The following is a 71,224-nucleotide window of genomic DNA, read 5'->3' on the forward strand; positions in this document are numbered from 1 at the left end:
GTTTTTCTACCTGCACTTTAGGATCCCTCTTCTGGACCAGATCAAATGTCCACCAGGTCTTGCCTTTATCCATTGATCATAGAATCATAGAGTTGGAAGAGACCAGAAGAGCCATCCAGTCCAACCCCCTCCCTTGCAGAAACACAAAATCAAAGCACCCAAGACAGATAGCCATCCAGCCTCTTCTTAAAGACCTCCCAAGAAGGAGACTCCCCACACAGGTGGGCTTGGACCTTTCCAGACTACAGGGATCAATCCCCTTAGAGAAAGTGGGTCCCTTGGAAGGTGGGCTACTGGGAATTACACCCGGCTAAGGTTCCTCCCACCCCCAAACTCCACTCTTCCCCCGGCTCAGTCCCTAACATTTCCAGGAAATTTCCAACCCAAAGTTGGCAACCCTGGGCTCACAGGGATGGCGTGGAGATGTTTTTTGTGATGGTGGGGCAAGAAAGGGAAAGCCCTTCATGGGGAGAGTATTTCTTGGGTGTTTAGTAATCTAGCCCAATTACCACGATGTGCCCACGCAAGTATCTGTTGCCTACTGGGATGGGACGCTTATTACAACCAACAATTAAGGAACATCTTGTAGACATGTGACCAATTAAAGAAATCAGATTACTATTGGACACTGGGAGAGGCAAGCTAGCAGGGTAAATGGGGGTCTTTCTATTTCAAGGTGCCAGTGCCACGGATCACCAAGGAAGTCACACAACATCCAAGAATGGTTATTCAAGAAAGCCTATCACAACTCTTGAATGCTTCTACATAATAATTAGTTCCAACAACTTGTTCCATCCATGGGACATCTCCCCAGCTTATGGCCTTGACGAACAGTAGGTGATAAAGGAGAAGAGTCTGGTTTTTACATCCTACTTTTCTTTACCTTTAATGAGTTCTGAGAGAACTTTGACCGGCCCAACTTCACCCAGCAGGCTTCGTGTGGAAAAATGGGGAGGCGAACCTGTTTCACTAGATTAGGTCTGCTGGTGTTAACCATCATGCCAAACAGTTATCAATTAGTCTTGTAGCGCCTGGGGCACATCACTTCCCTCCCACTGAGAATGCATCGTTGACTCAATGCAGCCTCGGGCAGAACTGAGATGAAATTCAAAGAAATGTTTCCCCAGATTTCCTGGTCTTTACCAGCTGTTTTTGGCCTGTTGACAGGAACCTGGGAGCAGTGGTGAAACTCAGTTGGTAGCAACATTTTGGGAGCAGGTGGTGAAACTCAGTTGGTAGCAACATCTTGGCCTTTAATTGTCTTCTGATGACTTGTTGCACAATAAGATTAATTGATAACTGTTTGGTGTCCTGTTTTTGCTCCTCTTGAGCAGGGGTGGGGCCGAAAAGTTATCAGCTCCCTCTGGCATGTTGGACATATAAAGCAGCCTGGGCACTCATTCCCAGCACTCAGACCAGCTCCACCATGAAGTCCAGTGGCCTCCTCCTCCTCCTCCTCGTGGGCCTCCTCGCTCTTGGGACTGTGATGCCAGCAGCTTCTGGTCATGGTAAGTGACCTCAACCTAACTTTGCCTTGGATTGGAGAACAGTTGGGTTCAAGCCCAGGAGCACCCCAGAAGCCAACAAGATCGCCCAGGTATCAGCTTTCCAGCGTCGAGGCGTCCTTTAGCTGATGAAGAGGACTGACTCTGAAAATCTTGTTTGCCTCTGTAGTGCTCCTGAATCTTAGGCTCATTCCGCACATGCAGAATAATGCACTGTCAAACTGCTTTCAGTGCCCTTTGAAGCTGTGTAGAATGGCAAAATCCACTTTCAAACCATTGTGAAAGTGGTTTGAAAATGCATTATTTTGCATGTGCGGAAGGGGCCTCACTCTTCTACTTCAGACCAGTACAACCACCCTCCCTCTGAAACTGCTTTCAGAAGACGGTTTGGAAAGGTGTATTCCTCTCAAATGACAGCAAGGCCCACTCCAACATGGGTCCTATAAATATAATACATAAATATAATACATAAAGTGCAATAGTATATAATATATTAATTATATATTTTTTAAAAAAATCTTTCAATATAGAAATGTTTTTTTAAATAGATGACTACAGACACATTATGTGATTTATACTGTATATTTATTGCATAATTATTATATTCATTAAATGTAAGACCGAATTGTTCCACCGGGCCTTTGGGGAAGCCGGCCGTTGATGGTGTGCGCCCTTCCTGTATCCTCCCTCTATCATCCTGGGAGCCTATAACATCTATACCGCCTCCTCTCCGGGAGGGGTCTTTTTATCTACTGATAGTTTAATACTGGACGTCATGTGACTTACATGGAACGCTGTAATTTTTATGTAATTTAGGTATTTATTGATTTTAAATGTAACTGTTATTCTTGAATTGTTTATGACGCTTGTTGTCCGCTGCCCAGAGCCCTCAGGGGATGGGGCGGTCTACAAATATAATAATAAATAAAATAAATAAAATAAATATTTATAGTACCCAGGGTAACGTATTGGCTATTTGAATATGTTCATTGAGGAGTATCGCATGTTATAACGAATCCATAGAGCTATTTAGGCAGCTAGTCGTGCAGTTCATTTTTTATTGTTTCCTGCTTGTTGATGATAGCCCCACATAAGAGTATCTCAAAATAAACTGTTTCTGCTCCCGATTAGTGTTTGCACGGTAGCAGGCTCTAGAAGGCTCAACTCAGGATTTTTGGAGAGAATTGCCAACTTGACTTTTTTTAATACCCTGAACTATTGTAGGACAAACCCACTTTAGGGCCAGGAACCGTGCCGAGTTCTTGCACGGAACTGGGTATTTCTCTTGCTCAGCCCAGGATATTTGGACCGTGCGGAAACGGCCGTAAAGTGGGGAAAGAAGCAGAGCTGGGGTGGTGAGTGGGCCCAGAATCCCATTCATGCTTGTGGCTGTTCTGTTCCAGAGAAGTCGGGGAGATGTCCTCCTCCCAGAGACGTCTCCTGTGTGAAGATATGTAAATCAGATGCTTGCTGCCCTGGGAGACAGAAGTGCTGCAGAAGTAGCTGTGGCAAGCGTGGCTGCGCGCAACCAGTCTTCTGAGGTAAGAGCAACTGTCTGTTGGTGATGGACATCAGATGGCCCTTCAGCTGGGATAAGTTTCCCAAAGCCTTTTGCCATTTCTACCAGGGCTCCCCCTCCCTCTGTCACCCCAATGGGGAGCTCTCTGCACTTCATGACATGTCAGCTTCTGAGATCAGGATTCAGGGGGATCCCTCTTTTCTATAGATGCTCGAGTGTAAGTGACCGAGGACTTTAATTCATGGAATTGGATTCCCATAGAACGGGAGCATCATGTACGTTCACCTCTCTGGAACAGTTTTCACAGAGGCCCACCCGGTTTCTAATTTCCCCATGTTTAGTTAGATCATTATTTTAAAACTTAAACACTGCATGACTGCTGGCTGAGAAGATGTCCGTTTCAAACGGGACCTGGAATAAACCCATACGCTTCTGCCACCCCTTTAAAATCAGAGGACGGGGCTGTGGAGAGTGGTGAACTCCAGAGGGAATGTTCGCTCCCTGATCAGCCCTGTGATTTGGGGGTTTGTGTGTTGCTAAAATTCACCTGAAGAGCTTCCATGTGGCTGATTTTTGATGATCAGAGCCCTTAGGGGATGGGGCGGTCTACAAATACAATAATAAATAAATATGGCAATGCAGACAGATCCCAGAGATGGCTACCTGTGACATAGAGTGGGGAAAGGGGCAGATCTGGGGTGGTGAACAGGACAAAATCCCACCTGTGCCTGGTTGATATGAAGATGTTTTGTTCCAGTGAAACCTGGCAGGTGTCCCCCTATAAAAGGCCCTGGCACCTGTGTGGAGGGATGTTCTTCAGATTTATCTTTTTATTTATTCAATTTATATCCTGCCCTATGCCAAAGTCCCAGGGCAGCTTACATAATGAGGTTAAAAGCCCCATTAAAACATACAATCTTAAAAACATAAACCTTAAAAACCACCATAATAACATCCTTTAAAAACATCCCATAATAACAGGCGACTCCTGCCCTGGGAGAAGGAAGAGCGGTGGCACCGGCTGTGGGTTTGTGTGCCGAGAGCCACTATTCCAAGGTCAGAGCTGCCATCGCTTGGTGACGGTGCCTCAGAGACCCCCTCGCTTGGGCTAAGGTTCCAGAGCCCCCTTGAATTCCCCCCAGGGTTCTCCTCCCCCATGTCGACCCCACGGGGAGCTCTCTGCGCTTCATGACATGATCCGTCCTCAGATCTGGGGGGCTCTTCTTTTTCGGGAGATGCTTGCAAGTTGGAGGCCTCGAACTCAAAATCACTGGATTTAATTCACACAGAACAGGGACATCATATATGTTCACCCTGCTTGCATAGTTTTTGCATAGACCAGTGTGGTTTGCAATTTTACTTTGATTAGTGACTACTGGCTAAGAAAACATAGTTTTCTGATGGGACCAGAAATAACTTCATAAGCTTCTGACTTTTCTTCAATATCAGAGGCAGCAAACCAAGCGACTCCTTCCCATCTAACTGCTCTGCATTTGCTCCTCCACAGGTCCCTCATATCCCCAGGATCCGTAGGCCTTGGAGGGAGGACGCCCTGAAGGTCCGGGCCAACCCCTGCTCCCCACCTCCAGCAAGACTGAGGCACCACCTCATTCACCAGAGCTCTTCGTTCAGCCAGACCTTTCGGCTTCATTCCTTTCTCTGTTTGGGTCGCTCTCATGGCTGCCCCTCCCAGCCCCTCCCCGCCACCATCAGCATGCCAATGTATGACCCCCCTCTTCCCTCTGGTCAAGAGGGTCATGTGCAATTGTGCTGACTCTGACTGTGTGTGATCCTTGCTTAATAAATCAGACTCCTGTCAATTCGTTGTCTCCCTTGGTCTTGTATTGTGCCTTTCCCCCACAGAGCTCTGAAAGACTGGGCCAGAACAGCCAGTGGGCACACTGTTGGCTGAGTGAGGAGTTGAGTCAGCGTGTGCCACACCCGGCCGCACCACCTGGAAAGAAGGCCTGACAGTTTGCCAGCTCTTTGCTCCTGCTTGGTGCCAGGTGTGGCCCACCTCTCTGGCTACGAATCTGGCCATGCCTAGGAGGTCTGCCAGCCTGCAAAGGCAGGGCAAAGAGGGACCCCCCTCTGGTAGACAGTTTAAGGGGAAAGATGGATACATCACTTAGACCGCCTCCCCCCCCCCCCCGTGCTGGCCAATGGCTCCTCCTTGTTTCTCGCAGGTGCGGGGGGGGGGCTGATCACAAACTTAATGCCCTTCTCAAACGCTTGGGTTAGCAAAAGGTCAGGCAAGTTTGGGGTCTTCGTTGCCTATAGAGAACATGGCTTACCCCTTATGCCTATGGTATATGCCTAAAAAATAAACTGGACAATAATAATAGAAAAACAGTAAACATATAACAAATTAAACAAAAAAATCCATTGCAATTTAAACATACTGGTATAAGCAAGCAGAAAGGGAAAATAGAAATATTTCTCAAAACGCACCCATTTCCACCAGATAGTGAGCTGCGAAAGGGATCTATCACAAAGACTTCCCGAAGCACGCATTAAGTCGGGGGACAGGAACTTTGGAACCTGGCAATTGGGCAGCCCCTTGCCCAGGGAGGGGGAGCTCAAACTCCACATGGACACGAAATTCTCTCTCTCTGGGCAGCCAATTCCAGCAGTCCACCCGGTGGTGGGATCCAAAAATTTTAGTAACAGGTTCCCATGGTGGTGGGATTCAAACAGTGGCGTAGCGCCAATGGGACTGGGCAGGGCATTCCAGGGGCGGGGCATTAATAATCTCTTTGTTACTGTAAAAAACTCTTACTGTAAAAAAAAGTTCCTAATTTCCAGCTGGTATCTTTTTGTCCATAATTTAAACTCATTATAGCAAGTCCTATCGTCTCCTGCCAACAGAAACAACTACTTCTCCTCTAATTGACTGCCTGTCAAATACTTAATACTTTAAAATACTTAATTTTGTTTCTAGAACTCAAAAGAAGGACACTTTCCTTAAACAAGGCACTTGACCATATTTCTAAAACATGTTTTTAAAACAGCCCAACAGGGAGAATTATCCCGTTTTCTACCTTCGCTAACCAGCCACATAGGAAACAACAGGACTTTATGATTTTTGGACCTAATGGAATTTCTAACGGAAAAGCGGACCCAATTAGCAACCCCCTCTCGGCACACACAAATAAGTAGTAACCCACTCTCGGGAACTGGTGAGAACCTGCTGGATCCCACCTCTGAGTCCACCTGCCTATTATCAAGCATGCAGGACAAAGGCCTGTTTCTTGTTGAAGGGGTGGTGCTCTAGCCACACTGCCTGGTTTCAAAAGAACCGGTCTTTGGATTTTAGCTTGTATGTGGGCCTGGAATTGGGTCCAGGGGAGGCCACTGCCAATAGTTGCCCTCCCCACTCTTCTCAGTAAAAGACATAGCAACAACACCAAAACTGAAGCATAGGTTTGTAGCGTTTAGCTGAGTCTGCAAGGCACAAGGGAGGAAGAAGAAGAAAAAGAGAAAACAACAAGCGCAAGGCCATGCATTTTATTTTTATTGGGCTGGCTCCACCAGGACATTCAGGTGAGCTACCTGGCGTTTGACCCAGCAGGTGAGGAAAAAATAAGAATAAACATAAAATGATCTGAAGGGTCAAAATGACAGCAATGGGATGGAGCATAGCATTAAAAACATTATCTGCATGCTCAGACCACCCGAACAGGGGCTCCCACCAGGAATGGTGGCCTGTAGAGGTCATCTCAGTGGAACGGCTGGCAACCCGGGCACCGTTGTGGGAAACGGTCAGAACGGCTTGACCTCCAGATTCCTTTATTTTTCAGAGCTCCGCTTCCAATGCGGGAGGCGTGAGAGGTCTAGGATGGGCTCTAGACCAAACCCCCAAAATGCAGGAAAACCCGTCTGGCATAAAATGAGAACAAAAACATTTATTGTGGGGACCAGATTGGGATTGAAAAATAAAAGTCACAACCATGGATGGATGTGAGGTTACAAAAACATCTGTTGATCAGGGGGATCATGGACCAAACACGGACCTTGTTGAGGGTGACTGTGCTGCAGGAGGTTCGGGCACACTCACGGACTTTTCCGGTATAAATAATGGCAACCACTTCTCTTGAAATATATCACAAAAACTGTGACCGGACTGGTTTCTTTTGGGTGTGAGGCAGGGGTGCTGCTGCTCCAAAGCATCGCTGTTGCAAATAAATCCGAAATTTTCTCAGTGCTGGCAGTCTGCAACATTGTCCGTCTGCCAGCTGAACCCATGGGAATGAACACAATAGTTCCAGTCCGAGGAAGAAAGGCTGTCCTCTGTGTTTGTTTGCAAGTCTAAGGGCACAGCTGGATAAATGGAAAAAGGCTGCAGGGCTGCAGCAGTTGAAATCAACAATATCAATTGATGATTATCTGAATCATAGGAAGCGTTAACAATTCTCCACCAATTCGCTAGTTCAGCTTCAGTTTTTGTGAGGTTGGGTTTCATCACCATCCCATTATAGAACATGCCCCAACTCACAAATCTGAACACAGCAATGGTCCATGCCACACAGCAAGGGGAAGGAGGAGGAGGGGCATGGGGGCGATTTTCTGCCCCCTGTCACTAAATGGCTGCAACCTGGGAACATTTGGCCCCATATGTTCCCCTGGGTAGTACGCCCCTGGTCTGATTCCTTTTGGAATATGCCCATCACATGAGTGTCTGATAGGATGCATGTCCAGGCTAAATTCAAGTTGTGTGCCTGAGCGCATGCTAGTGACTGAGACACAGCGTGTTGGAGGAACAAGGTGCCACAGGCTGACAAGGAAAAATCTGTGGTGGTGAGCTGTTCCCCCACCAGCAGGATCGAGCTGACCAAGTGCTGGGAGTAAAGGGACAAGGAGTTAAGGGGCTGAGTTTTGGGATCTCCTAGCTTTGCCGCATCTTCTGTGGCATATGACAATTTGTTTGCCAGGATTTCCAGGTTAGCTACATCTGTGAGAGAGATTCCTGGTCCTGCTAGGTCCGTGGTGGTGAACCTTTGGCACTCCAGATATTATGGACTACAATTCCCAATTGGCCATGCTGGCAGGGGCTGATGGGAATTGTAGTCCATAATATCTGGAGTGCCAAAGGTTCACCACCACTGTGCTAGGTGATGCTTCAGGCACTCAGTTGTTCCAGTCTTGGTTTAGCAAAAGGTCAGGCAAGATCGGGATCCTGGTTGCCTATGTTTACCAAAATCAGCTTTTGCAAGAAATTCTGCCAGAGAATGAATAAAGTTTAACAATTTTATTAAGGGATAACTGGAGTGCACAAGTAGGCAGTTCAGCTAGTCGAGGGGGTGCACAAACCCATGTGAGTCGCCTCTGAGATTAAAACTGTTCAAACTCTTCCTCATTCTTCTGGTCTCCAGCCCAGAAACATTGACCTTCTCTGTCCTCAAAATTCCCCTTTGGAAGGTCACGGGTGTGTGGTCTGGGTTTTCTATTCTGCACAACAATCCTCAGAGTCAGGGCAAGCCGAGACCTTCCCTGCAGCAGTAGCGTTGCCTTCTAGACAAGAAAGAGAGCCTGGCATATCTCGTGCTGACCAGCAGGGCTTCCCCTGCCCCCCATTGTGCTGGGTGTCAGAAAGGGAACTATGGGACTGAGTTATGGGATCTGCTAGCTTTGCCATATCTGCTGTGGCACATGACAATTTGTTCACCAGGATTTCCAGGTTAGCTTCCCCTGCCCGTCCACTCCTGCACAGCCAGGTGGAGCTCAGTCAGTTGCCTTTCTGTAGCTGCAAGGGGTCCTTGGGTCTGGTGGTCTTATGGAATGAAGCTTTGGGGATGCACCTGCAGTGGGCATTTCAGTGCTCTGATTGGCTTTTGCTGCAGCCATGAAATGCAAAGCTTGCATGCATCTAATTGCAACCCAATATATGTGCATGTGTCCGGGCTCGGCTGCAGCGCCCAGACCCCACTGAGTCCCAAGCCAGCTGGCACTGCAGAAGATGGGAAGGCGGCGGCAGAGCCTCTTGCAGGGAGGGTGAAGGCCTTAGAGGCCTCAGAAGCCTTGTTCAAAGGGGAAGGCAGGGAAGAGAGGAGGCTTAGGCCCAGCAAGCCCACAGCTGAGGCGGCTGTAGAAGATGGGCTGGAGAAGCAGCTGGAATGAGGGAGAGGAATGAGAGTGCAGAAGGGATATAAGGAAGTGGGAAAGGGTGTGTCTGGAGCTGCCACAGCAGCAGGGAATGTGGGTAGTGGTGTGAAGAGACAGCTCAATGGTGGGAAGGAGGGAAGAGGACCCTGAAGCCCAGACCCCCTTTGAGAACCTAGGGCCCAGTTCAAGCTGGTCCCCACCCTGTGCAGTAACAGGGTGGGAGTCGTTCACACAGGCTGGAAACCTCCTCTCCCTGTGAGGCCACAGGGGAGAGACAAAGCCCTGGAAACTCCTCTCCCTGTGAAGCAACAAGGGAGAGAGAGAGGGAGGGTGTGAACTCTCAAGCCAGACAGGGGAAGGGAGGCAAGGAGACCTACTAAGAGGAGGGTGGCATGGGCGAGGGCTGCCCCGTACACCCAGTGCTTTGTGGGTGCGGTGGCTTCTTGGCCCTTGGGCCAATTGGGAAGGAGACCAACCCCCAGGTTAGGGAGGAGGGAAGGATACACTGCCCAAAGGGCCCGGGCGAGGGCGGGGAATGCCACAGCATGTGGTGTGTCCAATGCACTTCATGCTCAGCCCTGAATTCAGCAGACCTCTTCCCATGCAAACCCTCCTCCAAACTGACTGGGACCACTCCCCTTGCCTCCCCTAGCCACCATGAGCGACCCAACCTGCCCCCAGAGAGAAGACAGCAAGAGTGCTTTCCCCCCACCTTTCCCCTGTCCTGTTCAAAGACCACAACACCCAGAATCCCCCATGCTCAGAGGGCCACAGAGTCCTGCGAGATGGAGAGGAGGCATGAGAGTGGCCTCTGGTAGGGCAAAGATGATATTGCCAGCCAGGAGATCCTTGGCCATAGTGAACCTTGGTGGTTGAATGAAGGTGTTTTGATGGAGGGAAAGTGGCATGGTCCACTCTTGTCCAATCTCAGAAGCTAAGCCAGGTTATTCCTTGGAAGAGAGACCACCAAGGAAGGCTCTGAAGAGGGAGGCAACAACATAACCACCTTTGCTGAAAGTCCTTCACTGGGATTGCCATAAGTTAGTCGAAACTTGATGGCACTTAAATGCATGGTTCTGTTACTGGGGAGGAAAGACTGCAAGGCATAGCCCAACCTCATCAGATCTCAGAAACTAAGCTAGGCCAGTCCTTGGATGGCAGACCACCAAGGAAGGCTCCGCAGAGGAAAGACGTAGCAAATCACTTCTGCAGTGGCGTAGGAGGTTAAGAGCTCATGTATCTAATCTGGAGGAACCGGGTTTGATTCCCAGCTCTGCCGCCTGAGCTGTGGAGGCTTATCTGGGGAATTCAGATAAGCCTGTACACTCCCATACACGCCAGCTGGGTGACCTTGGGCTAGTCACAGCTTCTCGGAGCTCTCTCAGCCCCACCTACCTCACAGGGTGTTTGTTGTGAGCGGGGGAGGGCAAGGAGATTGTAAGCCTCTTTGAGTCTCCTGCAGGAGAGAAAGGGGGGATATAAATCCAAACTCTTCTTCTTGTTCATGGCCTTGAAAGCCCCTTGCTGTGTCTCCATTAAGTCAGCTGCGACTTGACAGCACTTTACACATGCCAAGGTGCTTCCAGTACCCAAGTTGGCACAACTGTAACATCTGCAGGAAGATGACTCAAGCTGGCCAGCCCACAGTGGCAGAACCCACACCGTTTGGCTTTCAGGTTGCCTAAGAAAGCTGTTTGGCTTTCAGGTTGCATGCAAGAAACGACAGTCACTTCTGAGAAGAGGGGTTTGCAAATTGATTCCAGCTTATGAGGGAAGAGGTTCTGCCAGGCTGCAAAGCCCACTGGGCTTTCTTTGAATCTTTACACAACACATTTCCCCACTCTGCAAGTAGTTGGCAAATTGATCTGTTGGCCCTTGAGCAAGTAACTATTCCCCTTCGACCACCTGCTTTTGAAATTAAACCACAGTACAAAAAAATGGAAATAATCCGTTCCCCGTCAGCAGCAACTTCTGCTGCATTTCCCAGGAAATGTCTTCGGTTTCCCAGTGCAATGCAAGTACCTTTCTAAGGGCCCATCAAAATGTCTCAAAATAGCAAGAGGAAATGTTTGAGTTACAGAATGCTCTATCACATCAGAGGTTAAGCAAATAAACTGATGAAGTAAATCAAGGAGTGGGGAAAATGTTTTCAGCGTAGCAAAAGAGACTGAAGTTTGAATGTAGTTTATGCGGTTTGCATGGAGCAGGACTGAAAATAAGATTTTAAATTGCACTGTGGCGTAGGAGGTGTATCTAATCTGGAGGAACCGGGTTAGATTCCCAGCTCTGCCGCCTGAGCTGTGGAGGCTTATCTGGGGAATTCAGATTAGCCTGTGCACTCCCACACACGCCAGCTGGGTGACCTTGGGCTAGTCACAGCTTCTGGGAGCTCTCTCAGCCCCACCTACCTCACAGGGTGTTTGTTGTGAGGGGGGAAGGGCAAGGAGATTGTCAGCCCCTTTGAGTCTCCTGCAGGAGAGAAAGGGGGGATATAAATCCAAACTCCTCCTCCTCCTCTCTTCTTCTTCTTCTTCTTCTTCTTCTTCTTCTTCTTCTTCTTCTTCTTCTTCTTCTTCTTCTTCTTCTTCTTCTTCTTCTTCTTCTTCTTCTTCTTCTTCTTCTTCTTCTTCTTCTTCAGGATCCTGAAAATAATTCGCCAAAGGCGGGGGAACCCCCAAAACTGTCTAGTTATTTACTTATATGGGATATTTCCATGTTGCCTCTTTAGAGTCCTGCTTGAGGGGTTTTACAATGGAAGCAAGGCAACACTATGAAAACCAGTCACTGAAAACAAGCCATTGGACATAAGTAGCATGAAAACTACCCGTGAAACAAAAGCAGGCCATTTAAAAAGCTGGATTAAAAAAAGAGAGATGTGTTTTGGCCCGGCATCTAAGGCCGTTTCCGCACGGCCAAAAGCAGCGACGCGATGACGTCGCAAATTGCGACGCATCCCAAAAAAAGCGTTCACACAGACAGGCGGAGCTGCGGGCGTCCGCAGCCCCGCAGAAATGTGACGGTTCGCACGGAAGCGCTGCGGAAGCGGCGTCTCGCGATGTTGCGCCTGCGCACTTGCGAAGCCGTGCAGGCCCGACGCCATTTTGACGACAGCTCCGTGGCGGCTGTTCGCACGAGTGCGGCGTCGATGCGTCACATGGGGAAAAAGAGTGGTTTTAAGCGTTTTCTGAATACACCGTCTTCGCGCCGGTTTAGCGTTTTCGCGACGGCGCGACTGCGCACCTCCGCCGCTGCGCGTGCGAACGCTCTCGCTCTGACGCTTCTTTTTCCGTTGCGACGACGTCATATTTTGCCCGTGCGGAAACGGCCTAAGAGAGAGTAACTTAGGCACCAGAGGATCCCCAACGGGATCGGGCATTCCAGAAGTGAGGTGTCATCACAGAAAAGAAATGCCCCATCTATACTGGTTGTGTTTATTTCTCCCCCCCAGCCAGGAGATGAGAGCCCTTCTACAGCCATCCGATAATACAAGTTAGCAAACTGTCTCTCCAGCTTAGAGCAGACTTTGAATGCAATAACCTTGTGTATTTGACAGAAACTTCCTGCATCCTTCAAGACTCCCTGGATCAGTGTCTAGAAACTTCTGACATGTCATGACCCAAGTCAGGAGATAACATAAGTTAGTCCGGGCGCTGCGGGACCTTGGAGAGTTCTGCAGGGCCTGCAAGACCGAATTGTTCCACTGGGCCTTTGGAGAGACCAGCCACTGAAGGTGCCCTGCTCTATCCTCCCACACTGCTGTATAGGGTCCCTAACATCATCGGGACCCATTATTCTCTTTTGGGAGGGTTGCATATGGGTTCGTGGGATACTGTTTTAGAACGTAAATTTTAAACTTTTTATATGTTTTTAATATGATATTATATTGTTCACCGCCCTGAGCCCTTCGGGGATAGGGCGGTATATCAAATCAAATAATACATTAATTAATAACAAATAAATAAACAGGCCTTTAATACCAAAGATAACGAGACCTGATGTTGGCAAAGGAGGTTATACGCTGCTGTATTCACAAGCCACAGTCGACACTCTTGACACCGTTCGCACGCTTGTCCGGTTCCCCTGCAATGGAAGAGACCAGTTCCCATCTGAGATCCAATGGAAGAGATCCAGTTTCCAGCTTTGCCTCCATCTAAGGCTGGCATTTTCAGAGGAACGACATGATCTGGCGTAACTCAAAACAGCCAGTTGGTTCCAGCCCTAAGAAGCCTTCAAGAATGGATTGTGCCTGTTCTCTGAAAGGTCGTGACACTGCTTTTCCAGATCTCTGGCCAATTCTGCACAAGGCAATTATAACGTGTTGAGGCCCCTTTTAAAAGCATTATGGGGAGGTTCCCACAGAACTCCCCCCCCCAAAATGCTGCTGACCCGTTTTAATAGCCAGAACCCAAGTTTAATGAAAATCACTAGTTTTGCAACTTTCCCACTTAAACCTGGGTTGCAAACGCTTCCTGCTTGCCTGTGAGAACTACAGCGTTTCCATGCAAATGATAGCGGAGTCAGAAGTGATTTTATTCCATTTCTGATCTTGCTTTTTTAAATAAAGATGGAACTATGTTTTGTTTCCTCTGTAAGTTAGGTAGGAACAAACTGTATTAGGTAAAAAATAGGAATTATAGCTATCGTGTGTATTTGTGTCTGCATGGAACCTCCTTGGCTCAAGGCAGGAATCCACCCCTGCTCCACCTGGGCATGTCCCTTTCATTTGTAAAAGCCCTGAATGGACGTTTGACAAAAGGGAACCCCGGAAGAAGCACCTCCATCTGCCTAATCCCATCGACAGGCAGATAAGGGTGTCATCGTCATCAGGTTTTGTTTCCTGGCCTCAAGCACCCAAAGGACTCTTTTGTGTTTTTCCCGCCTGTGCCTACGTCATCGCCTCGCCCTGCTTCTGCCGCGAAATTCAAGAAGGGACCGCCCTCTGGACTCTAGTTGGTTGCTATGTATCTGTAAATGAATGGTTGTAGGCTGTCCTGTATTCCCCCGGATTCCCGGGCGGGAGAAAGTGTTGGGTCCCATTTCTGTTCCCCTGCGCTGCCGAGGGCTGGTTGGTCTGAAGCTATTTAAAGTTACCAGGCAGCGTGGTAACACAAACAGTGCTGCCCTCTGCCTCTGGGATCTCAGAGATCCCGGCTGGCCCTTGCAGATGCCGTGCAAACGGTGGCAAAGGCAGCAGAAACAGGTTCTGTGAACGCGTTGCTGCCTGTGCCGAATCAGCCCCTGACAGAGAATCGTAAGAGAATCATAAAAAGTAACAAAAAATCATAAAAGTAACAAAAAATGAATGGTCGCGGTTGTTGTTTCAGTGCTGACGCTGCAGTGTTTTTTTTCTGAACAAACTGGAATAAATTGTTTTAAAAACTGAATTGCTAAACAAACAGAAAAGGAATCCTCGCTGAAAAGGAATCAGACTGGCTTTTGTTGGCCTCACCAACCTCTTGTTCAGTTCTGGTCGCCACATCTCAAAAAGGATATCGAAGAGATAGAAAAAGTGCAGAGAAGGGCAACGAGGATGATTGAGGGACTGGAGCACCTTCCTTATGAGGAGAGGCTGCAGCGTTTGGGACTCTTTAGTTTGGAGAGGAGACGGCTGAGGGGGGACATGATTGAAATCTATAAAATTATGCATGGGGTAGAAAATGTGGACAGAAAGAATTTTTTCTCTCTTTCTCACAGTACTAGAACGAGGGGGCATTCATTGAAAATGCTGGGGGGAAGAATTAGGACGAATAAAAGGAAACACTTCTTCACGCAACGTGTGATTGGTGTTCGGAATGTGCTGCCACAGGAGGTGGTGATGGCCACTAACCTGGATAGCTTTAAAAGAGGCTTGGACAGATTTATGGAGAAGTTGATCTATGGCTAGGCTACCAATCTTGATCCTCCTTGATCTCAGATTGCAAATGCCTTAGCAGACCAGGTGCTCGGGAGCAGCAGCAGCAGAAGGCCATTGCTTTCACCTTCTGCACGTGAGCTCCCAAAGGCACCTGGTGGGCCACTGCGAGTAGCAGAGTGCTGGACTAGATGGACTCTGGTCTGATCCAGCTGGCTTTTTCTTCTGTTCTTATGAATTGTTTGAGAGCATCAGTACACATTTAGAACAGGAGCAACTTTTTAGTTTCCCAAAAATGTTTGACGTAATACCTCTCCAAAGGCTCCAGAAGAAGCCATAAGATAAAAGCAGAGGTGGGATCCAGCAGGTTCTCACAGGTTCCCGAGAGTAGGTTACTAATTATTTGTGTGTGCCAAGAAAGGGTTACTAATGGGTGATTTTGCCACGTGATTTTTGCCTTAGTTACCCCCCTCCTCTCAGCAGTAGTGCGCAGAACTTGAAGCAGTCTAGCAGGAGGTGCACCGGCGTGTGTGGCAGCCTGTGCCTGCGTGCATTTGTTTCCCACCCAAGGACCGGCGCAGTGGCTGCGTCCTTGCCACAGCCCCGCCCAGGAATGCCCCGCCCCTGGAATGCCTGGCCACGCCCCCATCGTGCCCCGCCCAGCCCCATTGGCGCTAAGCCACAGTTTGAATCCCACCACCATGGGAACTTGTTACTAAAATTTTTGGATCCCACCACTGGATAAAAGGACATGAACTTTTGTTGTATTGCAATGAATCAGCAGAGCAAATAATAGGGCAGAGAAGTGAGTGTGTTTGAGTTACACTAAATATAGTAGCAGCAAACTCTATCTACGCAAGTGCTCTGGCTGGGTGTCTGTGCAGTCCATCTGTGTTTGTGAGTCAGCCTGCCCCCTTTTGGTGGAAGAAGAAACAGAGAGAGTTTTCCAGAAGTTCGTGTGATTTCAGTCATGTGACTTCAGCAGTTAACTCTTGATTGACTGAATGAAGCAGGCACATGTAAACTCCTAACTGCTTTCGTGGACTGATACCAGACTAAAAAAGACAATGCGGACAGTGGCAATAAATGCCCAGTGTTCACACAGGTGCTATTTTATGGAGGACTGGTCTGTCCAGGGGTGTCTCCATGGAAAGCAGCCCCCAGGGCAAGCACCAAAACCCCCCTCCCTCCCCTGCAGCCTTAGGACGAAAATATGACTCTTCAGCACCATCATCGTCCCCACTGAAATTTACGCCAGTGAAACACGGAAGATCAGCAGCGGTGCCTTCGCAAGATTCTTGGAATCACTTACCGTGACCGTGCTACAAACGAGGAAATTCTGTGCAGGAATGGCACACAGACGCTGCTGGGCGTTGTGACAGAGCGACGATTGCGTCTTGCTGGGCACAGCCTACGCCTACCAGGTCATTGTCACCTGAAAACTGTGATGCGATGCGTACCATCTGGAGGAAAGTGAAAAGGAGGTAGACCATGGAAGACCTGGTGCAAGACCTTCAGAGAAGACCCAAACGAGGCTGGCTTCTCATGGGATGAAGTTGAACTTGTCGCAGCAGACTGAAGTTGTTGGAGAGCGCTGGTTGCAGTGGTGGGATCCAAAAATTTTAGTAACAGGTTCCCATGGTGGTGGGATTCAAACAGTGGCGTAGTGCCAATGGGGCTGGGTGGGGCACAATGGGGGCGTGGCCAGGCATTCTGGGGGCTGGGCATTAATAATTTCTTTGTTACTGTAAAAAACTCTTTCTGGGAAAAAAAAGTTCCTAATTTCCAGCTGGTATTTTTCTGTCCATAATTTAAACTCATTATAGCAAGTCCTATCATCTACTGCCAACAGAAACAACTACTTCTCCTCTAATTGACTGCCTGTCAATACTTTCAAATACGTAATTTTGTTTCTAGAAATCAAAAGAAGAATACTTTCCTTGAAAGACATGTTTTTAAATCAGCCCAACAACAGGGAGAATTACCCTGTTTTCTACCTTCGCTAACCAGCCACATAGGAAACAACAGGACTTTATGATTTTTGGACCTAAAGGAATTTCTAATGGAAAAGCAGACCCAATTAGTAACCCCCCTCTCGGGCATCACACACCAATAATTAGTAACCCACTCTCGGGAACTGGTGAGAACCTGCTGGATCCCACCTCTGGCTGGTTGCCCAATGTGCCCAGTTGCACAAGCAGGACTGAGTCGGAGTCCCCTGCAGCCTGGGTCCAGCGGTCAACTGTGACCTCAGCCTAATCCATCTTTGTACTGTTGGCTTTGCTTCTGAAGTCCACCTGACTTGAGGTGGATCTTCAGGGTTGAGACAGCAGTTTAAAGCTGGACCCCTCCAAGTTGGAGCAGAGTCCTTAGCAAGGAAGGGGCTTGATGCTGAGGGCACCCTCTTCAAGTGGCGTCCAGGGCATGTGCCCTGGTTGCCCTACCCTACATACGCCTCTGGGTCTAATCAGTGACTTCTGGCCATGGCAACTGAAGGGAACTTCCCCTTTCAGAGGCAATCCATCTTTGAATCCCAGCACCAGGGGAAGGCCTTGACCTCTATATCATCTTGTAAAGCAGCAGTGGCGTAGGAGGTTAAGAGCTTCGTGGTATCTAATCTTGGAGGAACGGGTTTGATTCCCCAGCTCATGCGCCCTGAGCTGTGGGGAGAGCTTCTATCTGGGGGGATTCAGATTAGCCTGCGCACTCCCACACACGCCAGCTGGGTGACCTTGGGCTAGTCACAGCTTCTCGGAGCACCTTGTCTGGTGCTCCAGAGGAACAGGTTGGCCACTGGATGAGACAGGACGCTGTTCCAGTCGGGTCACTGGTCTGATCCTGCAGGGCTCTTCTTTCAGGGAAAGGTCTTGGCCTCTGTGCCACTGCTGGACCTCCGGAGCAGCTGGTGGGCTTCTATGTGAGACAGAATACTTGACTAGGAGGACCAGTGGTCCGATCCAGCAGGGCTTTGCTTAAGCTCACTCGTTCATAAATTACCTGGAATTAGGACTGAACAGTGAGGCAGTGAAGGTTGCTGGTGAATGGAGCCTGGATTACAACGTTGGAAACACTGTGTCTCTTTCTGGAGATTGGTGATTGTTACCGCTGCCTGGGTAACTTTTACTCTCCCTGGCAACCAGCTCTCATGGCATAGAGGAACAGAAACAGGACCCAATACATGCGGTATAGTAAAATAGAAATGAGTTTATTGAGATGCTTGTCCCACGTGTCAGCACCTCCACACCACGGCAACTGCTCTGCCTAGCAGCTTTACAACAACTTTTATATACCATTTCCCGCCCGGGAGTCCGGGAGGGTAAAGGACAACCCTCAACCATTCATTCACAAAATACATGGGAGGCAATCATTCATCTACAAGCACATAGGAACCAATTAGAGTCCAGTGGGCAGTCCCTTCTAGAATTTCTCAAGGCCCGAGGCAGTCTGAAGTGATGAGAAGCATAGACACAGGCGGGAAAAAACACAAAAGAGTCCTTTGGGTGCTTGGGGTCAGGAAAGCGAAACTTAGCGGCACGTAGCACCCTTATCTGCCTGCAGGTGGGATTCACAAAACAACTTGGTGGCTTTTTTTCCGGGGGGGGTCCCTTTTGTCCAGTGTCCATTCAGAGTTTTTACAAATGAAAGGGACATGCCCAGGTGGGAGCAGGGTGGATTCCTGCCTTGAGCAAAGGAGGTTCCATGCAGACGCAAATACAAAACACAACAGTAATTCCTACATTCTACCTAATACAACTTATTCCTACCTTAACTTATAAAAAAGGAAATCAACTTATAATTTCACCTTTATTTAAAACAGGATCAGAAATGGAATAAATCATTTCTGACTCCGCTATCAGTGGTGCATGTTCTTATATTGGGATCTTGCTGATTTAGGCTGTTGTTTTTGCTCTACTCCTGTGAACTGCTGAACTCCAAGCAATGAAGCACAGCAGGAAGGCGCCCTTGTGCGACATGAAGCATTTCATAGTGCCCAATTCCATTTCCTCTGGAATGTGCCTCTGTTTGTTTCCCCTCAGGCCATGCTTGTTGTGAATCCCCTTTGCAAAGGAACTTTGTTTACCCTCTCGAGCACAAGGCTTTGCCCAGCCTGGCCCTCGATCAAGTCAGCCCTCCAGAGTTGCCATCTTAGGTGACCCGTCTCCTCTAAACAATCCTGGATCACCACTTGTTATACAACTCGTGAAATGTATCCTGGACACGCAGCACTAAATAGTGGCAGTGGCAACCAAGCAGGCCTTTAAGGGCCCACAACGTTGCTTTGGAAACCAGACCCCACGCTCTGAAGATCAGACTCTAGGATTTGCAGAAGGAAAGGGGAACGCAGAAGAGTGGGCTATCAGCAGCTAATAGTTATGGTGGCTCAAGGGAACCCCCACATTCAGTAACCCTCTGAATCCCAGGACGCAACCTCAGGAGAAGGCCTTGGTCTCTATGCCCTGTTGTTGGCCCTCCAGAGGAATGGGTTGGTCACTGTTGAGGCACTAGAGGGTGGATAGAGGGTTGCAGCCTGGCACTGCCAACTGAGAGGATCGCCAAGGAATCACCTGAAAGTGGCCACAGATCGAAGGCATCGTTTTGCATTTAACTTTAAAAATGTTTTGAACAATAGAGGAAATTTCATAAGGGGCAACAATTGGGCAAATACAGGAATCTTCGTGCACATTTTGTGAAGAAGTGCGGAGCACGAAACACATGGTTTAGTTCTGGAACTTGTACAAATATTAGTAATGGTAAAAAGTGCATTTTTGTCCAAACTGATAACATGGCATTCATGAAGTTTTATGGCCCTGTAGCTCTGTAGTCTTGTGTCAACTGCAGAGGCCATTTTAAGAACATAAGAACAAGCCAGCTGGATCAGACCAGAGTCCATCTAGTCCAGCTCTCTGCTACTCGCAGTGGCCCACCAGGTGCCATTGGGAGCTCACAGGCAGGATGTGAAAGCAATGGCCTTCTGCGGCTGTTGCTCCCGATCACCCTGGTCTGTTAAGGCATTTGCAATCTCAGATCAAAGAGGATCAAGATTGGTAGCCATAGATTGACTTCTCCTCCATAAATCTATCCAAGCCCCTTTTAAAGCTATCCAGGTGAGTGGCCACCACCACCTCCTGTGGCAGCAGATTCCAAACACCAATCACACGTTGTGTGAAGAAGTGTTTCCTTTTATTAGTCCTCATTCTTCCCCCCAGCATTTTCAATGTATGCCCCCTGGTTCTAGTATTGTTCTTCAAAACTCACAGCCACTTAACAACAACGTTTCGAAAACTCTTTCACAGATAGGCCACCATGAACACGAGCCCGATCGGCACTTTAAAATTCTCCAATGGCCAGATCTTGTAGGGTTTGAAAAATATATTCTAAGAGATTCTGAAGCAGCTAAGATGCGCAGGGGCAAATAAAGATAGGCAGCGAGGCTTGAGTTGCTTTTGTATAAAAATACTTTACTAACCTAATGGGAAGGGTTATATGGGATAAAACAACAAAATGCTATACTTCTCTATGACATATTTACTTGCAGCTAATTTGCTAACTGGCCTCGTGGCTTTCTCTAGTCTGCTCAAACAAAGAAATAGAGTTAACTTTATTACCTTGGGCTACGTGACCACTGGCATGCAGCCAAGGTCTGACTGACTGACCAACAGCTAATCCATAGAGCAGGTCATAAAACAGTGACCTTACTAACTGGTTTACATACAAACAGTTAACCTTTTAGTAACTGGATTGTGACAGACACTTGCCCAAATACCAACAGTTCTCCTAAGAAGAAGAAGAAGAAGAAGAGTTTGGATTTATATCCCCCCTTTCTCTCCTGCAGGAGACTCAAAGGGGCTGACAATCTCCTTGCCCTTCCCCACTCACAACAAACACCCTGTGAGGTGGGTGGGGCTGAGAGAGCTCCGAGAAGCTGTGACTAGCCCAAGGTCACCCAGCTGGCATGTGTGGGAGTGCCCAGGCTAATCTGAATTCCCCAGATAAGCCTCCACAACTCAAGCGGCAGAGCTGGGAATCAAACCCGGTTCCTCCAGATCAGAGTGCACCTGCTCTTAGCCACTGCTCTTAGCCACTACGCCACTGCTGCTCCTAAGCCAGAAGGTTGGCTTTCCTTTCGACAACTGTTAAGCTGCAGGAAAAGCAGGTTGCTTTCTCGCTGATGCCACCTGCACCTCCCACTGAAAGGGAGCCAATTGCCAAGAGGTCTAGAAGATCTTGGTGCCCAGGTGGGTCCTTCCATGAAGAGGCCAGGTGGCCATGTGGCTACGGGGGCCCTAGATCATGAAGGGCTTTAAAGGGCTCAACCAGCACCTGGAGTTGAACCTGGTAGCAAATTAGTGCTCGGTATTGCTGCTCTGGAACACTTTTGAAATCACTTGTCGATTCTCTAGGCTGACCTGCATCGACTGGTGGGGCTGGGGGTGGACTAGATGTCCTGTGTGGCCCCTTCCAACTCTAGGAGTTTGCTGCACATTTCATTGCTTTTCAGAGAGTGGGAAAGCCGCACTCTCAACAGTGGTGTAGGAGGTTAAGAGCTCGTGTATCTAATCTGAAGGAACCGGGTTTGATTCCCAGCTCTGCCGCCTGAGTTGTGGAGGCTTATCTGGGGAATTCAGGATTAGCCTGTACACTCCCACACACGCCAGCTGGGTGACCTTGGGCTAGTCACAGCTTCTCGGAGCTCTCTCAGCCCCACCTACCTCACAGGGTGTTTGTTGTGCGGGGGGGAGGGCAAGGAGATTAAGAACATAAGAACATAAGAACAAGCCATCTGGATCAGACCAAAGTCCATCTAGTCCAGCTCTCTGCTACTCGCAGTGGCCCACCAGGTGCCTTGGGAGCTCACATGTAGGATGTGAGCGCAATGGCCTTCTCGGCTGTTGCTCCCGATCACCTGGTCTGTTAAGGCATTTGCAATCTCAGATCAAGGAGGATCAAGATTGGTAGCCATAAATCGACTTCTCCTCCATAAATCTGTCCAAGCCCCTTTTAAAGCTATCCAGGTTAGTGGCCATCACCACCTCCTGTGGCAGCATATTCCAAACACCAATCACACGTTAGCATTGAAGAAGTGTTTCCTTTTATTAGTCCTAATTCTTCCCCAGCATTTTCAATGAATGCCCTGGTTCTAGTATTGTGGAGAAAGAGAGAAAAATTTCTCTCTGTCAACATTTTCTACCCCATGCATAATTTTGTAGACTTCAATCATATCCCCCCTCAGCCGCCTCCTCTCCAAACTAAAGAGTCCCAAACACTGCAGCCTCTCCTCATAGGGAAGGTGCTCCAGTCCCTCAATCATCCTTGTTGCCCTTCTCTGCACTTTTTCTATCTCCTCAATATCTTTTTTGAGATGCGTGACCAGAACTGGACACAGTACTCAAGTCGCGGTCGCACCACTGCTTTATATAAGGGCATGACAATCTTTGCAGTTTTATTATCAATTCCTTTTCTAATGATCCCCAGCATAGAGTTTGCCTTTTTCACAGCTGCCATGCATTGAGTTGACATTCCCATGGAACTATCAACGAAGACGCCTAAATCCCTTTCCTGGTCTGTGACTGATAGCTCTGACCCCTGTAGCGTGTATGTGAAGTTTGGATTTTTTGCCCCTATGTGCATCACTTTACATTTAGCTACATTGAACTGCATTTGCCATTTCTGAGCCCACTCACCTAATTTATCAAGGTCCGCTTGGAGCTCTTCGCAATCCTTTGTGGTTCTCACCACCCTACATAATTTGGTATCATCTGCAAACTTGGCCACCACGCTACCCACCCCTACTTCCAGGTCATTTATGAGCTGTGGAGGCTTATCTGGGGAATTCAGAGATTGTCAGCCCCTTTGAGTCTCCTGCAGGAGAGAAAGGGGGGATATAAATCCAAACTCCCCCTCCTCCTCTTTTTCTTTTTCTTTTTCTCTTTCTCTTTCTCTTTCTCTTTCTCTTTTTCTCTCTTTTTCTTTTTCTTTTTTTTCTTCTTCTTCTCCTTCTCCTTCTCCTTCTTCTTCTTTGTGGACATGAGAGGCAGGAGTTAATCAAGTGTGTCTCCAGCCTCAGTTACAGGCCAAACATGTTCCTTCTGAAAGCAAAAAGCGGCGGGCGCTTAGTTTACATTTGGGACATTAAACAGTCGGCCAGCTGGGTCCTGTGTGAAAATACTGATTCTCCAGGCTCACTGGGTGGGTGGGTGTGTCGGTGTGGGTGTCTGCATAGCTGTGGGAGAGGGAGGGGTCTCTTGCGGTTTCATTTCAGCTCAGCCCTGATTTCTAGGAATTAATGCTCTTCAAATTAATTAATGCTCTTCAAAGAGGTCAGCTCCTGGGAACGCGAAAAGGCTTTCCTAGTCTTAGGGCAAAGGGCCGGGATCTGCTGAAATGGGGCGTCCGAGTCCAAAGTGCTTCAGGCTGATTCTCTGAGCCTGGCTCCCCCCTCCCTGCCCCCCCCCAGCAGCCCCTCCAGGCCAGACATTCAGCCCCAGGCGAAGCCGGGCTGTGGAGAGGGGGGAGTGCCTCAGGCACCTGTTGATAGATAGAGCAAGATGGATTGAGCGGCAGGGAGGGGAAGTTTGGTTAGCATGGGTCACCTGGGAGTTGCCCCTCCCAAGCCCCCTCCCTGCCCCCCCCACTGAGAGTTTATAGCTACACCTGGCTTGAATCAGAGACCCAGTTCCCTTCTGACGGCACCATGAAGTGGGGGCTTCTTCTCTTGCTTGTGGGGCTCCTTGTGGGACTTCTGGGGCCCGAGGCTTCGTCAGCCGCTCCGGCCTCAGGGACAGGTGAGTGCAGAATCTCCACGACACCCCTGCAGGCCCTGCTGGTGGGGCAGGGGGGTTTGTGTGACTCCTCAACCGGCATGATTTAGCCATTAGAGTCTCAGACCAGGGTCTGGGACGGCCAGAATTCCCACTCTGCCACGGAAGTTTGCTGAGCCTACCTTGGGTCAGTCGCATGCTTTTAGCCTAGCCAACCTTGCAGGATGGTTGTAGCTGGAGCAGCAGTGGCGTAGTGGCTAAGAGCAGTGGCTAAGAGCAGGTGCATTCTGATCTGGAGGAACCGGGTTTGATTCCCCGCTCTACCGCCTGAGCTGTGGAGGCTTATCTGGGGAATTCAGATTAGCCTGTGCACTCCCACACACGCCAGCTGGGTGACCTGGGGCTAGTCACAGCTTTTCGGAGCTCTCTCAGCCCCACCTACCTCACAGGGTGTTTGTTGTGAGGGAGAAGGGCAAGGAGATTGTAAGCCCCTTTGAGTCTCCTACAGGAGAGAAAGAGGGGATATAAATCCAAACTCTTCTTCTTCTTCTTCTTCTTCTTGAATAAAATGGAGGAGAGAAGAATGATGCAAGTCGCAAGTCAGTCAACCAACCAAGAGCCTTCTCAAGACGTGGATTGTGGTATAGTCCTTCCAGGACTGGAGCTCATTTTGACAGAGCCATAACCAATCAGCTCCTACTGAAGGGGAACCAAGGGGGGGGGGGGCTCTGGGACAGTGGTGGGATTCCAATAATTTACCAACTGGTTGTTTACAAGCACCATTTTAACGACGGGTTCTGCTGAAGTGGTGCGAACCGGCTGGATCCCACTACTGCTCTTGGACAGTTTGCGCTCTGCAGGTGACTCTCCCCTCACCGTCCTCCCACCTAGATCTGGACCCTCTTCCTCTGTTGTGTTTTTAAGGGGCGTCTCTGTTGGCGGAGATTTTTTCCGGATCGCTGGTTCTGGCTGGATGATTATTTTTTGACTATAGGATTTTTTTTTTTTACTGGAGTTGCTTTTTGATGGGAGAGCGGGACAGCATTTTTGTAATTCTATTATATATCACTTAAGCCTCCATGAGCTCATTCTGAAGTGACATAAATATCTGATAGAAATAACAAAAACAGAATAACAGGGCTATTCAGAATTTGAGACCTGGGGCGAGGGGGGGGGGGAGCAGTGGCGTAGGAGGTTAAGAGCTCGTGTATCTAATCTGGAGGAACCGGGTTTGATTCCCAGCTCTGCCGCTTGAGCTGTGGAGGCTTATCTGGGGAATTCAGATTAGCCTGTGCACTCCCACACACGCCAGCTGGGTGACCTTGGGCTAGTCACAGCTTCTCGGAGCTCTCTCAGCCCCACCCACCTCACAGGGTGTTTGTTGTGAGGGGGGAAGGGCAAGGAGATTGTCAGCCCCTTTGAGTCTCCTGCAGGAGAGAAAGGGGGGATATAAATCCAAACTCCTCCTCCTCCTCTTCTTCTTCCTCTTCCTCTTCCTCTTCCTCTTCTTCTCCTCCCTGCTCCTGAATGAATTGTGTGTGTGGGGGGTAGGGGGGTGGGGGGGTGTAACAATTGCCTCTCCTTGGCTGCAGAGCTGCCCCCTCTCATTGGTACTCAGGTTATGTGCAAACATTTCAGAGATCAGACCAGGGCTGGGAATGGTGTTTTGGGATTGTTGCTTGGTGAAAAAAAAATTTGCTTGGCCTACAGAAGGTCCACCAGTTCAAACCCTGGCCTCTCCAGCCAAGAAGGACCAGGTTGGAGGCGACTTAAAAGACGGGTGACTGAGATCTTGGACAGCTACTGCCAGTCACAGCAGACACGACTGACCTAAGAGATTTCTGGCTCGTATTCCACAGACAATTTCCTTGAGTGGGAGGTGGGTGATTTTTACCAGTTTCCCGCTCCTGCTGCAGATGTCCAAGTCCCCTGGAGCAGCATTTCAAGAGACATTGTGGGCTTCCAAGGGACAGCCACAGAAGGAAACCTGGGCCCCAGGGACAGAAATCTTTTCTGCCTGCAGAAATATCGGAGGGATCCAAGCCAATGATCTTCCAACAGGAAGGCAGTTGGGGTGCTGTGTGGTTTCCGGGCTGCATGGCCGTGTTCTAGCAGCATTCTCTCCTGATGTTTCGCCTGCATCTGTGGCTGGCATCTTCAGAGGATGCAGGCGAAACGTCAGGAGAGAATGCTGCTAGAACACGGCCAGACAGCCCGGAAACCACACAGCACCCCAGTGATTCCGGCCGTGAAAGCCTTCGACAATACAAGGAAGGCAGTTTCCTATGCCCATTAGTTTGGGCAATGGACAGGACAGCAGAGGAAGAGGACTGAGGAAGGTCAGGCCTGGGGCAGAATTTTCTCACCATGGGACCTGCTCCATTTCATTGCTGAGTGCTCCGGAGCAGGGGAACGTGTTAGGACTCGATCCTCAAAACAATAAACGGACTCTTTTTTAAAATAATTTTTTATTGTATCATTTGAATTTTACAGTTTAGAGTAATTTCCTTCTTCCTACATTTTCAAACAATACATTTCCCCCTTTTCTCCCTCCCCCCGTTTCATCTTCCTCATAGTTTTTTAATTATTATTATTATTTATTAAACTTATAGGCCGCCTGTTCCCCGAAGGGCTCGAGGCGGCTCACAAAATGACTGTTCTCCAAACAGCAACTCAAAACAACATAAAACTTAAACCTAATAAACCCGTTAAAATTTAAGTTTTGTCACACAAACAGCAGTAAGTTCATTCTCTGTAGCCTCTTCTCCCATATTTCTTCATTGACTTGAGCTTCTTTCATCCAGTCCACGTATATTGTCCCTATCTTCCAAATTTCTTTCTGTTTATGTTGTCGCGTCTTATTTTTGGTTAGTATATCGAAAATACCAAGTGTCACTTGTTCCCAGATATATTCTAGCCATTTCTGAAATGTCCATTTCTTCTTTTCTTTCCAGCCCAAGGCTATTGTTGCATGGGCTGCTTTAATCATTATTTTATACATATAACTATATTTTTTTATCCACCCTTCTATCCTCCATTACACCCATGAACATTAAGTCATTATTTAAATCAATATTAATCTTCACCAGTTTCTCGATATATAACAATACAATTGTCCAAAAATTTTTCACTTCTGCACATTCTATCCACATATGGCTATCATATGCCTCTTGGTCTCCACAGTGCCAGCATTTGGAACTAAGACCTTTTATCATATGTGCTAGTTGTTTTGGTGTTCTGTACCATTTTAATATCACTTTTCTTTCTAACTACATATATTTCTCGATCTTTATTTTTTTCCAACTCTCTATTAATTTTTTCAGTATTACCAATGTCTAGAAATCCTTCCTTTCCCCATTTTTAATAAATGGACTCTTGATCGCTGATCAGTTGTGTTTATTGGAAAGGTAACGTAGCCTCCGGCTTGGAAGAGGCCAGTTTTGCAAGTATTTGAAGTTGGGGTGGGAAGTTTATATTTAAAGAGACATTGTACATCTTTTCTGTTGGATATTGTAATAGAGAATCTTCTGAATACACATTTTTGATATATCTGTCGTATTGTTTGAAGCTAATTGAGTGGTCTGTTTGGTCACGTGGACTTTTGTGAAATGGGCGGAGAGAGAGACTTGTGTTAATTCGCAAGGTGTGCTGGCCAAAAGGTACAGACTGGTTCCCTGGATTCTTCCTAAGAAAGTGTCTGCAAGAGACTTCTGGGGCACGTGTGCACCCAGATGGGCACGATCCATACGGCTCACTGACCCCAGAATTCGGTGCTGACCTGTTGCTCATCAGCATGGCCCCTGTAGGGTTTGGTTCCGGGTCAGCTCAGGGTTCTTGAACCAGGTTGTTGCCATCTTGGCAGGGGCAAACTTGCTCCCCAACCTCCAGGACAGTGCTAAGGAAAGGGCTCCGGAGAAGAGGAAGAGGAGTAGTAGTAGTTTGGATTTATATCCCCCCTTTCTCTCCTGTTAGGACACTCAAAGGGACTTACAAGCTCCTCTCCCGTCTTCTCCCCACAACAAACACCCTGTGAGGTGGGTGTGGCTGGGAGAGCTTCGAAGAACTGTGACTAGCCCAAGGTCACCCAGCTGGCATGTGTTGGAGTGCACAGGCTAATCTAGTTCCCCAGATAAGCCTCCGCAGCTCAAGTGGCAGAGTGGGGAATCAAACCCGGTTCTCCAGATTAGAGTGCACCTGCTCTTAACCACTACATCATGCTGGCTGTCCCTCAAGCACATTGACAGGATTGTTCTGAAAGCTACCTGGGAAAAGGCCACAAAGGTCCGACAAATCGGCAAGACCTGTGCTCAGATTCAAGTCTCCTGCAACTTAGCTGCCTACTGTCTGTGAGCTGATGCTTGATTGACAGGCAGTGTGGAGACAAGGCACTAAGGAACCTTGGGACCCAGACCCATGACCCAGATCACATGGGGTGCCACCCTCCAGGTGTGGCCTGGAGATCTTCTGGAATTAGAACATCTCCAGACTACAGAGATTAGTTCCCTTGAGGGACATGACTGTTTTGGACACGAGACATTATCCCTTTGACATTCCCCCCCCCTCCACCACTCCCCCTCTCGAAGCACCACCCCCAAATCTCCCCCTTGGTGCTGTAAACCCCAGCATCGCACCTGCCCGCTTTGGGCCACTGTGTGATTCAGAAGGAAGATGTGGACACTAGACTGGCACAGCTGGCCAGATTATTATTGTTGTTGTTGTTGTTGTTGTTGTTGTTGTTGTTGTTGTTGTTGTTGTTATTTAGTTCAGTTCAGTTCAGTTCAGTTCACTTCACTTCTCTTCAATTCTCTTCAATTCAGTTCTCTTCAATTCAATTCAATTCTCTTCTCTTCTCTTCAATTCAATTCAATTCAATTCTCTTCTTTAATTCAATTCAATTCTTTTCTTTAATTCAATTCAATTCAATTCTTTAATTCGATTCAATTCAATTCTTTAATTTGATTCAATTCAATTCTTTAATTCGATTCAATTCAATTCTTTAATTCAATTCTTTAATTTAATTTTTAAATTAAATTTAATTTAATAGACCGCCTTACCTCCGAAGGGCTCAGGGCGGTTCACAAAACAATCAACATTTAAATACAGCAAATGGTTTCAATTAAAACAATAAATAAATTAAACATTAAAACACTGGCAGCAGTGATCTTCCACAATTAAAATAAGTAGATGATGTCCAGCATTAACCCCCCGGGAGGGGACTGGCCTATATTCAGTCAGCAGATGACAAAGCTGTAAAGAGCAACAAAGATCACACTGCTGGCAGTGGTGGCATTAGGAAGGAGGAGACACGGCCTCCGCTGTTGCTCATTTGGGTGCCAAGAGAGCTTGGCACCTGTCCTGAATGATGCAAGAACCAATGCCAGGGGAATCCAGGCTGCTCTTACCCAGATCATGGACCTGAGTCCACCTAAACATCAGGAGGAACTTCCTGACCGTCAGGGCTGTTTGACAGTGGAATTCCCTGCCTCGGAGAGTGGTGGAGTCTCCTTCTTTGGAGGTTTTTGAACAGAGGCTGGATGAACATATGTCAGGAGCAGTGGTGGGATCCAAAAATTTTAGTAACAGGTTCCCATGGTGGTGGGATTCAAACAGTGGTGTAGAGCCAATGGGGCTGGGTGGGGCATGATGGGGGCGTGGCCGGGCATTCTGGGGGCAGGGCATTAATAATTTCTCTGTTACTGTAAAAAACTCTTACTGGTAAAAAAAGCTTCCTAATTTCCAGCTGGTATCTTTCTGTCCATAATTTAAATTCATTATAGCAAGTCCTATCGTCTACTGCCAACAGAAACAACTATTTCTCCTCTAATTGACTGCTTGTCAAATACTTAATACTTTCAAATACTTCATTTTGTTTCTAGAAATCAAAAGAAGGATTATACTTTCCTTAAACAAGGAACTTGACCATATTTCTAAAACATGTTTTAAAAACAGCCCAACAGGGAGAATTATCCTGTTTTCTACCTTCGCTAACCAGCCACAGAGGAAACAACAGGACTTTATGATTTTTGGACCTAATGGAATTTCTAACGGAAAACAGACCCCAATTAGTAACCCCCTCTTGGCACACACAAATAATTAGTAACCCACTCTCGGGAACTGGTGAGAACTGGATCCCACCTCTGCTGGATCCCACCTCTGGCCAGGAGTGCTTTGATGGTGTGTTCCTGCATGACAGGGGTTGGACTTGATGGCCCTTGAGGTCTCTTCCAACTCTATGATTCGATGATTTCCCAAGGAGAGGGGCACCAGGGAGTGCAGGGAAGCCCCATGTGGTGAGTCCCCCCATCGGAACGGCCCGGGCAGCTTCCACACCAAAGCAAAAAGGACCTCTTCCGTTGCTTCTTTCCCTGATCTTGCATGCCAGGCTCCGGTCTGCCTTGTGAAGCCCCGGCCTGAACCTGCCTCGTCTCCCAGGCGGGATCTGACATCTGTGCCTTAGGATTGTTTTGTGTGTTGGCTGCTCTTGCCTTGGCTTTCTGCTTGCGTGTGGTCAGCAGCATCGCTGTGCAAAGGTAACCCTCTAGGAAATTGAAGTGAAATAAGACGGCCGCGAGCTGTCTGGGAGTCTGCCAGGCTGCAGGATTATTGCTATGAGGAGCTTAGCAGTGGGTGGGGAGGAGCAGAAACAAATATCTTAGGATGCTTTGGCACCACTTTTCAGTCCTGTCCATGGATATTTACCAGGCTGTACTCCTGGAACTCATCTTTCAATTAAAACAAAAAAGATTTCATTTCAACTGGATCTGATTGCTGGCTTGGCCAGGGACACAACGTTGTATTGCAGAGGGCTCAGGTATGTAACTGGTGGGCATTGGATGTGTGTGTGTGGGGGGGGGGTCACCAGCAGGGGTCTTTCAGGCATGTGCAGAAGCTTTGCTGATGTAAATGTTGGCTGGAGGCCAAGATGGCTCTCCTCTGCCCTTGGACAATCTGACCTCCAGTCAGATGTCCATTAAGGGTCTATAGCCCTCCCTCTTGTTGCTAAACTCTGAATGCAAGAGTTCAGTTTTTGGACTCAGAAAGAATCAGTGCTGTTTATTTATTTATTCGACTTAATAAACCGCTCTCCCCCAGAGGGCTGAGCTCCAGGAGACCCAGTCTCTGAAAGTCAGCATGGTTCTGTGTTTTGAGCAAAGGACTTGGCTCTAAGAGGAGACCCCGTCAACAGACCCGTCCCCCTTCTAGAAAGGCACTGTATGAGGGTGAATGAGATGCGTCTTGGGTACATATTTCACCAGCATTCTCCTGCCTGTCTTCATGAGACACACACACACACACACACACACACAGAGAGAGAGAGAGAGAGAGAGAGGCCCAGGATTACCTGAGCTCCATCACTGATGGAGGATTTGAAACACAATTTCCTGGTCCAGTTCTTATGGCACAGGGTCTATTTCGTATCCTCAAAACCCTATGGCAGCAGTCTGCAACCTGCAGCTCTCCAGATGTTCATGAACTACAATTGGCCATGCTGGCAGGGGCTGATGGGAATTGTAGTTTATGAACATCTGGAGAGCTGCAGGTTGCAGACCCCTGCCCTCTGGCATGACAGCACTGGAACAAGGCTTGATGCCTCTGTAGACCTGCAGAAGAATCACGATCAGAAAGCTGAGGACAGGAGGAACCCCTAAAGTTTAGACAAGAGGAACTTTGCCTTGACACAAAATAATGGCCCTTGGGAGCCAGGACGGTGACCTCTGCTGTTCAGAATTCCATCTTTCTGCAGCGGCTGTCCAGGTGCCCCAGGGAAGCTGAGAAGCTTTTCGCTAACTTGGCTAGCAATGGCCACCCATTCATTTCCCCTCAAGTTACTTAGCAACCAAAGGTTTTTCAGGATCTTAAGTTTGGAGGCTATCTGGTGTGCTAGCCAGGAACTCCACAGGCTGGTGTTCCTCTGAGCACGTGAAGAACTTGCTTCTGTTTGGGGTGCTGTGTGGTTTCTGGGCTGTCTGGCCGTGTTCTAGCAGCATTCTCTCCTGACGTTTCGCCTGTATCCGTGGCTGGCATCTTCAGAGGATCTTCAGGAGATGCCAGCCACAGATGCAGGCGAAAGAATCAGGAAGAGAATACTTGCTTCATTCTGACCAGCCCTTCAGCTCCACAACCCCAGTGATTCTGGCCGTGAAAGCCTTCGACAATACATTGCTTCTGTTTGCTTTATGCCTGTCACCCCTTCACTCCAGCAGCTGGCTCCCTGTTCTCGTTTCTGAGATGGAACCAACAGGCTGTCCTCATGTGTCCCTCCCTCCCCCCGCCACCTCTTCCTCCCCCCCCCCCCCCCGGCCCGGGCTTCTGAGCGTGTCAGCCCCAACAAACTGGCTGCATTGAGTCCAGAAAGCAAACAAGGGCAGGGCTGGCCATGAGGAGGAAGTCCCTTTGTCCCGTTGGGAGGAATGCCGTCGTCATAGCAAAAGTCAATCTTTGGAGACACCCCAGCCCCGTGCAAACACTGCAGTCTGGACCGAGTCCAGGCCAGGGGAGGTATGCTTGTCCAGCCGGTCTGGCCTGCCCTGCCCACTCCCTCTGCAAACCCAGGCCCACTGCTGAAATTAAATATTTGGAGCTGGCCACTTGGCCAAAGGGTCTGCTCTGCCAGAAAATCATAGGGCCATTACCTGAGGAGCCGCCAGTCGAGAGAGGAATGAGCAGAACCAGAACCGGACTTCCAGGAGCCCCACAGTTTAGGGTGCATCGGGTCATCTGCAAAGAGACTCCTCTGTCCTTGTGTGACGGTCAGTTTAGTCAGGGATTGGGTCCAGCTTCCAGCTTCCAGCTTCCAGGGGGAGCTCTCCAGAGGAGAATTGCCATGGAGAAAATGGCAACTTTGGAGGGTGGACTCCATTGCATTAAACCCACATGGAGGTCTCTCTCTACCCCAGCCCCACCCTTTCCAGGTCTCCCCCCATTAGAACATAAGAACAAGCTAGCTGGATCAGACCAGAGTCCATCTAGTCCAGCACTCTGCTACTCGCAGTGGCCCACCAGGTGCCTTTGGGAGCTCACCTGCAGGAGGTGAAAGCAATGGCCTTCTGCTGCTGCTGCTGCTCCCGATCACCTGGTCTGCTAAGGCATTTGCAATCTCAGATCAAAGAGGATCAAGATTGGGAGCCATAAATTGACTTCTCCTCCATAAATCTGTCCAAGTCCCTTTTAAAGCTATCCAGGTGAGTGGCCATCACCCCCTCCTGTGGCAGCATATTCCAAACACCAATCACACGTTGTGTGAAGAAGTGTTTCCTTTTATTAGTCCTAATTCTTCCCCCCAGCATTTTCAATGAATGCCTCCTGGTTCTAGTATTGTGAGAAAGAGAGAAATATTTCTCTCTGTTGACATTTTCTACCCCAGGCATAATTTTATAGACTTCCATCATCTCCCCCCTCAGACGTCTCCTCTCTAAACTAAAGAGTCCCAAACGCTGCAGCCTCTCCTCATAGGGAAGGTGCTCCAGTCCCTCAATCATCCTCGTTGCCCTTCTCTGCACTTTTCCCCCAAAATGACCAGGAATTCTCCAGCCCAGTGCTGGCCACCCGTCTCCAAAGTCTTGTCACGCGTCAGAAACGGCTCAGAAGTAGCAGAGGCCCCCACAGATGCCGCCTCTGATCATGTTTCACTTCACTTTGCTCCTGCCAACTTTTCCATGCTGTAAACATGATCTGTGGAGATGAAGATGCTGCCCTGCTCTTAGCTTTCACTGCATGACTGACAACGAGGCCGTTGCTTTCTTCCACCTGCTTGTTGACTCGGCTACATCGTTCAAAAAGAAAAATGGAATTTTTCCTATCCCCCTTTTCTTCCCAATCAGGATCCAAGGCCTTAAAATAAAATCAATGCAATTTAAATAATCATTTTAAATGAAATGCAGAGTAAATAAGCAGGATACCAGGCCGGGGGTGGGGGGTGGGGGTTACAGTGAACTCATAAGAACATAAGGACTAGCCTGCTGGATCAGACCAGAGTCCATCTAGTCCAGCTCTCTGCTACTCGCAGTGGCCCACCAGGTGCCTTTGGGAGCTCACACGCAAGGAGGTGAACGCAATGGCCTTCTGCTGCTGCTGCTGCTCCCGATCACCTGGTCTGTTAAGGCCTTTGCAATCTCAGATCAAAGAGAATCAAGATTGGTAGCCATAAATTGGTAGCCATAAATCGACTAAATAAATCATCCTGGGTTGGGCTGAGATGCAGCCAGTGGTGGGATCCAAAAATTTTAATAACAGGTTCCGATGGGGGTGGGATTCAAACAGTGGCACCACTGCACAGATGCACCTCCAGTCCCTATTGGGCAGGGAGGTTGCTTTAGGACTCGGCACTCTAGAGAAGTGGTGAGAACTGGTTGGATCCCACCTCTGGGTGCAGCCGTGTGGTCCATTCAGGCCCCATCAGGTTGTGGTGGCTGCAAATAAAGTCAGGAAGATTCCTACTTCTTTGCAAGGGGGAATCACCTGTGGGTTTTGACTTCCCTTTCTATCCTGCAATTGTCTCCAGAGCGGAATTGCCCAGTGAACACCTTTGACAGTCAAGCGTGCCATGCCCAACAGCCACAGTTACCTGCAAGCCAAATGTCAAAGACGTTTACCAGTCCATTGGCCACCTCAAACAGTTGTCAAAACAACCGCTTTGCCGCCGTGCTGCCACCATGCGAGGGGAGTATCATTTCTTTGCCCTGTGGGCAGGTTGGCTTTGAGTCTAACTAGGGTCATGGATGCTCGCATCAGGTCATGTGATGACCGGAGAGTGTATCTCTGCCTCCCGTCGTTTCAGAGGACAGCCGCCGCGTTGGTCTGCGTTGGAAACTAGATCTGAGTCCAGGAGCACTTTGGAGACCGACAAAATTTGGGGGGGTCTACAGTGGTGGGATCCAAAAATTTTAGTAACAGGTTCCCATGGTGGTGGGATTCAAACAGTGGCGTAGCGCCAATGGGGCTGGGCGGGGCACGACGGGGGCGTGGCCGGGCATTCCGGGGGCGGGGCATTAATAGTTTCTCTGTTACTGTAAAAAACTCTTACTGTAAAAAAAAGTTCCTAATTTCCAGCTGGTATCTTTCTGTCCATAATTTAAACTCATTATAGCAAGTCCTATCGTCTACTGCCAACAGAAACAACTACTTCTCCTCTAATTGACTGCCTGTCAAATACTTAATACTTTCAAATACTTCATTTTGTTTCTAGAAATCAAAAGAAGGATACTTTCCTTAAACCAGGAACTTTACCATATTTCTAAAACATGTTTTTAAAACAGCCCAACAGGGAGAATGATCCCGTTTTCTACCTTCGCTAACCAGCCACATAGGAAACAACAGGACTTGATGATTTTTGGACCTAATGGAATTTCTAACGGAAAAGCAGACCCAATTAGTAACCCCCTCTCGGCACACACAGATAATTAGTAACCCACTCTTGGGAACTGGTGAGAACCTGCTGGATCCCACCTCTGGGGGTCTAATCTTTCGAGAGTCAGAGCCCCCTTCGTCAGATATCTGAGACAGGAGGCGTTGATTCTAAAAAAATGATACCTGGAAAATCTTGTTGATTCCAAAGGTGCTCCTGGACTCAGATGTAGTCATTTCATCCCGTTAGCTCCCACACTGTACCCCCGCCCTTCGCTCCAGCGCTAGGCTCCACCTCCCTTTCTTTTCCCACTGCTAGTTCACAAGCGTGCACTTCTCCAAGGCTGCGCTCTCCATGATGAGGACCAGGTGCTCCCTGGCCCAGGGAAAGGCATTCCAGTCAAGCCCCTGCATTCCTACATAGCACACCTTTGACTCAGAGGACAACCAGCAACAGCCAGGATTCCACAAGCTCCTGCTCTCCCCTGGAGACATGGCAAGACCAAGGTGTGGAGAGACTTGACCAGAGGCGTATCTGGGGGAAATGAAGCCCGGTGCAAAATCTGAGTTTTCTGCTCCTCCCACACCCGTATGGGCAGCCACCCTCCCCCACCACAACCAAACAACTTTTTTTTTGTGCCAGGTCATCTCAAAGTCCCCATCACATTAAAGAACATGCCCCAACTTACAAATTTGAGGGGGGTAGGAGGAGAGGTGTGTGTGTGGGGGGGCGATTTTCCGCCCCTTACATGATTAAATGGCCACACACCGGGGACATTTGACCCTATATGTCCCCCTGGGCAGTACACCCCTAGTCTTGACAGTTATGCTTCCTACAGGCAGTGGTGAGATCCAAAAATTTTAGTAACAGGTTTCCGTGGTGGTGGGATTCAAACTGTGGCATTGCGCCAATGGGGCTGGGCGGGGCACAACGGGGGCATGGCTGGGCATTCCGGGGCGGGGCATTCCTGGGCGGGGCTGTGGCAAGGATGCAGCCGCTGCGCCAGTCCTTGGGCGGGAAACGAATGCACGCAGGTGCAGGCTGCCACATACGCCGGTGCACCTCCTGCTAGACTGCTTCAAGTTCTGCGTGCTACTGCTGAGAGGAGGGGTGTAACTAAGGCAAAAATCACGTGGCAAAATCACCCATTAGTAACCCCCTCTCGACACACACAAATAATTAGTAACCTACTCTCGGGAACCTGTGAGAACCTGCTGGATCCCACCTCTGCCTACAGGCTATGTGAAAATGTGTTTGCATTAAAAAATATTGCTAGCAGATACCTATGCAAACACCATTTTTGAAAGATGTTTGCTCATAATCACCAGCTGGTTAATTTGTTTAGAATTTGTTTACACCATTGGTTACCAAGGGGCATGCTCAGACAGGAGATGCATAATGGGGAGAGGGGGATGGGACTTGGGTGATATTCAGGGCTCTGGGAAAGGCCCAGGAGTGAAACGCTCTCGACGGCTCCCAGGGAGGCTGCAGATTTTTCATAAAACGTCTTCAGCAGCCAGGCTTACGCTGTTTAAATGTGCCAGCTAGGCATGAGTCAAGTACCCAGTCTTCTTGGCTCCTGCCGAATAGATTGGCAATGGGTTCTTCAGAACTGAGCATGTGCCAAAATGCTGCAATTCAAAATATGGCCACCATTAAGGACTGCTTAGACAAATGCCAAACAGTTTGACTTTAAGAACATAAGAACATAAGAACAAGCCAGCTGGATCAGACCAGAGTCCATCTAGTCCAGCTCTCTGCTACTCGCAGTGGCCCACCAGGTGCCTTTGGGAGCTCACAGGCAGGAGGTGAAAGCAATGGTCTTCTGCGGCTGCTGCTCCTGAGCACCTGGTCTGTTAAGACATTTGCAATTTCAGATCCAGGAGGATCAAGATTGGTAGCCATAAATCGACTTCTCCATAAATCTGTCCAAGCCCCCTTTAAAGCTATCCAGGCTAGTGGCCATCACCACCTCCTATGGCAGCATATTCCAAACACCAATCACACGTTGCATGAAGAAGTGTTTCCTTTTATTAGTCCTAATTCTTCCCCCCAGCATTTTCAGTGAATGCCCCCTGGTTCTAGCATTGTGAGAAAGAGAGAAAAATTTCTCTCTGTCAACATTTTCTACCCCATGCATAATTTTAGAGACTTCAATTATATCCCCCTCAGATGTCTCCTCTCCTCTCCAAGAGCCCCAAACACTGCAGCCTCTCCTCATAAGGAAGGTGCTCCAGTCCCTCAATCATCCTTGTTGCCCTTCTCTGCACTTTTTCTATCTCCTCAATATCCTTTTTGAGATGCGGTGACCAGAACTGGACACAGGACTCCAAGTGCAGTCGCACCACTGCTTTATATAAGGGCATGACAATCTTTGCAGTTTTATTATGAATTCCTTTCCTAATGATCCCCAGCATAGAGTTTGCCTTTTTCACAGCTGCCATGCATTGAGTTGACATTCCCATGGAACTATCAACTAAGACGCCCAAATCCCTTTCCTGGTCTGTGACTGATAGCACTGACCCCTGTAGCGTGTATGTGAAGTTTGGATTTTTTGCCCCTATGTGCATCACTTTACATTTTGCTACATTGAACTGCATTTGCCATTTCTTAGCCCACTCACCTAATTTATCAAGGTCCAATTGGCCATGCTGGCAGGGGCTGATGGGAATTGTAGTCCATAACATCTGGAGTGCCAAAGGTTCGCCACCACTGGCTTAGACAAATGCCAAACAGTTTGACTTTTTAAAAGCACAGTATCTAGCTACGACTGACTGATTAATTGAACTGTCTCTGGCTACATTGACGCCAGTGAGCCAGCATTTCCCCTATATTTCCCACTTGCTGAGACCCGGAGGGTTAAAAAAAAAAAACAGAACTACAATTGCAAAAGTGAGCACAAACATTCTTTTATTTATTTAAAGCAGGGTTTTTTTAAAAGAAATCCTTTCTTCCTTATGGAGCTCAAGACAGCTCGCGGCATAGACAAAGCATAAAACAAATTACATTGCAAACATAAAACCCAAAATTTAAGATCAAATCTCAGGTCTGGCTCCAGGAAATCATAGCATAAACAGTGCAATTGCAAAGCACGAGTCATCCCATCATAATCTCTAATTACTCGGTACTTTACTGTATGATGTGAGAGGTACCCCATAAATAGGCATAAACGCCTTGTGAACAGTGAATTGGTCTACTGATCATCATAAGAAGAGCACTGTCAGGTCAGTTCAGCAATACATCTGGTCCAGGAACCTTTTCACTCTATTGGTCAGCCAGTTACCCTGAACAGCCTGAGCATAGAGGCCACGACCCTCTCCAATGTTTGGCATCGTCCAAATGGAGCTTGAGGTGCTCCAGGAATTAAAACTCCTCTCCCAAGACCAGACTTCAGAAGTCCGTTTCAATGCTCTAATCCAGGGGTCTGCAACCTGTGGCTCTCTAGATGTTCATGGACTACAATTCCCATCAGCCCCTGCCAGGGGCCGATGTGAATTGTAGTCCATGAACATCTGGAGAGCCACAGGTTGCAGACCCCTGCTCTAATCACTGGGCAGGGGCTGATGGGAATTGTAGTCCATGAACATCCGGAGAGCCACAGGTTGCAGACCCCTGCTCTAATCACTGGGCAGGGGCTGATGGGAATTGTAGTCCATGAACATCTGGAGAGGCACAGGTTACAGACCCCTGCTCTAATCACTGGGCAGGGGCTGATGGGAATTGTAGTCCATGAACATCTGGAGAGCCACAGGTTGCAGACCCCTGCTCTAATCACTGGGCAGGGGCTGATGGGAATTGTAGTCCATGAACATCTGGAGAGCCGCAGGTTGCAGACCCCTGCTCTAATCGCTGGGGAGGGGCTGATGGGAATTGTAGTCCATGAACATCTGGAGAGCCGCAGGTTGCAGACCCCTGCTCTAATCGCTGGGGAGGGGCTGATGGGAATTGTAGTCCATGAAGATCTGGAGAGCCACAGGTTGCAGACCCCTTCTCTGATCACTGTATCACTACAGGATGCCTGGGCGGAATGGGGGGGCAGAACAAACAACAAAACCTTTGTGGGAAGGGGGCGTCTACAAGATGTCAGGATGTCCCAAGCCAAGCATCCTCCCAGGAGCAGGGTTGCCAGTCTCCAGGTGAGGACTGGAGGTCTCCCAGGACTAGAACTGATCTACAGGTGACGGAGATCACTTCCCCTGGAGAAGATGGCTGCTTTGGAAGGTGGACTCCGCTGAAGCCCACCCCCCTCCTGAAATCCTGCCTTCCTCAGACTCCAACCCCCCAAATATCCAGGTATTTCACACCTGGGAGCTTCCAACCTATAGCGGCTCTGACATGCCCTGCACAGCACCTTCGCCCGTTACATAGGAGCAATAGGAACCCCCCCCAACTAAAGCATGCTGAAGTGAGATAGCATTTCCATCAGGATGAGTCCACTGCGTTTCTACCATGCCCTCCCCCCCCCCCCGCAACTCAGAATCTGTGGGCTGCTTTGGCCTGGTGGGTCTGGCCAGGCCAGTCTGAAGAGTTAGCACTCAGCTGTGATTTGAATCTGGGGTAGATTTTGCGTCTTGTAGGCCAAGCTGACTCTCGCTTATCAGGACAGCAGAAAAGGGGGGCTTTCAAGTACTTGTGTCTGCCCTACCTGGGAGTGAGAATGCCTTCCTGCCTGGTGGCCAATTTTGGGAGTGTAACGGGATGCTTCCTTGCTGCAACCAGTTAGAGAATTTGAGCCAAACATGTCTACAAGGACTTTGCCCAGTGGTGGGATCCAAAAATTTTAGTAACAGGTTCCCATGGTGGTGGGATTCAAACAGTGGCGTAGCGCCAATGGGGCTGGGTGGGGCACGACGGGGGCGTGGCCGGGCGTTCCGGGGGCGGGGCATTAATAATTCCTCTGTTACTGTAAAAAACTCTTACTGTAAAAAAAAAGTTCCTAATTTCCAGCTGGTATCTTTCTGTCCATAATTTAAACTCATTGTAGCAAGTCCTATGGTCTACTGCCAACAGAAACAACTACTTCTGCTCTAATTGACTGCCTGTCAAATACTTAATACTTTCAAATACTTAATTTTGTTTCTAGAAATCAAAAGAAGGATACTTTCCTTAAACCAGGAACTTTACCATATTTCTAAAACATGTTTTTAAAACAGCCCAACAGGGAGAATTATCTCCCGTTTTCTACCTTCGCTAACCAGCCACATAGGGAACAACAGGACTTTATGATTTTTGGACCTAATGGGATTTCTAACGGAAAAGCAGACCCAATTAGTAACCCCCCTCTCGGCACACACAAATAATTAGTAACCCACTCTCGGGAACTGGTGAGAACCTGCTGGATCCCACCTCTGACTTTGCCTATTCAAAACATTTAGCAGCAGAATTCTCCAGGATTTATCTATTAAAGGTTGTCTGTCAACCTTTAAATCTGATAATGCAGATGAGTTCGGTTAAACTATCACCAGCAAAACAGACCAAAAATCTTCAGAAACTTTACCTTTCATTGAACAAAACAGTTCTCTTTACTATGCAAAATATTAAGAAGTACAGGTATATGAAAATTAACCCTATATTTCTTGTAAAAGCACATGTTAAGAATGATCAAAGCATTTTAAATTGTTTAATCATATTATAGTGAATGATATTTTTAAAAGCAAACCAGGTTTCAGGGATTAACTTTTAGGGATTAGCCGATAAACCCAACTCACACAAACAGCCAAAAATCTCACCTAATCTTCTTTTGAAACTTCCAGCTGAAGAAATCTGATTTGTGCCTTGTGGTCGTGCGTGTTTCTAGAAAAAGAGCCATCTGGTTCTAAATCTCTTCTATCTTAATCTAGTGATTACTGTCTAGATAAGGGATAGGTTCTTAACTAAATATGAGATAATCTTGGCATGTGCCAATGAGAAGAAGAAGAGTTTGGATTTATAGCCCACCTTTCTGTCCTGTAAGGAGACTCAAGGTGGCTGACAAGCTCCTTTCCCTTCCTCTCCCCACAACAGACACCTTGTGAGGTAGCTGGAGCTGAGAGAGTTCTGAGAAAGCTGTGACTGACCCAATGTCACCAGTCTGCAGATGCACATGAAACCTATCTGCCAGGGCAAAATGAGTGGGCCAATCTGAACTCTTAACCTCTATTAAGAGATAACGAATCTTACTTTCCCTGTAACCAGAGGTGGGATCCAGCAGGTTCTCACAGGTTCCCGAGAGTAGGTTACTAATTATTTGTGTGTGCCGAGAAAGGGTTACTAATGGGTGATTTTGCCACATGATTTTTGCCTTAGTTACGCCCCTCCTCTCAGCAGCAGTGCGCAGAACTTGAAGCAGTCTAGCAGGAGGTGCACCGCCATGAGTGGCAGCCTGCGCCTGCGTGCATTCGTTTCCTGCTCAAGGACTGGTGCAGCGGCTGCCTTCTTGCCACAGCCCCACCCAGGAATGCCCCGCCCCCAGAATGCCAGGCCACGCCCCCATCGTGCCCCGCCCAGCCCCATTGGCGCTACACCACAGTTTGAATCTCACCACCATGGGAACCTGTTACTAAGCTTTCTGGATCCTACCACTGCCTGTAACTGTTTCAATCAACTGTCCAGCATTAAAGTAACTTTAAGCAGAGTTCAGTGACAGTCGAGGAGTGTGGGAACTCTCAATTACAGAGAAAACTGAAGAAGGAATCAGCTGCCACTGCAGGGTTTTCCTCTCTGCCTGAGGGGTTGAGTTGCAATTGCCAGACAGAGGGTTTGAAGCAGGTGATAGTAGTGCATGTATGTGGGGTGGGTGGGTCGGGATAAAATAAAAATATTCCAAAATTTGAAAACCAGTGTCACAAGCATCTAGGTCAGTGTTTCCCAACCTTTTCGATGTCGCAGTACCCTTGACCTCGCTCTTCATATCTCAGGGTACCCTTGAGGTTCGTTAGATTTTTTTTTGCATTTTTTAGGGTTTTTTCCCATTTTTGGCCTGTAGGTGGGGGGCGTGGCAAGCAGGGGGAGGGGAGGGAAACCAGCGTTGATAGCCACGTTGTTTGTTTGCCTAAATTTGGCATGGATTGGGGGGATTTAAAGGGAGAGTTCCCTTTAAACCTACCCCCCCAATCCACGCCGAATTTAGGCAAATAAAACAATGCTGTTTTTCAATGTTGTTTAAAGGGAGCCCATGAGGCTTCCAAACCCACCCCCCTTCAAAATCCATTTGATTCTGGTGTGGGAGGGCAGGTGGTAGCATTGTCAGGGTACCCCTGAGACGTGCTCATGGCACCCCAAGGTACCACGGAACCCTGGTTGGGAATCACTGATCTAGGTACTCTCCCCCCTTCCCCCTCAACACACTGCTTGGGCTTGCTTAGCACACAGGCTGATCGTGGAGCAAAAGAGGGCCGGCAGAATGCAGACAATACGGGAGTGTTTTCCTGTGTGGTCTCTCTGTGGTTGCTCGGGCTGCCAAAACAGCTCGGCAGCCGCGGGACTCCTGCCTATCAGGTTCCGCCACATTCCGCTGCCAGGCCTGGAAAGAGGCTCCTTGCAAGCTCAGCTGCCTTCTCTTTGTGAGCCCCTGAACAAAGCAGGCTGGACTAGGCTGTCTGGCTGGAGGCCAAGGGGTTCCCCGTCAGACCTCTTCTGCGGGGTTTAATTGCATCTGTTTCCATGCCAGTCATTTCACCTCTATTACTGCTTTTCTTTTTAGATCAGCATTTTTTTTAGATTAGCAAATTAACATCATGATAACATTATAACGATCTGTTTATGAAGTTAATTGAGTTTCAGCATTAAGTTGTAAAAAAGCCTCTGGCCCTTTTGTTGCCTTTCCCCTTATACCACAGTAAGGAAATGAGTTAGAGATAGGGATGCCAACCTCCAGTAGGGTCCTGGAGTCCTCATTGAGGGTCCTCATTTTTAAGTCTCATTAAACAAAAAGTTGTTATCCTCTTTCATAAATATAGGATTTTTAAATACAAGCTGGATACTCTCGGTGAGTTAGCAACAAATAGATTTTCCCAGTAGGGTGCAAACAATGGCTGCTTCTTTAATGGTAATTATCATCATCATCATCATCATCATCATCATCACCACCACCATCACCATCATCACCACCACCACCACCACCATCATCATCATCATCATCATCATCATCATCATCATCATCATCATCATCATCATCATCATCATCATCATCATCATCATCATCATCATCATCATCATCATCATCATCATCACCACCACCACCACCACCACCACCACCACCACCACCACCACCACCACCACCACCATCATCATCATCATCATCATCATCATCATCATCATCATCATCATCATCATCATCATCATCATCATCATCATCATCATCATTATACTTGTATACCGCCCTCCCCTGGAGGGCTCAGGGCGGTGAAGAACAAGGTATACAATAGAGCACAAAATAAAATCAATAATACCAAAATTAGATAAATAAGTAATTATGGCTCTATACACATTAAAACCAACCCTATCAAAATGCAGCTTCCAGATGCTAATGCTCCCTATCATTAGCTCAGCCTTTCACAATCATTTTATCTCTAAAGGAGCAATTGTTACCGTATTTATCTTTGCAAGTGGATGGCTCTAACTGGCAAATGGCTCTCATGACTACTCTTTCAAAGGCTGTAATCGCTGGATTGTTTACAACTGGAATGAAAGTGGACTTGGGTTTGTACCAGTTGTCAGCTACCTGACTGTCATTGCCAAAGAAGGCTTTAACTTGCCTAATCAATTTGAAAATATCAGTCCTGGTCTGGAATTCATCATATTTTCCTTTCCCAAACTGAGCAGAACCCAGAAAGGTCTGGAGTGATTGTGAAGGATCCATTCTGGTCTTGGAGGGCTGCAGAACCTCAGCCCATGAGGCAGAGAGGATGTCTTTGCGACAGGGAACCACGGAATGTGGTGCCCCGTATTTCTTTACCAAATACCAAACCAACAGAAGAGACACAGCGTGTAACAGACTTCCCTCTGTGTTACACCTCTGAAGATGCCAGCCACAGATGCAGGTGAAACATTAGGAACAAGATCCACCAGACCACGGCCACGGAAAACCCACCACAACCAGTTGAATCCGGCTGTGAAAGCCTTCGACAATACAACAGAAGAGAGTTTTAAGCAGCTTTATTTGCAAAGATAGGGGAGCCGTCCCCACATGGGCAGACTCCGGCGAAAGATTATATCCACAACATGTTTATTCTCTTCTCTCGAATTCACCACACACTCTCTGTTCCCCCACTGGCTAAGGGGACTTAGAGTGACAACTTTTCGGTGTGCCTATTTACATGTTCCTCCTTAACATGTGGCCCCTCCCATATTCTTCCTGTATGTTCACTATAATACAGTTTGTTGCCAGAGCAGGAGGTGAAGTTAATATGCATTAGCCTATTAAGCATGCTCAATACGTACAGTCTGATACAAGCTTTGCCCTTCAGCCCTAGTCATCCAGCGGTCTTATCTTGTCCTGCCACGAGCATCTTCCCTTAGGACTCATCTCCACATTCCGAGAAGAAAACACATTTCTCATTTATCACAAGAATACCCTCAACACTTATGAGCGGGCATCTGTTGCAGAGGAAGATGGGCAGAGGGAAGCTCAGCTGTCTGCTATCACGGCACTGAAGAACTCTCGGAAGGCTCTCAGGGAACCTCACAACTTGGTGTCAACTACGCAGTCAACCAACTGGAGTAGGGCAGCTGACTCAACTTCTTCCAGTTGCCCGGCTGTGGAGGGCTGGGCATCCACCCCCCCCCCAACTCTGTTTCAGCACAGGTGGGAGCAAAGAGACCCTCCACGTTTTCCACAAGACCCCTGCAAGCCTCCAGGGCCCTCTGAACACAGGAAGCTGCTTTATGCTGAATCAGACCACTGGTCCACCCAGGTCAGTATGGTCAACTCAGGCTGGCAGCAGCTCTCTAGGGCTTCAGGCAGAGGAAGGTCTTTCACGCCACAGCCTGCCTGGCCTTTTTCACAGGAGGCGCCTGGGACTGAACCTAGAATCTCCTGCATGCCAGGAGGATCTCTGCCACTGAGCCAGGGCCCCTTCCTCCCTCCTCCAAAGGGACCCAAATGCAACAAGCACAACCCTTGGAAGGAACTTCTTACCACGGGCGGAAGTGGGGTGTATGCAGTGGTGGGATCCAAACATTTTAGTAACAGGTTCCCATGGTGGTAGGATTCAAACAGTGGCGTAGCGCCAATGGGGCTGGGGGGGCACGACGGGGGGCGTGGCCGGGCATTCCGGGGGCGAGGCATTAATAATTTCTCTGTCACTGTAAAAAAAAGTTCCTAATTTCCAGCTGGTATCTTTCTGTCCATAATTTAAACTCATTATAGCAAGTCCTATCGTCTACTGCCAACAGAAACTCATTATAGCAAGTCCTATCGTCTGCTGCCAACAGAAACAACTACTTCTCCTCTGATTGACTGCCTGTCATATGCTTAATACTTTCAAATACTTAATTTTGTTTCTAGAAATCAAAAGAAGGATCCTTTCCTTAAACAAGGAACTATACCATATTTCTAAAACATGTTTTTAAAACAGCCCAACAGGGAGAATTATCCCGTTTTCTACCTTCGCTAACCAGCCACATAGGAAACGACAGGACTTTATGATTTCTGGACCTAATGGAATTCCTAACGGAAAAGCAGACGCAATTAGTGACCCCCTCTCGGCACACACAGATAAATAGTAAACCACTCTCGGGAACTGGTGAGAACCTGCTGGATCCCACCTCTGGGTGTGTGGGTATGAAGTGCTTTCCTGAGGAGGCCAGGGATAGCCAAAACAACCGCCCAACCCACCAAATGGAGGAAGTCCCAGCAGATGCAAAATAACATTTAAGGGGAGAGCCTGTCATCCAAACTCGTGGCACAAAAAGTCCCTGCAGCCGCTCCTCTCGCAGTTCCAGCTGAAAGCACAAGATGTCCCCCCCCCCACTCCCAGGTCTCTTAATGACTCAGGAGTTGTCACAACGGGAGTGGCAAAACACTGCTCTTCCCTCAAGTGTTTCTCTGCTGTGAAGCCAGCGTGGTACAGCGGTTAGGAGCAAGTAGAGTCCAATTCGGAGAACTGGATTTATTTCCCCACTCCTCTGCATGACGCCTGCTGGGCTACCTGGGGCCAGTCACAGTTCTCTCTGAACTCTCTCAGCCCCACCTACTTCACAGGGTGTCTGTTGTGGGTAGAGAAAGAGAGAAAAATTTCCTTATATAAAGTATATTAAAAAATGCCCTTATATGAAGCCGTGGTGCGACCGCACTTGGAGTCCTGTGTTCAGTTCTGGTCGCCGCATCTCAAAAAGGATATTGAAGAGATAGAAAAAGTGCAGAGAAGGGCAACGAGGATGATTGAGGGAGTGGAGCACCTTCCTTATGAGGAGAGGCTGCAGCGTTTGGGACCCTTTAGTTTGGAGAGGAGGCGGCTGAGGGGGGATATGATTGAAGTCTATAAAATTATGCATGGGGTAGAAAATGTTGACAGAGAGAAATTTTTCTCTCTTTCTCACAATACTAGAACCAGGGGGCATTCATTGAAAATGCTGGGGGGAAGAATTAGGACTAATAAAAGGAAACACTTCTTCACACAACGTGCGATTGGTGTTTGGAATATGCTGCCGCAGGAGGTGGTGATGGCCACTAACCTGGATAGCTTTAAAAGGGACTTGGACAGATTTATGGAGGAGAAGTCAATTTATGGCTCCCAATCTTGATCCTCTTTGATCTGAGATTGCAAATGCCTTAGCAGACCAGGTGCTCGGGAGCAGCAGCAGCAGCAGAAGGCCGTTGCTTTCACCTCCTGCAGGTGAGCTCCCAAAGGCACCTGGTGGGCCACTGCGAGTAGCAGAGAGCTGGACTAGATGGACTCTGGTCTGATCCAGCTGGCTTGTTCTTATGTTCTTAGAGGAAGGGAAAGGACCTTGTAAGCCACCTTGAGACTCCTTGCAGGAGAGAAAGGTGGGAAGAAATCCAAACTCTCCTCCTCCTCCTCCAGTTCTAGAATTAGCAAAATGAATATAGAAGGTACAATCTAAGCAACTAACCACAAAATACAATGGACTTAAGAGTGCCAATTGTTGTTACAACAAGCTATCAAATTATTTGTGGAGTGCAGAGTTTTGATCACACCATTATGGTTGTGTCTATTTGTGTTTAAAGACTGGTTTTTGTGTGTGTGATATGATTGATACTTTGTTATAATAAACGCATGCATGTAGCTGGCACTCTTAAGTCTATATTTTGTAGCCCAGGTACTGTATTTTGTATTTGTGGTTCAACCTGGTAACCATGACACTGGCAGACATGTGGTGATAAGTGAGGGGAGCTGTACCCAAAGCACACACAGGTTGCTTCTGCGCAGAACAGCAGCTTCACCCCTTACCTCCCTTGGGTCCCAGGGACAAGCTGGTACCGTATCCGGAAGCCCAACAAAGCAGCCACAGGGGTTGGCAATCTGCGTCTCTCCAGATGTTAATGGACTATAAATCCATGGACTGGAGGGGTTGATGGGAATTGTAGTCCATTAACATCTGGAGAGACGCAGGTTGCAAATCCCTAGGCCAGAACCAGAGGTGGGATCCAGCAGGTTCTCACCAGTTCCCAAGAGTGGGTTACTAATTATTTGTGTGTGCCGAGAGGGGGTGACTAATTGGGTCTGCTTTTCCGTTAGAAATTCCATTAGGTCCAAAAATCATCAAGTCCTGTTGTTTCCTTTGTGGCTGGTTAGTGAAGGTAGAAAACGGGATAATTCTCCCTGTTGGGCTGTTTTAAAAACATGTTTTAGAAACATGGTAAAGTTCCTTGTTTCAGGAAAGTATCCTTCTTTTGATTTCTAAAAAGAAAATTAAGTATTTGAAAGTATTAAGTATTTGACAGGCAGCCAATTAGAGGAGAAGTAGTTGTTTCTGTTGGCAGTAGACGATAAGACTTGCTATAATGAGTTTAAATTATGGACAGAAAGATACTAGCTGGAAATTAGGAACTTTTTTTACAGTAAGAGTTTTTTACAGTAACAGAGAAATTATTAATGCCCCGCCCCCAGAATGCCTGGCCACGCCCCTGTCGTGCCCTGCCCAGCCCCATTGGCGCTACGCCACTGTTTGAATCCCACCACCGTGGGAACCTGTTGCTAAAATTTTTGGATCCCACCACTGGCCAGGACCTTTAGCAGCCACCCCCTCCGGCGGCCCAGTCACACTTCATGTGGCGCATTACAAATTAGCAGTCAGCTCCAACATGCTCAGATCTTGCCTCATTGTTGACTTGCGGGTATTCGAGGGCCTGAAGAATGTATACAAAGAGGACCTGCCAAGAGGTGGATGGAAGGACGGCCGTAATGGTTTTAAACAGGTTTATTTACAGTTCACAATAAGAACTATTAGAGCAGTTTACAGCTAACAGAGGTTCTCAGCCTTAACTCTCTCAGGTATCAGCTCCAACTGCTTTTCCGGGGTCTCTTAACTCTGCCGGCCAACCCGGGATAGATCACCCCAGTCAGTCCAGACCAGGTGACCGTGGGGACCCTGCCAACACGTTTCTAGGTACCTGAGTGTCCAGGGTGACCCCGAGGGAAGGGTCAGGTGTGCTCCTCATGAGTCCCCGTCTGCACGTGCAGAATAAAGCACTTTCAATCCACTTTCATGATTTTTGCAAGTGGATTTTGCTATTCTGCACACTGCAAATGAATGTGGATTGAAAGTGCCTTATTCTGCACGTGCGGAAGGGGCCTCAGCTGTTCTACCCAGGAGAGGGCAGCAGGGACATCAGATTTGCCAACTCAGGATTGGGAAAAACCTGGGGATTTGGGGGACGGAATCGAGGGAAGGGGGGGGTTGTGCTGGTGTAACCCCCATGCTCAGAATGGGTTGACCCAGAAAGGGGTGGAGACCCAAAGCAGGAGGAGGCTGCAGAGCTCATGTTTGGAGGAGAGAAGGCTACCAGACTCGGACCTTGGGTTTTTTGTGGTTGTCATGGGTGAGAGTTCTCCTGGAAACCTTCCTCATGTTGAATCCTGTTCATCAAGCCCTTGGAGTCTTCAGGAGCCAACCCACTTGCAAAGAAGAATTGGACTTGGCAGTATCAGTAGACTGTAACTAGAAGGACTTGAAAATGCAACCTGAACAGGACCTTGAAGTGTGACGTTAAATGTTGATGTTTGATGTTATATGTTGAGAAAGGAAACCATTTTTTTAATTTGTTGTTGCAAACTCATTCCGAGTTCTGCCCCACAGAACCCACAGATAGAGGTTACACTGGGACCGCAGAGCAGAGCATGATGCCCCCCCCCAAAGCAGTCATTTGGAGCCCCCCCCCCCGGGAGTCTTTTTCTTCAGAGGAACTGAACTTTGTGGTCTCGACGTCAGTTGTAATAGCAGGAGATCTCCAGCCACCACCTGGAGGTTGGCAACTGAACAAGAGATGGGCATCCATCTGTATGATGCATGGAAGCTGCTGCTGATTTTAAAATGCTGCCAAGGCCTGGCATTGATCGGGCCAGCAAAGCAGTGGTCTGAAGTACTCTCGATGGTTCCTCTGCACCTTTTCAGCTGCCAAAACAGCTTGGATGGGTGTGTGTGTGCACCCGAAGGCACTTCAGCGCTTGAAAGATTTCAGAGGGAGGAAGAGGAGCAGCCCCCCCCCCCCCGCATCAGGATTGGGCACCTGGGGCATTTTTAAACCCCTTGAAACTGGTGATGGTGTCCTCAGGTCAGACACAGACTGAGGTCAGACTCTGGGTCTGTGCCTCAGCTGCTGGCTGTGTGGACACTCCGTTGGCCTGGATGCAGCCCCTCCACATTCCACACAGCCCAGTGCAGGGGCCAGTCATGAAGTCATAGGTCTTGAGACCACCACCAAGAGGCCAGTGTGTCAAGCCCCTGCAATCAAAGGCCACCGGTCTGCAGATCTCTCCACCTGGACTCCCTTGGACATCAGCGGGTGCGATCCAGACCCTAAAGCCTGGCAGAGGAGGAGGAGGAGGAGGAGAAAGAGGAAGAGGAGGAGAAAGAGGAAGAAGAGGGAAAGGAGGAAGAAGAGGAGGAAGAAGAAAGAAGAAGAAGAGGAGGAGGAGGAGGAAGAAGAGGAAGAAGAAGGAAGAAGAAAGAAGAAGAAGAAAAGGAGGAGGAGGAGGAGGAGGAAGAGGAGGAAGAGGAGGAAGAAGAAGGAAGAAGAAAGAAGAAGAGGAAGAGGAGGAGTTTGGATTTATATCCCCCTTTCTCTCCTGTAAGGAGACTCAAAGGGGCTTACAATCTCCTTTCCCTCCACCCAACTCCCCATCAAACACCCTGTGAGGTAGGTGAGGCTGAGAGAGGTCTGAAGAACTGTGACTAGCCCAAGGTCTCCCAGCAGGAATGCAGGAGTGGGGAAACAAATCTGGTCCACCAGATAAGAGCCCATCTCTCACATGGAGGATTTAGGGAATCAAACCCGGCTCTCCAGATTAGAGTGCACCTGCTCTTAACCACTACGCAACGCTGGCGCTCATCTCAGCAGTAAGGGGCAGGCAAAGATTCCAAATCCACCAACCTGACCTGGAGATGGTGCAGATGGTGCAGGACTCATCAGAAGAGCCAGTCTGGGTTGGGTTGGTGGCCTGCTGAGCCTCAGCAAGACAGTCAGGCAAGAACCCTCCTCCCCCGCCTGACTCCCCCAGCCGTGCCCACGGCGCAAGCAGAGTTTGTCTGCAGGGGGTTGAAGGCAGGGGAGCATCCTGCCCGCTCTCTCTGCCTCCTGCTGTCCACTGCTCTGTTGGCAGCCTCTCTGTATCCTGTTTCCTTCATCATACTCGAACACGTGCTGTCCTTGGTGGCAGCCGCAAGGGTCCGTGGGGCACCCATCAGACGTTGCTGGAAAGGCCTTGTGGCTCGAAAAGACTCCCAGACCACCACCGCTCAGTGTCACCAGGCAGAAGGCCCAAAAGGGTCCCTCGTGTCCCTCCGAGGGGCCCACATCCTCCCTCCAGGAGCAGCAGTGGCGTAGGAGGTTAAGAGCTCGTGTATCTAATCTGGAGGAACCGGGTTTGATTCCTGGCTCTGCCGCCTGAGCTGTGGAGGCTTCTCTGGGGAATTCAGATTAGCCTGGGCACTCCCACACATGCCAGCTGGGTGACCTTGGGCTAGTCACAGCTTCTCGGAGCTCTCTCAGCCCCACCCACCTCACAGGGGTGTTTGTTGTGAGGGGGGAAGGGCAAGGAGATTGTCAGCCCCTTTGAGTCTCCTGCAGGAGAGAAAGGGGGGATATCAATCCAAACTCCTCCTCCTCCTCCTACTCCTCCTCCTCCTCCTCCTCCTCCTCTTCTTCTTCTTCTTCTTCTTCTTCTTCTTCTTCTTCTTCTTCTTCTTCTTCTTCTTCTTCTTCTTCTTCTTCTTCACCTGCACAGAAGTGTCCGGGTTCTCTCTGGCTCCAGCATCACGACCACCGGCCACTTGCCACAGCAGGTGACAGCCAAAGGGGCCAGAGAAGCAGGCGGCTGGCCGAGCGGAGGCTCCCCGGCCCTTCCCAGCCGGCCTCTCTCCCAGCCTGCATTTTTCTCCTGCCAGGGGTGATACCTGATCCGTGCGGATTGTGCAATGGAATGAGGAGAGCGTTCGGCTCAACTTGTTCTCTATTCATCACCCGGGAGCCGGTCCTCTCTCCCCCCCTCCACCCCTTCCCTCCCGTCCTTTTGGTCAGCCACACCTGGAGAGAGCTCAAAGCCCCAGCTGGGCCTGCCAGAGCTCCGCACACTCCGCCCGGCACCGCCATGAAGTCCACCGGCAGCAGCAGCAGCAGCAGCTGCCCCCTAATCCTCTCCCTCGTGGGGCTCTTCTTCGCCATGCAGCTGCCAGGCACATCTGGACAGAACGTGACAGGTGGGTGCGAATTCCAGCTCCTTGGCTGGGGATGGCAGCCCCCCCACCCGCCCTCAAGGAAACAGCCCCTCGCCCTGGTCATGAGTGAGTCGTGGGCACCCAGCCGAGTTCCCAGCCTACAGGACATTCAGACACCCTCCCCCCCGCGCTGAACAGGATCTCAAGGGCATCCGGCCTCTGCTTGCCCTTCAGGATGGGGCGGGGAAGGAAACCCTCCTGGCCCAAGGGCAGAGCCCCCAAGGGCAGAGCATGAAACCCCTGGGGCTACCTCTCCCCTCTGCCTTTCCCTTGCAGAAAAAGCTGGCACCTGCCCCACGACAGTGACGACTAGTGGGAACTGCACGGAAGAGTGCCAGTCGGACGACAGCTGCGAGGAGAACCAGAAGTGCTGCCCAATCGGTTGTGGGACGTCTTGCCAAGTCCCTGATGGTACTTATGGCTCCCTTTCATTGCTCAGCCCGTCCGTGGCCGCGGCTCTGACCCGGCAAACCCTCCCTGGCCGTCCGCTCTGGCTCGGGGCCCGGGGAGTCGCGGCTCGTCTTTCAACAAGCTGAATCCTGCTTATGGATGCTCGCCTTTGGAAGGAGAAGCCGAGGCTGTAGTGGAATGGCCTGGCATCCCATAATAGGCACAATGAGGCACTCCCAGCAGTGGGATCCAAAAATTTTAGTAACAGGTTCCCATGGTGGTGGGATTCAAACAATGGCGTAGCGCCAATGGGGCTGGGCGGGGCACGACAGGGGCGTGGCTGGGCATTCCAGGGGCGGGGCATTAATAATTTTTCTGTCACTGTAAAAAACTCTTACTGTAAAAAAAAGTTCCTAATTTCCAGCTGGTATCTTTCTGTCCACAATTTAAACTCATTTTAGCAAGTCCTATCGTCTGCTGCCAACAGAAACAACTACTTCTCCTCTAATTGACTGCCTGTCAAATACTTAATACTTTCAAACACTTAATTTTGTTTCTAGAAATCAAAAGGAGGAGACTTTCCTTAAACAAGGAACTTGACCATATTTCTAAAACATGTTTTTAAAACAGCCCAACAGGGAGAATTATCCCGTTTTCTACCTTCGCTAACCAGCCACATAGGAAACAACAGGACTTCATGATTTTTGGACCTAATGGAATTTCTAATGGAAAGGCAGACCCAATTATTAACCCCCTCTCGGCACACACAAAGAATTAGTAAGCCACTCTCGGGGGCTGGTGAGAACCTGCTGGATCCCACCTCTGGGCACTCCCCAGAGTCCCATTGCATCTTATGGTTTTAATGCATTTGTGGCTTCTGTGTTCAACCTAACAGGCAGTGAACACACAATGCCTTTCAGGCACACCCAAAGGTAGGTTCATTGGCCCACTGGAGTAAATACAGGTTGGGGGGGGGAGTGTGAAGTGCCCCTTCAAAGAAGGGTGTGGGGTGAGGGAGGGGGCCACCAAGAGCCGATCTCAGAGCTCTGTGGGGATGCTGACCTGTGGCAAAGTGGCAGGGTGGCATGGGGGCAGCCACCCTGGGAGGCCCTGCAAAAAGCAATTGTGGTATGTCGTCAAAGGCTTTCATGGCTGGAACTAACTGGCTGTTGTGGGTCTTTTTGGAGTTATTTATTGGCCATGGGTCTTTCCCAGGTGGCATTGTAAAAGGGGCTTGAGACAGATTTATGGAGGAAGAGAAGTAGGTTATGGCTACCTTAGTGTGATCCTCCTTGATCTGAGATTGCAAATGCCTTAACAGACCAGGTGATCGGGAGCAACAGCCGCAGAAGGCCATTGCTTTCACATCCTGCAGGTGAGCTCCCCAAGGCACCTGGTGGGCCACTGCGAGTAGCAGAGAGCTGGACTAGATGGACTTTGGTCTGATCCAGCTGGCTTGTTCTTATGTTCTTATGTTCTTATGTCATTTTTGCTCCTACCGTTTCACCTGCATCTATGGCTGGCATCTTCACAGGAACGTCACAGTGAGACCTTCTCTGTGGTACACTGTAACACGCATCTCAAGATGCCATCTGTGCATGCAGGTGAAATGTTGGGGGGAAGGCTACCACACCATTGCCATACAACCCGGAAAACCCACAATAACCAACTAACTGTTGTGTGTTTAGGTAGAAGGCATTCGTGATGGAGAGGGGGGGGCTGTGGTGGGAAGCCCCATCCCTGACCGTGGCGCTGCAGCTGCATCCAGCCGGCTGGCGTCCCCAAAGGGGCGTCCCGGTGGCGTGGGACAGCTTGAAAAGTGAAAAATCCTCCCTGCCCCCAAGAAGGCTCTATGGGGCTCAATCGACTTACGCCACCTTTAAGCCTAAATTCCCGGTTGCCATCATGATGCCACGAGTGGCTGGGAGGAAGCTGGGAGGAAGATTAAAGTCAGCCACGCCCCTTGTCCACCGCACGCCACCAGAATTGCCCTTCCGCTAGGGCAGTGATGGCGAACCTTTTTCAGACCGAGTTCCCAAATTGCAACCCAAACCCCCCTTATTTATCGCAAAGTGCCAACCCGGCAATTTAACCTGAATGCTGTGGTTTTAGTTTAGAAAAAATGGTTGGCTCCCTCTTCCTCCGCCCCACCCGCTCGAGCAGGGGCCAGCCTGCTCTAGCCTCCAGCAAGTCCTGCACGCACTGCTCTGTGCCTCTCCAGTATCTCTGCCTCCTCTGCGCACCCCCCCCCCCTCGGGCCCACCAGCTGAGTCCTCCCTACTCACCGCGGTGCGCGCATGTCGTGCTCAGTGGCCCAGGCCAGCCTAGATGTGTGTGGGGGGGGGAGGTAATTTTCCACCCCCCGCATGACGAACTCTGTGTGCACGTGCCCACAGAGAGGGCTCCGAAGTGCCACCTCTGGCACCCGTGCCATAGGTTCGCCATCACTGCGCTAGGGAAGTGCTCTGGGGAGGGCCAATCTGCTGGTGTGCCAGTACGCTGCTTCCTCTGGTGGATTCACGGACACACACCCCCCGGGGGGGCTCTTAGAGAATCACCTTTGTCTGCAGAAGTTCCCAGGTTCCATCTCTGGCATCTCCAGCTGAAAGATCCAGACAGCAAGTGATGTGAAAGACCCCAGACTCTGGGGAGATATGGTCAGCACAAAAGACCACTCTTGATGGGCCAAGGGTCTGGTTGGGCAGAGGGCAGCTACAACACGGGAGGGCGGGGTGCCCAGGTGCCCACTAATAGCAGGCATTCACTGTGTCCTTCCTGCCGCTGCCTTCTGACACTCAGCTGTTCGACAGGTGGAAACCGGATTGCCGAAAGGTGGGAGAGTCATTGGCATCCCTCCATAATGAGGTCACTCTAAGGAAACCATAGAGTTTTTCAACAAGTGCTAGAACAGTGCGAATATAGTTAAGACAATATTAAGATTTACTCCTTGCTCTTTAATTATGGCCACTAACCTGGATAGCTTTAAAAAGGGCTTGGACAGATTTATGAAGAAGTCGACCTATGGCTACCAATCTTGATCCTCCTTGATCTGAGGTTGCAAATGCCTTAGCAGACCAGGTGCTCAGGAGCAGCAGCAGCAGCAGAAGGCCGTTGCTTTCACCTCCTGCATGTGAGCTCCCAAAGGCACCTGGTGGGCCACTGCGAGTAGCAGAGAGCTGGACTAGATGGACTCTGGTCTGATCCAGCTGGCTTGTTCTTATGTTCTTATGTTCTTATTAAATCTTGAATGCTAACCCTACAAAGATCTACACCTTTCTCTAGTATAGCTGAATCTTTAATCTTCTACTCCTTCAAACCATAAATCATCGGGTCTTTTTTTTTGTTTTATGCGAAAAGTCCATCAAGAGTTTCCAATGGTCAGTAAATTTAGTTAGATTCTTTTCTGTGATGAAAAAAGGACGCGTTGCCATCTCTGCCAATTCCAGCATCTTCACTAACTAATCTTGTGCTGGAGGTACAGATGAGTTTTCCATTTTTGTGCATATAATATTCGTGTTGGTAATGTTATGTAGAAATACAAAGTTATACATTTTTTTAACATTTCTAAACTGCCTGTCCACGAATCCCAAAAGATAAGCATTGGATTCATTTGTATATGAGAAGAAGAGGAGTTTGGATTCATACCCCCCCTGCCCCCCTCTCCTGTATGGAGATTCAAAGTGGCTTATAAATTCCTTTCCTTTCTTCTCCCCACAACAGACACCTTGGCCCCTTCCGCACATGCAAAATAATACGTTTTCAAACCACTTTCACAACTGTTTTCAAGTGGATTTTGCCATTCCGCACAGCTTCAAAGAGCACTGAAAGCAGTTTGAAAGTGCATTATTCTGCACGTGCAGAATGAGCCCTTGTGTGGTAGGTGGGACTGAGAGAGTTCTGAGAGAACTGTGACTAGCCCACGGTCACCCAGCAGGCTTCATGTGGAGGAGCAGGGAAACAAAACCAGATAAGATGCAGCTGCTCATGTGGAGGAGTGGGGAATCAAATCCAGTTCTCCATATTAGAGTCCACCTGCTCTTAACCACTACATCCCACTGGCTCTCTTTAGTCTATAAAATCTTCTAGATTAATTTGTGTCCAGAATTTTTTAGCTTCCTTATGAGCCCACCAAAGATGACAGTGACCCTTCATGGTGGTCACATTTCCAACACTTATTTGTACATTTTTGCCAATTTTTGCAGTGATAGATTGTTTTATAGGAGGTCTCTTGTAGGCTAGAACTTAAAGACAATTTGAGACCTTTTAACCACATGTTCTCCTACTGTTCTATGTGTATATTATATCCTAAGTTCATGGGCCATTTCGTCACACAGTGTTTACACTCTCTCCTTCTATTTTGCATCTCAACAAAAGTTTATGCATCTTAGCAATAAAATGTTCATCACTTGTACATAGATCTTGTTCCAATTCGGTCTTGTCGTAATCAGAACCGTAAACTCTTTTGCCAGCTTTAAATCTTTCTAACAGTTTTGCATTAAAAAAACCCTCATTGACAGTCCTTTGCTTCTGTTATTAAAGTTCTCTTGATTTCATTTTATGCTCCCTCTGTGAAAAATCAACGTCACAGTATGTTACCCACCTGTTTTCAAATATCATTTTTCGTGTGTACAGTGCTTCTTGTGGTGAGAGCTACTTACTTTTTCACCTGGGTTAATATTTACTCCATATTCTCAGAACAGCATGCCTAATGCAACGATTGTTAAAATCCTTGTTAACTTTAACTTTCTCATACGACAAATAGGCATAATTCCACCATCTCTCAAATCACGTTTCTCCAGAGCCAGCAATCGTCCATTTCTAAGTATAACACATTCTTTCAACCAACCCAACTACAAGTAGCAAAATATAATTTCAAATCAGGTAAAACTTTCCTTTCCTTTGTGTCTTGCAAAACGTTTAATGCGAGGCTTTCCCCCTTGCTAAACAAAGTTGGATATATCCTCTGCCATTGTTTAAAAGGAATGTCAGTTGCTAACACAGGTATTGTTTGAAACAAAAATAACATTCTTGGTAATACATTCATCTTACTCACAGAAATTCTCGGCAGTAAGGATAACTGGAATTTACTCCACCTTATAACTTCTTTTTAAATTCCATTCCATGGTTGTTTCGAAATTACAATTCATAATTGTCAACTTAACACCTACCCTGTTTCCCCAAATATAAGACATTCCCTGAAAATAAGACGTAGTAAAGGTTTTGCTGAAGTGCGAAATATAAGGCATCCTCCGAAAGTAAGACGTAGCAAAGTTGTTGTTTGGAAGCATGCCCAACGAACAGAACACAGAAAAATAAGACACCCCCTGAAAATAAGACATAGCGCATTTTGGGAGCAAAAATTAATATAAGACACTGTCTTATTTTCAGGGAAACACAGTATTTCACCGCTTTTTCAACTTTAAAATCTGTTTTAGCCAGCAGTTCTGCTTGATCTTATGGTTTCATATTTTTTGTTAAAAGATTTTTTTTCTGTGTATAAATTTTGAAACTCAAAGGTATGCCAAATTCTTTCAGTTTTAATGGTAAAAATTTGGCCCCCATTTATGGGTTTCCTAAAATCAGAACTAAATAATCAGCAAATGCTTTTAATTTATGCTTTCTTGAATGTTATGCACCTAATTCTCTTGTGACATCTTATACCTGTATTCAACACTTCCAAAAACTAGTATAAACAAGAGAGGAGATAATGGGCAACCTTATCTTGTACCTTTCTAAACCACATATGGTTTGTTAAGTCACCATTGACAATTATTTGCGTTGTCTGCCATGTATACATCAGTTTTACTCATTTTCTTAAATTCCCTCCAAAGTCCATGTCTTCCAAAGGTCTAAGCCCCAATTCTAATTATCAAACACCTTCTCTGCATTTTTTTAAAAAACCCAAAAATTAAACCATCCTGTTTTTCATTATGCTTCTTCAGGTTTTCCAAAATATCCATTATGGATCTAACATTGTCCTTTAACTGTTCTTTGGGTAAAAATCCAGCTTCATGGATAACATCCTGTAGTAGTATTTTCAATCTGTCATCTAGAATCGTTGTAAATAACTCATAGGCCGTTTCCGCACGGCCACGGTAGGGGTCGGGTCGGCGTAGATGACGCCGACCCGACCCCTCTGGGACCGTTCGCATGAACAGTCCCAGAACCTCCCGGGACGACAACGCAGAGCTGCGCCGTCGTCAGGTCAACCTACCTGCCCTGCGGCCCTCCGGCACGTCGCTGAGGCCAGGGGACACGCCCCCCTGCCCTGCGTGACCGCTCTGGAGTCGCAGAGCAGAGGGGGCATGTCCCCAGGCCTCGGTGACACGTTGGAGGGTCGCAGGGCAGGTAGGTCGCCCGGACATGGGGGGAGGGAAGACGCCTTGGAGCTGCTGCCATTCGCACGACAGCGGCTCCAAGCTGCCGTTTTCCATAAACCTCGCTTGGGAAGCGAGGTTGGAAAACGGCGGCTTCAAAGCAGCTGCGTCCCCTGTGCGAACGGCTCCCTGGGGATGGTGTTTTTGTCGTCCCCAGGGCGCCGTATTTGGCCCGTGCGGAAGGGGTCATAGAAATTATTCAGTAATGCTATTGGTCTATAGTTTTTTTAATTAAAGAAGTCTTGACTTTCTTTAGGTATTAATGTTATATTGGCATCTTTCCATGTCTCTCGTAAAATAGATTTAATTGTACGATTTTGCTTTCAAAGCATTTATAATAAGAACCCAACATAGCATTTGGACCAGGGGCTTTTCTCCATTTAGTTTTTTATAGTAATGAACAATTTTCTAACAGTTACATTATCATTCAAAATCTGTATTTGTTTTCATGTGATCTTAGGTAGATTTTGTTTTATAGATATTCTTTTGTTTAACCAAAGGGATCATGTGTCTTTTATATAAATGCTTGTAATAGTTATAAAATAATTTTTGGATTGAAGCATTGTCTGTTACAGTATTATGACCCTCTTGTAACTTCATTCCATTTCCTTTTCCTTTCTCAACTTGTAGTCAAACCATTTTTCTGGTTTATTGCAGACCCAAAGTTCTTTTGTTTTGCAATTTTCAGTTTTTCCCCATTTCTCTTACTATTAGCATAGGTACCCGCTGCTGTAAAAAAATGATCTGTCGCAGAATATTACTATCACTTGATTTTTTTCAAACCCTCCTTTCCATTTTCTCTCAAACATTCTGAATCTTTTCTTGCCTCTTTTACCTGAGTTCAGAGTTACGTTGCATAAAATATTCTCTCATAAAAGCTCTGGCCTTTTCCGCACGGAGGCGGAAGAGGTCGGGTCGGCATAATCCACGCCGATCCGACCCCTCTGGGACCGTCTGCATGGACGGTTCCAGAAACGGCTGAGATGATGGCGCAGAGCTGCGCCATCGTCAGAGCAACTCACCAGTCCTGCGGCCCTCTGGCACATCGCCGAGGCCAGGGGACATGCCCCCTGCCCTGTGCGACTGCTCCAGGGTTGCAGGGCAAAGGGGGCGTGTCCCCAGGCCTCGGCGACACGCCAGAGGGTCGCAGGAGTGGTGAGTTGCCCGGTGGGGGTGGGGAAGGCACCTGGAAGCTGCTGCCGTTCACACGGCAGCGGCTCCAAGCCGGTGTTTCCGGTAAACCTCGCTTGCTGAGCAAGGTTTGGAAACGCCGGCTTCGCACCGGTCGGGCGGCGCAAGGGCGGCGCGGCTGCGCAGCAGCTGCGCCCCCTGTGTGAATGGCTCCCTGGGGATGGTGTTTTTGCTATCCCCAGGGCGCCATATTCTGCCCGTGTGGAAGGGGCCTCTGTTTGCATTCCCAAACCATTCCCAAATCAGTTTTTTTTCTTACAGTATTGAAAACATTTGACTCTTTTTGGAGAATACATTCATTCAGTCTCCATCTTTTTCTTTTTCTTGCCGGGACTACTCAATTTCCAGTTCTTCTTATTCTAAATCCTCCAGAACATCTATGTCTCCAAAATCCATCTTATATCTTTGAAGAATTTTTTTGTGTCTTTTGAATTGTATACAATTTGAAGCTCTGTTGTTTAAAGATAAGAGAAGTACATTCCAGTTTTCCACAATGAAATCTAATCTTCTTCTGCCTAATCTTCTTTTTCATCAGAATGATTTATCTATTTCAGCACAATTTATTTATTTATTGCATTTATATCCTACCATATCTCAGGGCAGCTTACAATAAAAATATTCCTACTGACCATTTGTAATCCAGAATCAAAATACTGTGATAAAATTCACTCTTTTGGAACTACAGTGGAACCTCGTTTTTTGTCGTCATCGGTTTTCGTCGGTTTTGGTTTTCGTTGATTTCTTTCCCTGAAAATTTTGTCTCGGTTTTTGTCGTTTGCTTTGGTTTCTGTTGGTTTTCATTGGGGCACGGGTGCTAATTTCGCAACAAAAAATGGCGACCCATGCAGCTCCATTGCTTGCCAGTGGTAGCCTTGGTTTTCACTGGTTTTGGATTTCGCCAAGGTTTCCCGGACGGATGACCGTCAAAAACGGAGGTTCCACTGTATTCTCATTGTGGCAAATCTGGAATTTAATCTGTGAACTTTATCAACATCATTCTCCATATCTTTCTTCTTCACGACTATAAATTCTGTCAACACAGTTGTAGTCCTTTGTTTAATATTTTCTTCTTTTACCTCAGGAACAGATCTGAATATCTCAGAGAAAATTCTTTCTCAATTCCAGTAAAACTTGGTTATCATTTTCTCTCTCCAGTTGTCCATCAAAGGCCTGCATTTAATTTTCCAAAACTTTGTCCTTAGTTCATGTTATGTCTCCTAAAGCTGAATTTATAAAGCTTTCCAGTTTCTTGATGTTCTTGGTCAACACATCCTTCATTTTCTGCACTTTTTCATCCCTTTTATTACATTTGTTGTCCATTCCTATTTCTAGATTTTTTTCAAAGTCCTCCAGTTTGTTTGTTATTTTATCCATCAGCTCCTCTGTAACCAGTTTTCCTAGGGCCGTTTCCGCATGGCCACGCTGGGGGTTGGGTTGGTGTACATGACGCCAACCCAACCCCCCCGGGACCGTTCACACGAACAGTCCTGGAAACTACCAGGAATATGGCTCCGCGCCATCGCCTGATTGACGTACCTTCCCTGCGACCGTCTGGCGCATTGCCGAGGCCAGGGGACACGCCCCCTGCCCTGTGCAACTGCTCTGGAGTCGCAGGGTGGGGGGGTGTCCCCAGGCTTCGGTGACACGCCAGTCAGTTGCAGGGAAGGTAAGTCGATTGGGAAAGGGGGGAGGGATGGTGCCTTCCACTCGCTGCCGTTCGCACGGCAGCGGTTGGAAGCTGCTGTTTCCCAAAAACCGAAACAGCGGCTTCGCGCCACTGGGGAGGTGCAAGGGCGGCGCGGCTGCAAAGCAGCTGTGCCCCCATGCAAACAGCTCCCTGGGGACGGCGTTTTTCCCGTCCCCAGGGCACTGTATTTGGCCCGTGCAGAAAGGGCCTAGGAGTTGGTTCCACTGATTGCTTAATGGGGAGTTGCCATAGTAAAAAAATGAAAAAGAAAATTTCCAGGTAAAACAAGCAATCAAAAGTTGACTTCACTTTTTAGCAGAATACATCCCTCTTACTCCCTCTTGTGTCCTATAAACCCCACTGCACTATAAATTCCAGTAAACTTCAGCTGGTATTTATAATTAAGGAATGTCCTTGGTAGTGTTCCTGTGACCAAAAATCAAGGAAGGAAGGAAGGAAGGAAGGAAGGAAGGAAGGAAGGAAGGAAGGAAGGAAGGAAGGAAGGAAGGAAGGAAGGAAGGAAGGAAGGAAGGAAGGAAGGAAGGAAGGAAGGAAGGAAGGAAGGAGGGAAGGAAGGAAGGAAGGAAGGAAGGAAGGAAGGAAGGAAGGAAGGAAGGAAGGAAGGAAGGAAGGAAGGAAGGAGACCCTTTCATGTATACCCATCATGAACTTTTGAAATGGCAGTCTTTTCTCAAATGTTCTTCCACCAGTAGGAAAAAAACCCAGAAAGAAATAAACATGTTTTGAAGAAATTACACAAAAAATAGTTTCTCTTCCTGGTTCTTTTTGTTCTCCCTTTTTACACAATTAATTTAGGTCTCTCCTTTTTCAAAGTACCCTTCCTGATTTATAGTGTTCCAGAGAAAGGGTGTGACTCTCATAAGGGAGTTACCATCTCCAAGGTTACTTGCATTCCGACGGCAAAGAGAGGGAGGCAGGAGCTGTTTAGAGCCCGATGACTTACTCTGCTGTATTGAGCATGAATGGAATTCTGGCCTCTCTGCCCACACCCGTGTGTTTATTGCAAAGATCTTTGTCTTCCTGCTTTACTCAGGAGTAAAAAATTTTGAGACTCAGTGGTCAATCTCTAGCTGACCCCTTACCCAGAGTGATCTCACAGGCAGGGGTTAATCTTTTGCTGCTGGCATTCCAGGTATACGAAGTCCTCTCGCACTGGAGACATTTTCCTCCCTGGAAGTCCCGGTTCTTTCTACAAGTCTGCACAAAAATCCTTCAAATTAAAAAAAATTAAAATTTAACATGATGAGCAGCAAAAAATGAGGTTTCACAATCTTATGTCACATGATCTCAGCTGCCATTCTGAGGAAGCTGAAGAGAGGGATGGTCGTCATCACAGCTCAAGCCAAGTCCATAGTGCTCTCTGAAAGCAGCTGGAGCCAGAGGTGGGATCCAGCAGGTTCTCACCAGTTCCTGAGAGTGGGTTACTAATTCTTTGTGTGTGCCGAGAGGGGGTTACTAATTGGGTCCGCTTTTCCGCCTCCACGCCCTCGCCTCCCCGAGAGGCATCCTGCCTTTGAACGTGAAGGTTCCATATAGCAATTGCGACGAATAATGTCACTCCCTGAACTGGGTTAATCCCTTTCAGGTACTGCCATTCATGGATTCTCAGCCTTTCGTGCCTTTTATCTCCCCAGTCTCTATCAAGGAACCTGTGTGTTTCACCATTGCTCTGTTCAGATTTGTGAATTGGGGCATTTTCTATAACAGTGGTGGCGAACCTATGGCATGCGTGCCAGAGGTGGCACTCAGAGCCCTTTCTGTGGGCACGCGTGCACAGAGTTCGTCATGTAGGGGGAGTGGAAAATCACCCCCACGTGCACACACATCTAGGCTGGCCTTGCTTCTGAGTAAACCCCCCTAGGGTCGTGATTCACCCATTCAAAGCATTGCACGGTTGCTTCACCAAGCTTTCTCCCGAGTAATGCGTGCCTTGGAGCCCCCCCCCCCCCCCCCCCCCCCCCCCCCCCCCCCCGCACCCCCCCCCTGCCCCCCCACCCCCCCCCCCCCCCCCCCCCCACACCCCCACCCCCCTCCCCCCCCTCCCCCCCCCCCCCCCCCCCCCCCCCCCCACCCCCACCCCCCCCCCCCCCCCCCCCCACACAACACCCACCCACCAACCCCCCACCCCACCACCCCCCCTCCCACCCCCCCCCCCCCCCACCCCCCCCCCCCCCCACCCCCCCCCCCCCCCACCCCCCCCCCCCCCCACCCCCCCCCCCCCCCACCCCCCCCCCCCCCCACCCCCCCCCCCCCCCACCCCCCCCCCCCCCCACCCCCCCCCCCCCCCACCCCCCCCCCCCCCCACCCCCCCCCCCCCCCACCCCCCCCCCCCCCCACCCCCCCCCCCCCCCACCCCCCCCCCCCCCCACCCCCCCCCCCCCCCACCCCCCCCCCCCCCCACCCCCCCCCCCCCCCACCCCCCCCCCCCCCCACCCCCCCCCCCCCCCACCCCCCCCCCCCCCCACCCCCCCCCCCCCCCACCCCCCCCCCCCCCCACCCCCCCCCCCCCCCACCCCCCCCCCCCCCCACCCCCCCCCCCCCCCACCCCCCCCCCCCCCCACCCCCCCCCCCCCCCACCCCCCCCCCCCCCCACCCCCCCCCCCCCCCACCCCCCCCCCCCCCCACCCCCCCCCCCCCCCACCCCCCCCCCCCCCCACCCCCCCCCCCCCCCACCCCCCCCCCCCCCCACCCCCCCCCCCCCCCACCCCCCCCCCCCCCCACCCCCCCCCCCCCCCACCCCCCCCCCCCCCCACCCCCCCCCCCCCCCACCCCCCCCCCCCCCCACCCCCCCCCCCCCCCACCCCCCCCCCCCCCCACCCCCCCCCCCCCCCACCCCCCCCCCCCCCCACCCCCCCCCCCCCCCACCCCCCCCCCCCCCCACCCCCCCCCCCCCCCACCCCCCCCCCCCCCCACCCCCCCCCCCCCCCACCCCCCCCCCCCCCCACCCCCCCCCCCCCCCACCCCCCCCCCCCCCCACCCCCCCCCCCCCCCACCCCCCCCCCCCCCCACCCCCCCCCCCCCCCACCCCCCCCCCCCCCCACCCCCCCCCCCCCCCACCCCCCCCCCCCCCCACCCCCCCCCCCCCCCACCCCCCCCCCCCCCCACCCCCCCCCCCCCCCACCCCCCCCCCCCCCCACCCCCCCCCCCCCCCACCCCCCCCCCCCCCCACCCCCCCCCCCCCCCACCCCCCCCCCCCCCCACCCCCCCCCCCCCCCACCCCCCCCCCCCCCCACCCCCCCCCCCCCCCACCCCCCCCCCCCCCCACCCCCCCCCCCCCCCACCCCCCCCCCCCCCCACCCCCCCCCCCCCCCACCCCCCCCCCCCCCCACCCCCCCCCCCCCCCACCCCCCCCCCCCCCCACCCCCCCCCCCCCCCACCCCCCCCCCCCCCCACCCCCCCCCCCCCCCACCCCCCCCCCCCCCCACCCCCCCCCCCCCCCACCCCCCCCCCCCCCCACCCCCCCCCCCCCCCACCCCCCCCCCCCCCCACCCCCCCCCCCCCCCACCCCCCCCCCCCCCCACCCCCCCCCCCCCCCACCCCCCCCCCCCCCCACCCCCCCCCCCCCCCACCCCCCCCCCCCCCCACCCCCCCCCCCCCCCACCCCCCCCCCCCCCCACCCCCCCCCCCCCCCACCCCCCCCCCCCCCCACCCCCCCCCCCCCCCACCCCCCCCCCCCCCCACCCCCCCCCCCCCCCACCCCCCCCCCCCCCCACCCCCCCCCCCCCCCACCCCCCCCCCCCCCCACCCCCCCCCCCCCCCACCCCCCCCCCCCCCCACCCCCCCCCCCCCCCACCCCCCCCCCCCCCCACCCCCCCCCCCCCCCACCCCCCCCCCCCCCCACCCCCCCCCCCCCCCACCCCCCCCCCCCCCCACCCCCCCCCCCCCCCACCCCCCCCCCCCCCCACCCCCCCCCCCCCCCACCCCCCCCCCCCCCCACCCCCCCCCCCCCCCACCCCCCCCCCCCCCCACCCCCCCCCCCCCCCACCCCCCCCCCCCCCCACCCCCCCCCCCCCCCACCCCCCCCCCCCCCCACCCCCCCCCCCCCCCACCCCCCCCCCCCCCCACCCCCCCCCCCCCCCACCCCCCCCCCCCCCCACCCCCCCCCCCCCCCACCCCCCCCCCCCCCCACCCCCCCCCCCCCCCACCCCCCCCCCCCCCCACCCCCCCCCCCCCCCACCCCCCCCCCCCCCCACCCCCCCCCCCCCCCACCCCCCCCCCCCCCCACCCCCCCCCCCCCCCACCCCCCCCCCCCCCCACCCCCCCCCCCCCCCACCCCCCCCCCCCCCCACCCCCCCCCCCCCCCACCCCCCCCCCCCCCCACCCCCCCCCCCCCCCACCCCCCCCCCCCCCCACCCCCCCCCCCCCCCACCCCCCCCCCCCCCCACCCCCCCCCCCCCCCACCCCCCCCCCCCCCCACCCCCCCCCCCCCCCACCCCCCCCCCCCCCCACCCCCCCCCCCCCCCACCCCCCCCCCCCCCCACCCCCCCCCCCCCCCACCCCCCCCCCCCCCCACCCCCCCCCCCCCCCACCCCCCCCCCCCCCCACCCCCCCCCCCCCCCACCCCCCCCCCCCCCCACCCCCCCCCCCCCCCACCCCCCCCCCCCCCCACCCCCCCCCCCCCCCACCCCCCCCCCCCCCCACCCCCCCCCCCCCCCACCCCCCCCCCCCCCCACCCCCCCCCCCCCCCACCCCCCCCCCCCCCCACCCCCCCCCCCCCCCACCCCCCCCCCCCCCCACCCCCCCCCCCCCCCACCCCCCCCCCCCCCCACCCCCCCCCCCCCCCACCCCCCCCCCCCCCCACCCCCCCCCCCCCCCACCCCCCCCCCCCCCCACCCCCCCCCCCCCCCACCCCCCCCCCCCCCCACCCCCCCCCCCCCCCACCCCCCCCCCCCCCCACCCCCCCCCCCCCCCACCCCCCCCCCCCCCCACCCCCCCCCCCCCCCACCCCCCCCCCCCCCCACCCCCCCCCCCCCCCACCCCCCCCCCCCCCCACCCCCCCCCCCCCCCACCCCCCCCCCCCCCCACCCCCCCCCCCCCCCACCCCCCCCCCCCCCCACCCCCCCCCCCCCCCACCCCCCCCCCCCCCCACCCCCCCCCCCCCCCACCCCCCCCCCCCCCCACCCCCCCCCCCCCCCACCCCCCCCCCCCCCCACCCCCCCCCCCCCCCACCCCCCCCCCCCCCCACCCCCCCCCCCCCCCACCCCCCCCCCCCCCCACCCCCCCCCCCCCCCACCCCCCCCCCCCCCCACCCCCCCCCCCCCCCACCCCCCCCCCCCCCCACCCCCCCCCCCCCCCACCCCCCCCCCCCCCCACCCCCCCCCCCCCCCACCCCCCCCCCCCCCCACCCCCCCCCCCCCCCACCCCCCCCCCCCCCCACCCCCCCCCCCCCCCACCCCCCCCCCCCCCCACCCCCCCCCCCCCCCACCCCCCCCCCCCCCCACCCCCCCCCCCCCCCACCCCCCCCCCCCCCCACCCCCCCCCCCCCCCACCCCCCCCCCCCCCCACCCCCCCCCCCCCCCACCCCCCCCCCCCCCCACCCCCCCCCCCCCCCACCCCCCCCCCCCCCCACCCCCCCCCCCCCCCACCCCCCCCCCCCCCCACCCCCCCCCCCCCCCACCCCCCCCCCCCCCCACCCCCCCCCCCCCCCACCCCCCCCCCCCCCCACCCCCCCCCCCCCCCACCCCCCCCCCCCCCCACCCCCCCCCCCCCCCACCCCCCCCCCCCCCCACCCCCCCCCCCCCCCACCCCCCCCCCCCCCCACCCCCCCCCCCCCCCACCCCCCCCCCCCCCCACCCCCCCCCCCCCCCACCCCCCCCCCCCCCCACCCCCCCCCCCCCCCACCCCCCCCCCCCCCCACCCCCCCCCCCCCCCACCCCCCCCCCCCCCCACCCCCCCCCCCCCCCACCCCCCCCCCCCCCCACCCCCCCCCCCCCCCACCCCCCCCCCCCCCCACCCCCCCCCCCCCCCACCCCCCCCCCCCCCCACCCCCCCCCCCCCCCACCCCCCCCCCCCCCCACCCCCCCCCCCCCCCACCCCCCCCCCCCCCCACCCCCCCCCCCCCCCACCCCCCCCCCCCCCCACCCCCCCCCCCCCCCACCCCCCCCCCCCCCCACCCCCCCCCCCCCCCACCCCCCCCCCCCCCCACCCCCCCCCCCCCCCACCCCCCCCCCCCCCCACCCCCCCCCCCCCCCACCCCCCCCCCCCCCCACCCCCCCCCCCCCCCACCCCCCCCCCCCCCCACCCCCCCCCCCCCCCACCCCCCCCCCCCCCCACCCCCCCCCCCCCCCACCCCCCCCCCCCCCCACCCCCCCCCCCCCCCACCCCCCCCCCCCCCCACCCCCCCCCCCCCCCACCCCCCCCCCCCCCCACCCCCCCCCCCCCCCACCCCCCCCCCCCCCCACCCCCCCCCCCCCCCACCCCCCCCCCCCCCCACCCCCCCCCCCCCCCACCCCCCCCCCCCCCCACCCCCCCCCCCCCCCACCCCCCCCCCCCCCCACCCCCCCCCCCCCCCACCCCCCCCCCCCCCCACCCCCCCCCCCCCCCACCCCCCCCCCCCCCCACCCCCCCCCCCCCCCACCCCCCCCCCCCCCCACCCCCCCCCCCCCCCACCCCCCCCCCCCCCCACCCCCCCCCCCCCCCACCCCCCCCCCCCCCCACCCCCCCCCCCCCCCACCCCCCCCCCCCCCCACCCCCCCCCCCCCCCACCCCCCCCCCCCCCCACCCCCCCCCCCCCCCACCCCCCCCCCCCCCCACCCCCCCCCCCCCCCACCCCCCCCCCCCCCCACCCCCCCCCCCCCCCACCCCCCCCCCCCCCCACCCCCCCCCCCCCCCACCCCCCCCCCCCCCCACCCCCCCCCCCCCCCACCCCCCCCCCCCCCCACCCCCCCCCCCCCCCACCCCCCCCCCCCCCCACCCCCCCCCCCCCCCACCCCCCCCCCCCCCCACCCCCCCCCCCCCCCACCCCCCCCCCCCCCCACCCCCCCCCCCCCCCACCCCCCCCCCCCCCCACCCCCCCCCCCCCCCACCCCCCCCCCCCCCCACCCCCCCCCCCCCCCACCCCCCCCCCCCCCCACCCCCCCCCCCCCCCACCCCCCCCCCCCCCCACCCCCCCCCCCCCCCACCCCCCCCCCCCCCCACCCCCCCCCCCCCCCACCCCCCCCCCCCCCCACCCCCCCCCCCCCCCACCCCCCCCCCCCCCCACCCCCCCCCCCCCCCACCCCCCCCCCCCCCCACCCCCCCCCCCCCCCACCCCCCCCCCCCCCCACCCCCCCCCCCCCCCACCCCCCCCCCCCCCCACCCCCCCCCCCCCCCACCCCCCCCCCCCCCCACCCCCCCCCCCCCCCACCCCCCCCCCCCCCCACCCCCCCCCCCCCCCACCCCCCCCCCCCCCCACCCCCCCCCCCCCCCACCCCCCCCCCCCCCCACCCCCCCCCCCCCCCACCCCCCCCCCCCCCCACCCCCCCCCCCCCCCACCCCCCCCCCCCCCCACCCCCCCCCCCCCCCACCCCCCCCCCCCCCCACCCCCCCCCCCCCCCACCCCCCCCCCCCCCCACCCCCCCCCCCCCCCACCCCCCCCCCCCCCCACCCCCCCCCCCCCCCACCCCCCCCCCCCCCCACCCCCCCCCCCCCCCACCCCCCCCCCCCCCCACCCCCCCCCCCCCCCACCCCCCCCCCCCCCCACCCCCCCCCCCCCCCACCCCCCCCCCCCCCCACCCCCCCCCCCCCCCACCCCCCCCCCCCCCCACCCCCCCCCCCCCCCACCCCCCCCCCCCCCCACCCCCCCCCCCCCCCACCCCCCCCCCCCCCCACCCCCCCCCCCCCCCACCCCCCCCCCCCCCCACCCCCCCCCCCCCCCACCCCCCCCCCCCCCCACCCCCCCCCCCCCCCACCCCCCCCCCCCCCCACCCCCCCCCCCCCCCACCCCCCCCCCCCCCCACCCCCCCCCCCCCCCACCCCCCCCCCCCCCCACCCCCCCCCCCCCCCACCCCCCCCCCCCCCCACCCCCCCCCCCCCCCACCCCCCCCCCCCCCCACCCCCCCCCCCCCCCACCCCCCCCCCCCCCCACCCCCCCCCCCCCCCACCCCCCCCCCCCCCCACCCCCCCCCCCCCCCACCCCCCCCCCCCCCCACCCCCCCCCCCCCCCACCCCCCCCCCCCCCCACCCCCCCCCCCCCCCACCCCCCCCCCCCCCCACCCCCCCCCCCCCCCACCCCCCCCCCCCCCCACCCCCCCCCCCCCCCACCCCCCCCCCCCCCCACCCCCCCCCCCCCCCACCCCCCCCCCCCCCCACCCCCCCCCCCCCCCACCCCCCCCCCCCCCCACCCCCCCCCCCCCCCACCCCCCCCCCCCCCCACCCCCCCCCCCCCCCACCCCCCCCCCCCCCCACCCCCCCCCCCCCCCACCCCCCCCCCCCCCCACCCCCCCCCCCCCCCACCCCCCCCCCCCCCCACCCCCCCCCCCCCCCACCCCCCCCCCCCCCCACCCCCCCCCCCCCCCACCCCCCCCCCCCCCCACCCCCCCCCCCCCCCACCCCCCCCCCCCCCCACCCCCCCCCCCCCCCACCCCCCCCCCCCCCCACCCCCCCCCCCCCCCACCCCCCCCCCCCCCCACCCCCCCCCCCCCCCACCCCCCCCCCCCCCCACCCCCCCCCCCCCCCACCCCCCCCCCCCCCCACCCCCCCCCCCCCCCACCCCCCCCCCCCCCCACCCCCCCCCCCCCCCACCCCCCCCCCCCCCCACCCCCCCCCCCCCCCACCCCCCCCCCCCCCCACCCCCCCCCCCCCCCACCCCCCCCCCCCCCCACCCCCCCCCCCCCCCACCCCCCCCCCCCCCCACCCCCCCCCCCCCCCACCCCCCCCCCCCCCCACCCCCCCCCCCCCCCACCCCCCCCCCCCCCCACCCCCCCCCCCCCCCACCCCCCCCCCCCCCCACCCCCCCCCCCCCCCACCCCCCCCCCCCCCCACCCCCCCCCCCCCCCACCCCCCCCCCCCCCCACCCCCCCCCCCCCCCACCCCCCCCCCCCCCCACCCCCCCCCCCCCCCACCCCCCCCCCCCCCCACCCCCCCCCCCCCCCACCCCCCCCCCCCCCCACCCCCCCCCCCCCCCACCCCCCCCCCCCCCCACCCCCCCCCCCCCCCACCCCCCCCCCCCCCCACCCCCCCCCCCCCCCACCCCCCCCCCCCCCCACCCCCCCCCCCCCCCACCCCCCCCCCCCCCCACCCCCCCCCCCCCCCACCCCCCCCCCCCCCCACCCCCCCCCCCCCCCACCCCCCCCCCCCCCCACCCCCCCCCCCCCCCACCCCCCCCCCCCCCCACCCCCCCCCCCCCCCACCCCCCCCCCCCCCCACCCCCCCCCCCCCCCACCCCCCCCCCCCCCCACCCCCCCCCCCCCCCACCCCCCCCCCCCCCCACCCCCCCCCCCCCCCACCCCCCCCCCCCCCCACCCCCCCCCCCCCCCACCCCCCCCCCCCCCCACCCCCCCCCCCCCCCACCCCCCCCCCCCCCCACCCCCCCCCCCCCCCACCCCCCCCCCCCCCCACCCCCCCCCCCCCCCACCCCCCCCCCCCCCCACCCCCCCCCCCCCCCACCCCCCCCCCCCCCCA

The 71,224-nt window shown here is 53.1% G+C and overlaps 1 protein-coding gene across 1 annotated transcript; it reads left to right on the top strand.

The window, feature by feature from the left end:
* Positions 1-23,305: 23,305 nt before the first annotated feature.
* LOC125433447 (waprin-Phi1-like) lies at positions 23,306-52,494 on the top strand. The gene is made up of 2 exons (XM_048497956.1): positions 23,306-23,760; positions 52,235-52,494. The coding sequence occupies exons 1-2, from the start codon at positions 23,670-23,672 to the stop codon at positions 52,492-52,494; spliced, it is 351 nt and encodes a 116-aa protein (XP_048353913.1). The 5' UTR covers positions 23,306-23,669.
* Positions 52,495-71,224: the final 18,730 nt, after the last annotated feature.

Source organism: Sphaerodactylus townsendi, linkage group LG05, assembly GCF_021028975.2.
Source record: "Sphaerodactylus townsendi isolate TG3544 linkage group LG05, MPM_Stown_v2.3, whole genome shotgun sequence".
Taxonomy (NCBI): Eukaryota; Metazoa; Chordata; class Lepidosauria; order Squamata; family Sphaerodactylidae; genus Sphaerodactylus; species Sphaerodactylus townsendi.

Coding starts and splice junctions, on each gene's coding strand:
- LOC125433447 (XM_048497956.1), top strand. CDS start 23,670: ATGAAGTGGGGGCTTCTTCTCTTGCTTGTGGGGCTCCTTGTGGGACTT. Junction 23,761..52,234: donor CGCTCCGGCCTCAGGGACAG/GTGAGTGCAGAA, acceptor TTTCCCTTGCAG/AAAAAGCTGGCACCTGCCCC.